Source organism: Agelaius phoeniceus, chromosome 30 (assembly GCF_051311805.1).
Source record: "Agelaius phoeniceus isolate bAgePho1 chromosome 30, bAgePho1.hap1, whole genome shotgun sequence".
Taxonomy (NCBI): Eukaryota; Metazoa; Chordata; class Aves; order Passeriformes; family Icteridae; genus Agelaius; species Agelaius phoeniceus.
The window spans coordinates 947,711-1,019,386 of NC_135294.1; positions in this window are offsets into that span (position 1 = coordinate 947,711).

Consider the following 71,676-nt stretch of genomic DNA (forward strand, 5'->3'; position numbering starts at 1 on the left):
ACTGTGCTGGATTCTTCCAAAAGGAAAGCTGCCAGCAACGAGGACGCTGCCAGTCCTTAGAGCCCCAAAAGCCACCTTTCACCTGATACGCAGACCCTGGGCCAATGACTTCATTTTGCCCATGGAAAATGGCCTCCATTTCTGGCCTCTCACCCTGACCAACAGGGTGGGGCCCAGCAAGAAATTTGCAATCGTTGCTGGATTTCTCCAAATCTAAAGCTGCTGCCACTTGTTATTGTTCTATTTCTCTAGAGTCCCATCATGCTGTTATCAGATTTCTAAAGTCCATACCTCCTCGGTGTGTTCTTATGGCTGCAGATCTTCACAGCACAGACGCTTTCTTCTGCATGCTGTTCTTTCCCAGTTCAGGGCTCCTTCAAGGCTCTCCCTGAATGGCTAAGCCGCCCCCTTTTATCCCAGTTCTCTTCAATGGTCCCAGCTGCAGCCCATCAAGGACAACCCGTAGCTCTGGGGCAAAGCCTCTATACAGATATTCAAATACAATACATTTCCTCTACTATAGCCAGTAAGTAGTACCCTGCAAGTCCTTAGAGCCCCAAAGGCCACCTTTCATCTGACACTCAGACCCTGGGGAAAGGAACTTCTTTTTCCCATGCAAAATGGCAACTCTTTGCAGCCACGTGCCCTGGCCAACAGGGCAGTGCCCAGTGAGAAATTTTTAACCTTGGCTGGATTCCTCCACAACTAAAGCTGGCAGCAACTAGGAGCTTGCAAGTCCTTAGAGGCCCAAAAGACACCTTTCATTGATACCCAGACCCTGGGGACATGACTTCATTTTCCCCATGGAAAATTGGTTCAGTTTGAGGACACTCGGCCTGGCCATCGGCATCGTTCCCTGTGTGAAATTTGCAAACTTGGCTGATTTTCTCCAAAACTAAAGCTGCTGGCAACGAGGACCCTGCAAGTCCTTAAGGTCCCAGATGCCACCTTTCATCTGATACCCAGACCCTGGGCCAATGACTTCATTTTCCCCATGGAAAATGGCCTCCATTTCTGGCCTCTCGCCCTGAGCAATAGTGTTGGGTCCAGCAAGAAATTTGAAATCTTTGCTGCATTTCTCAAAATATAAAGCTCCCAGTGAGAAGTAATCTGCAAGTCCTTTGAGCTCCAAAAGCCACCTTTCATTGATTCCTAGACCCTGGAGACGTGACTTCATTTTCCCCATGGAAAATGGGGTCAGTTTGAGGTTGCTCGACCTGGCCATCTGCATCGTTCCCTGTGGGAAATTGGCAAACTTGGCTGATTTTCTCCAAAACTAAAGCTGCTGGCAACGAGGACCCTGCAAGTCCATAGGGCTCCAGATGCCACCTTTCATCTGATACCCAGACCCTGGGCCAATGACTTCATTTTCCCCATGGAAAATGGCCTCCATTTCTGCTCTCTCAATCTGACCAAGAGGGTGGGGCCCAGCAAGAAATTTGCAATCTTTGCTGGATTTCTCCAAATCTAAAGGTGCCAGTAAGAAGTACCCTGCAAGTCCTCAAAGCCCCAAAGGCCACCTTTCATCTGACACCCAGAGCCTGGGGATAGGACTTCTTCTTCCCATGGGAAATGGCCTCCGTTTGCAGCCCCTCACCCTGGCAGAAAGTGGGGAGCCAAGCTAGAATGACGCAATCTCTGCTGGATTTTTCCAAAAGAAAAGCTGGCAGCAACCTGGACCCTGTAAATACTTAGAGCCTCAAAGGCCACCTTGAACATATTACTGAGACCCTGGGTGAAGGACATTTTTCCCCATGGAAAATGGCCTTCAATTTTGGCCATTTGGCCTGGCAGGCAGGGCAGTGTCAAGGGAGAAATTTGCAAACTGTGCTGGATTCTTCCAAAAGGAAAGCTGCCAGCAACTAGGACGCTGCAACTCCTTAGAGCCCCAAAGGCCACCTTTCATCTGACACTCAGACCCTGGGGAAATGACTTCTTTTTCCCATGGAAAATGGCAACCATTTGCAGCCATGTGCCCTGGCCCACAGGGCAATGCCCAGTGAGAAATTTTAAAACTTGGCTGCATTCTTCCACAACTAAAGCTGCCGGCAACAAGGAGCTTGCAAGTCCTTAGATACCCAAAGGCCACCTTTCATTGATACCCAGACCCTGGGCCAATGACTTCATTTTCCCCATGGAAAATGGCCTCCATTTCTGGCCTCTCGCCCTGAGCAATAGTGTCGGGTCCAGCAAGAAATTTGAAATCTTTGCTGCATTTCTCAAAATATAAAGCTCCCAGTGAGAAGTAATCTGCAAGTCCTTTGAGCACCAAAGGCCACCTTTCATCTGACACCCAGACCCTGGGGAAAGGACTTCTTTTTCCCATGCATGATGGCCTCTATGTGCAGCCATTTGCCCTGGCCAACAGGGCAGTGCCCAGGGAGAAATTTTTACACTTTGCTGGATTCCTCCACAACTAAAGCTTCTGGCAACTAGGAGCTTGCAAGTCCTTAGAGCCCCAGATGCCACCTTTCATCTAACACCCAGACCCTGGGGACATGAATTCATTTTCCCCAGGGATATTGAGGTCATTTTGAGGCCACTCGCCCTGGCCATTTGCATTGTTCCCGGTGTGAAATTTTCAAACTTGGCTGATTTTCTCCAAAAGTAAAGCTGCTGGCAAGGAGGACCCTGGAAGTCCTTGGAGCCCCAAAGGCCACAAAGAATCTGACACCAAGACCCTGGGGAAAGGACTTCTTTTACTCATGGGAAATGGCCTCCGTTTGCAGCCACTCACCCTGGCAGAATGAGGGGAGACAAAGAAGAATTACCAAATCTTTGCTTGATTTTTCCAAAATTAAAGCTGGCAGCAACAAAGATCCTGTAAGTCCTTAGAGCCTCAAAGGCCACCTTGAACATATTACTGATACCCTGGGTAAAGGACATTTTTCCCATGGAAAATGGCTTTCATTTGTGGCCACTTGGCCTGGCAGGCAGGGCAGTGCCAAGCGAGCAATTTGCAAACTCTGCTGGATCCTTCCAAAACAAAAGCTGCCAGCAAATAGGAAGCTGCAAGTACTTAAGGCCCCTGATGCCAACTTCAAACTGATAGCCAGACCCTGGGGAAAGGACTTCTTTTTCCCATGCAAAATGGCCTCACTTTGAAGCCATTTGCCCTGGCCTACAGGGCAGTGCCCAGTGAGAAATTTGCAAACATTGCTGGATTCCTCCACAACTAAAGCTGCTGGCAACTAGGAGCTTGAAAGTCCTTAGAGCCCTAAAGGCCACCTTTCATCTGACACCCAGACCGTGGGGACATGATTTCATTTTCCCCGGGAAAATTTCGGTCAGTTTGAGGCCACTCGCCCTGGCCATCTGCATCGTGCCCGGTGTGAAATTTGTAAACTTGGCTGATTTTCTCCAAAACTAAAGCTGCTGGCAAGGAGGACCCTGGAAGTCCTTGGAGCCCCAAAAGTCACGATTCATCTGACACCCAGACCCTGGGGAAAGGACTTCTTTTCCCCATGCAAAATGGCCTCACTTTGAAGCCATTTGCCCTGGCCATCTGGGCAGTGCCCAGTGAGAAATTTTTACACTTTGCTGGATTCCTCCACAACTAAAGCTGCCGGCAACTAGGAGCTTGCAAGTCCATAGAGCCGCATGGCCACCTTTCATCTGACACCCAGACCCTGGGGACATGACTTCATTTTCCCCATGGAAAATGGGGTCAGTTTGAGGCCACTCGCCCTGGCCATCTGCATCGTTCCTGGTTTGTAATTTGCAATCATGGCTGATTTATTCCAAAACTAAAGCTTCTGGGAACGAGGAACCCGGAAGTCCTTTGAGCCCGAAAGGCCACCTTTCATCTTATACCCAGACTATGGGGAAAGGACTGTTTTTGGACTTCTTTTTCCCATGCAAAATGGCCTGTCTTTGTAGCCATTTGCCCTGGCCAACAGGGCAGTTCCCAGTGAGAAATTTTTTAACATTACTGGATTCCTGCAGAACTAACGCTATTGGCAACTAGGAGCTTTCAAGTCCTTAGAGCCCCAAAGGCCACCTTTCATCTGACACCCAGACCGTGGGGACATTACTTCATTTTCCCCAGTGATATTGAGGTCAGTTTGAGGCCACTCGGCCTGGCCATCTGCATTGTTCCCGGTGTGAAATTTGCAAACATGGCTGATTTTCTCCAAAAGTAAAGCTGCTGGCAAGGCGGACCCCGGAAGTCCTTAGAGCCCCAAAGGCCACCTTTCATCTGACACCCAGACCTTGGGGAAAGGACATTTTTCCCATGCAAAATGGCCTGTCTTTGTAGCCATTTGCCCAGGCCAACAGGGCAGTGCTCAGTGAGAAATTTTTAAACTTTGCTGGATTCCTGCTGAACTAACGCTGTTGGCAACTAGGTTCTTGCAAGTCCTTAGAGCCCCAAAGGCCACCTTTCATCTGATACCAAGACCCTGGGGAAAGGACTTCTTTTTCCCATGCAAAATTGCCTCTCTTTGTAGCCATTTGTGCTAGCCAACAGGGCAGTACCCAGTGAGAAATTTTTAAACATTGCTGGATTCCTCCACAATTAAAGCTGCCGGCAACTAGGAGCTTGCAAGTCCTTAGAGCCGCAAAGGCCACCTTTCATCTGACACCCAGACCCTGGGGAAAGGACTTCATTTTCCCCATGGAAAATGGGGTCAGTTTGAGGCCACTCGCCCTGGCCATCTGCATTGTTCCCGGTGTGAAATTTTAAAACTTGGCTGATTTTCTCCAAACTAAAGCCGCTGGCAAGGAGGACCCTGCAACTCCTTAGGGCCCCAGAGGCCACCTTTCATCTGATACGCAAACCCTGGGCCAATGTCTTCATTTTCCCCATGGAAAATGGCCTCCATTTCTGGCCTCTGGCCGTGACCAATAGGGTGGTGCCCAGCAAGAAATTTGCAATCTTTGCTGGATTTCTCCAAATCTAAAGCTGCCAATAAGTAGTACCCTGCAAGTCCTTAGAGCCCCAAAGGCCACCTTTCATCTGACACCCAGACCCTGGGGAAAGGACTTCTTTTTCCCATGCATGATGGCCTCTATGTGCAGCCATTTGCCCTGGCCAACAGGGCAGTGCCCAGGGAGAAATTTTTACACTTTGCTGGATTCCTCCAAAACTAAAGCTGCTGGCAACTAGGAGCTTGCAAGTCCTAAGAGCCCCAGATGCCACCTTTCATCTGACACCCAGACCCAGGGGACATGAATTCATTTTCCCCGGGAAAATTGAGGTCAGTTTGAGGCCACTCGCCCTGGCCATCTGCATTGTTCGCGGTGTGAAATTTTCAAACTTGGCTGATTTTCTCCAAAAGTAAAGCTGCTGGCAAGGAGGACCCTGGAAGTCCTTGGAGCCCCATAGGCCACATTTCATCTGACACCAAGACCCTGGGGAAAGGACTTCTTTTACTCATGGGAAATGGCCTCCGTTTGCAGCCACTCACCCTGGCAGAAAGAGGGGAGACAAGGAAGAATTACCAAATCTTTGCTGGATTTTTCCAAAATTAAAGCTGGCTGCAAGAAAGATCCTCTAAGTTCTTAGAGCCTCAAAGGCCACCTTGAACATATTACTGATACCCTGGGTAAAGGACATTTTTCCCATGGAAAATGGCCTTCATTTGTGGCCATTGGCCTGGCAGGCAGGGCAGTGCCAAGCGAGCAATTTGCAAACTCTGCTGGATCCTTCCAAAACAAAAGCTGCCAGCAAATAGGAAGCTGCAAGTACTTAAGGCCCCTTCAAACTGATAGCCAGACCCTGCGGAAAGGACTTCTTTTTCCCATGCAAAATGGCCTCATTTGAAGCCATTTGCTCTGGCCAACAGGGCAGTGCCCAGTGAGAAATTTGCAAACATTGCTGGATTCCTACTGAACTAATGCTGCTGGCAACTAGGAGCTTGCAAGTCCATAGAGCCCCATGGCCACCTTTCATCTGACACCCAGACCGTGGGGACATGACTTCATTTTCCCCAGGGATATTGAGGTCAGTTTGAGGCCACTCGCCCTAGCCATCTGCATCGTTCCTGGTTTGTAATTTGCAATCATGGCTGATTTATTCCAAAACTAAAGCTTCTGGGAACGAGGAACCCGGAAGTCCTTTGAGCCCCAAAGGCCACCTTTGATCTTACACCCAGACCCTGGGGAAAGGACTTCTTTTTCCCATGCAAAATGGCCTGTCTTTGTAGCCATTTGCCCTGGCCAACAGGGCAGTGCCCAGTGAGAAATTTTTACACTTTGCTGGATTCCTGCTGAACTAACGCTGCTGGCAACTAGGAGCTTGCAAGTCCATAGAGCCCCATGACCACCTTTCATCTGACACCCAGACCCTGGGGACATGACTTCATTTTCCTCAGGGAAATTGGGGTCAGTTTGAGGCCACTCGCCCTGGCCATCTGCATTGTTCGCGGTGTGAAATTTTCAAACTTGGCTGATTTTCTCCAAAAGTAAAGCTGCTGGCAAGGAGGACCCTGGAAGTCCTTGGAGCCCCAAAGGCCACATTTCATCTGACACCCAGATCCTGGGGAAAGGACTTCTTTTCCCCATGGGAAATGGCCTCCGTTTGCAGCCACACCCCCTGGCACAATGAAGGGAGACAAAGAAGAATTACCAAATCTTTGCTTGATTTTTCCAAAATTAAAGCTGGCAGCAACAAAGATCCTGTAAGAACTTAGAGCCTCAAAGGCCACCTTGAACATATTACTGATACCCTGGGTAAAGGACATTTTTCCCATGGAAAATGGCCTTCATTTGTGGCCATTGGCCTGGCAGGCAGGGCAGTGCCAAGCGAGCAATTTGCAAACTCTGCTGGATCCTTCCAAAACAAAAGCTGCCAGCAAATAGGAAGCTGCAAGTACTTAAGGCCCCTGATGCCAACTTCAAACTGATAGCCAGACCCTGGGGAAAGGACTTCTTTTTCCCATGCAAAATGGCCTCATTTGAAGCCATTTGCCCTGGTCAACAGGGCAGTGCGCAGTGAGAAATTTGCAAACATTGCTGGATTCCTCCACAACTAAAGCTGCCGGCAACTAGGAGCTTGCAAGTCCATAGAGCCCCATGGCCACCTTTCATCTGACACCCAGACCCTGGGGACATTACTTCATTTTCCCCAGTGATATTGAGGTCAGTTTGAGGCCACTCGGCCTGGCCATCTGCATTGTTCCCGGTGTGAAATTTGCAAACATGGCTGATTTTCTCCAAAAGTAAAGCTGCTGGCAAGGCGGACCCCGGAAGTCCTTAGAGCCCCAAAGGCCACCTTTCATCTGACACCCAGACCTTGGGGAAAGGACATTTTTCCCATGCAAAATGGCCTGTCTTTGTAGCCATTTGCCCAGGCCAACAGGGCAGTGCTCAGTGAGAAATTTTTAAACTTTGCTGGATTCCTGCTGAACTAACGCTGTTGGCAACTAGGTTCTTGCAAGTCCTTAGAGCCCCAAAGGCCACCTTTCATCTGATACCAAGACCCTGGGGAAAGGACTTCTTTTTCCCATGCAAAATTGCCTCTCTTTGTAGCCATTTGTGCTAGCCAACAGGGCAGTACCCAGTGAGAAATTTTTAAACATTGCTGGATTCCTCCACAATTAAAGCTGCCGGCAACTAGGAGCTTGCAAGTCCTTAGAGCCGCAAAGGCCACCTTTCATCTGACACCCAGACCCTGGGGAAAGGACTTCATTTTCCCCATGGAAAATGGGGTCAGTTTGAGGCCACTCGCCCTGGCCATCTGCATTGTTCCCGGTGTGAAATTTTAAAACTTGGCTGATTTTCTCCAAAAGTAAAGCCGCTGGCAAGGAGGACCCTGCAACTCCTTAGGGCCCCAGAGGCCACCTTTCATCTGATACGCAAACCCTGGGCCAATGTCTTCATTTTCCCTATGGAAAATGGCCTCAATTTCTGGCCTCTGGCCGTGACCAATAGGGTGGTGCCCAGCAAGAAATTTGCAATCTTTGCTGGATTTCTCCAAATCTAAAGCTGCCAATAAGTAGTACCCTGCAAGTCCTTAGAGCCCCAAAGGCCACCTTTCATCTGACACCCAGACCCTGGGGAAAGGACTTCTTTTTCCCATGCATGATGGCCTCTATGTGCAGCCATTTGCCCTGGCCAACAGGGCAGTGCCCAGGGAGAAATTTTTACACTTTGCTGGATTCCTCCAAAACTAAAGCTGCTGGCAACTAGGAGCTTGCAAGTCCTAAGAGCCCCAGATGCCACCTTTCATCTGACACCCAGACCCAGGGGACATGAATTCATTTTCCCCGGGAAAATTGAGGTCAGTTTGAGGCCACTCGCCCTGGCCATCTGCATTGTTCGCGGTGTGAAATTTTCAAACTTGGCTGATTTTCTCCAAAAGTAAAGCTGCTGGCAAGGAGGACCCTGGAAGTCCTTGGAGCCCCATAGGCCACATTTCATCTGACACCAAGACCCTGGGGAAAGGACTTCTTTTACTCATGGGAAATGGCCTCCGTTTGCAGCCACTCACCCTGGCAGAAAGAGGGGAGACAAGGAAGAATTACCAAATCTTTGCTGGATTTTTCCAAAATTAAAGCTGGCTGCAAGAAAGATCCTCTAAGTTCTTAGAGCCTCAAAGGCCACCTTGAACATATTACTGATACCCTGGGTAAAGGACATTTTTCCCATGGAAAATGGCCTTCATTTGTGGCCATTGGCCTGGCAGGCAGGGCAGTGCCAAGCGAGCAATTTGCAAACTCTGCTGGATCCTTCCAAAACAAAAGCTGCCAGCAAATAGGAAGCTGCAAGTACTTAAGGCCCCTTCAAACTGATAGCCAGACCCTGCGGAAAGGACTTCTTTTTCCCATGCAAAATGGCCTCATTTGAAGCCATTTGCTCTGGCCAACAGGGCAGTGCCCAGTGAGAAATTTGCAAACATTGCTGGATTCCTACTGAACTAATGCTGCCGGCAACTAGGAGCTTGCAAGTCCATAGAGCCCCATGGCCACCTTTCATCTGACACCCAGACCGTGGGGACATGACTTCATTTTCCCCAGGGATATTGAGGTCAGTTTGAGGCCACTCGCCCTAGCCATCTGCATCGTTCCTGGTTTGTAATTTGCAATCATGGCTGATTTATTCCAAAACTAAAGCTTCTGGGAACGAGGAACCCGGAAGTCCTTAGAGCCCCAAAGGCCACCTTTGATCTTACACCCAGACCCTGGGGAAAGGACTTCTTTTTCCCATGCAAAATGGCCTGTCTTTGTAGCCATTTGCCCTGGCCAACAGGGCAGTGCCCAGTGAGAAATTTTTACACTTTGCTGGATTCCTGCTGAACTAACGCTGCTGGCAACTAGGAGCTTGCAAGTCCATAGAGCCCCATGACCACCTTTCATCTGACACCCAGACCCTGGGGACATGACTTCATTTTCCTCAGGGAAATTGGGGTCAGTTTGAGGCCACTCGCCCTGGCCATCTGCATTGTTCGCGGTGTGAAATTTTCAAACTTGGCTGATTTTCTCCAAAACTAAAGCTGCTGGCAAGTAGGACCCCGGAAGTCCTTAGAGCCCCAAAGGCCAGCTTTCATCTGACACCCAGACCCGGGGGACATGACTTCATTTTCGCCAGGGAAAATGGGGTCAGTTTGAGGCCTTTTGCCCTGCCCATCTGCATCGTTCCCAGTTGGAAATTTGCAATCTTTGCTGATTTTCTCAAACTAAAGCCGCTGGCAAGGAGGAACCTGCAACTCCTTAGGGCCCTGGATGCCACCTTTCATCTGATACGCAGACCCTGGGCCAATGACTTCATTTTCCCCATGGAAAATGGCCTCCATTTCTGGCCTCTGGCCGTGACCAATAGGGTGGTGCCCAGCAAGAAATTTGCAATCTTTGCTGGATTTCTCCAAATCTAAAGCTGCCAATAAGTAGTACCCTGCAAGTCCTTAGAGCCCCAAAGGCCACCTTTCATCTGACACCCAGACCCTGGGGAAAGGACTTCTTTTTCCCATGCATGATGGCCTCTATGTGCAGCCATTTGCCCTGGCCAACAGGGCAGTGCCCAGGGAGAAATTTTTACACTTTGCTGGATTCCTCCACAACTAAAGCTTCCGGCAACTAGGAGCTTGCAAGTCCTTAGAGCCCCAGATGCCACCTTTCATCTGACACCCAGACCCAGGGGACATGACTTCATTTTCCCCAGGGATATTGAGGTCAGTTTGAGGCCACTCGCCCTGGCCATCTGCATTGTAAGCGGTGTGAAAGTTGCAAACTTGGCTGATTTTCTCCAAAAGTAAAGCTGCTGGCAAGGAGGACCCTGGAAGTCCTTGGAGCCCCAAAGGCCACATTTCATCTGACACCAAGACCCTGGGGAAAGGACTTCTTTTACTTATGGGAAATGGCCTCCGTTTGCAGCCACTCACCCTGGCAGAATGAGGGGAGACAAAGAAGAATTACCAAATCTTTGCTTGATTTTTCCAAAATTAAAGCTGGCAGCAACAAAGATCCTGTAAGTCCTTAGAGCCTCAAAGGCCACCTTGAACATATTACTGATACCCTGGGTAAAGGACATTTTTCCCATGGAAAATGGCTTTCATTTGTGGCCACTTGGCCTGGCAGGCAGGGCAGTGCCAAGCGAGCAATTTGCAAACTCTGCTGGATCCTTCCAAAACAAAAGCTGCCAGCAAATAGGAAGCTGCAAGTACTTAAGGCCCCTGATGCCAACTTCAAACTGATAGCCAGACCCTGGGGAAAGGACTTCTTTTTCCCATGCAAAATGGCCTCACTTTGAAGCCATTTGCCCTGGCCAACAGGGCAGTGCCCAGTGAGAAATTTGCAAACATTGCTGGATTCCTCCACAACTAAAGCTGCCGGCAACTAGGAACTTGAAAGTCCTTAGAGCCCTAAAGGCCACCTTTCATCTGACACCCAGACCGTGGGGACATGATTTCATTTTCCCCGGGAAAATTTCGGTCAGTTTGAGGCCACTCGCCCTGGCCATCTGCATCGTGCCCGGTGTGAAATTTGTAAACTTGGCTGATTTTCTCCAAAACTAAAGCTGCTGGCAAGGAGGACCCTGGAAGTCCTTGGAGCCCCAAAAGTCACGATTCATCTGACACCCAGACCCTGGGGAAAGGACTTCTTTTCCCCATGCAAAATGGCCTCACTTTGAAGCCATTTGCCCTGGCCATCTGGGCAGTGCCCAGTGAGAAATTTTTACACTTTGCTGGATTCCTCCACAACTAAAGCTGCCGGCAACTAGGAGCTTGCAAGTCCATAGAGCCGCATGGCCACCTTTCATCTGACACCCAGACCCTGGGGACATGACTTCATTTTCCCCATGGAAAATGGGGTCAGTTTGAGGCCACTCGCCCTGGCCATCTGCATCGTTCCTGGTTTGTAATTTGCAATCATGGCTGATTTATTCCAAAACTAAAGCTTCTGGGAACGAGGAACCCGGAAGTCCTTTGAGCCCGAAAGGCCACCTTTCATCTTATACCCAGACTATGGGGAAAGGACTGTTTTTGGACTTCTTTTTCCCATGCAAAATGGCCTGTCTTTGTAGCCATTTGCCCTGGCCAACAGGGCAGTTCCCAGTGAGAAATTTTTTAACATTACTGGATTCCTGCAGAACTAACGCTATTGGCAACTAGGAGCTTTCAAGTCCTTAGAGCCCCAAAGGCCACCTTTCATCTGACACCCAGACCCTGGGGACATTACTTCATTTTCCCCAGTGATATTGAGGTCAGTTTGAGGCCACTCGGCCTGGCCATCTGCATTGTTCCCGGTGTGAAATTTGCAAACATGGCTGATTTTCTCCAAAAGTAAAGCTGCTGGCAAGGCGGACCCCGGAAGTCCTTAGAGCCCCAAAGGCCACCTTTCATCTGACACCCAGACCTTGGGGAAAGGACATTTTTCCCATGCAAAATGGCCTGTCTTTGTAGCCATTTGCCCAGGCCAACAGGGCAGTGCTCAGTGAGAAATTTTTAAACTTTGCTGGATTCCTGCTGAACTAACGCTGTTGGCAACTAGGTTCTTGCAAGTCCTTAGAGCCCCAAAGGCCACCTTTCATCTGATACCAAGACCCTGGGGAAAGGACTTCTTTTTCCCATGCAAAATTGCCTCTCTTTGTAGCCATTTGTGCTAGCCAACAGGGCAGTACCCAGTGAGAAATTTTTAAACATTGCTGGATTCCTCCACAATTAAAGCTGCCGGCAACTAGGAGCTTGCAAGTCCTTAGAGCCGCAAAGGCCACCTTTCATCTGACACCCAGACCCTGGGGAAAGGACTTCATTTTCCCCATGGAAAATGGGGTCAGTTTGAGGCCACTCGCCCTGGCCATCTGCATTGTTCCCGGTGTGAAATTTTAAAACTTGGCTGATTTTCTCCAAACTAAAGCCGCTGGCAAGGAGGACCCTGCAACTCCTTAGGGCCCCAGAGGCCACCTTTCATCTGATACGCAAACCCTGGGCCAATGTCTTCATTTTCCCTATGGAAAATGGCCTCAATTTCTGGCCTCTGGCCGTGACCAATAGGGTGGTGCCCAGCAAGAAATTTGCAATCTTTGCTGGATTTCTCCAAATCTAAAGCTGCCAATAAGTAGTACCCTGCAAGTCCTTAGAGCCCCAAAGGCCACCTTTCATCTGACACCCAGACCCTGGGGAAAGGACTTCTTTTTCCCATGCATGATGGCCTCTATGTGCAGCCATTTGCCCTGGCCAAAAGGGCAGTGCCCAGGGAGAAATTTTTACACTTTGCTGGATTCCTCCAAAACTAAAGCTGCTGGCAACTAGGAGCTTGCAAGTCCTTAGAGCCCCAGATGCCACCTTTCATCTGACACCCAGACCCAGGGGACATGAATTCATTTTCCCCGGGAAAATTGGGGTCAGTTTGAGGCCACTCGCCCTGGCCATCTGCATTGTTCGCGGTGTGAAATTTTCAAACTTGGCTGATTTTCTCCAAAAGTAAAGCTGCTGGCAAGGAGGACCCTGGAAGTCCTTGGAGCCCCATAGGCCACATTTCATCTGACACCAAGACCCTGGGGAAAGGACTTCTTTTACTCATGGGAAATGGCCTCCGTTTGCAGCCACTCACCCTGGCAGAAAGAGGGGAGACAAGGAAGAATTACCAAATCTTTGCTGGATTTTTCCAAAATTAAAGCTGGCTGCAAGAAAGATCCTCTAAGTTCTTAGAGCCTCAAAGGCCACCTTGAACATATTACTGATACCCTGGGTAAAGGACATTTTTCCCATGGAAAATGGCCTTCATTTGTGGCCATTGGCCTGGCAGGCAGGGCAGTGCCAAGCGAGCAATTTGCAAACTCTGCTGGATCCTTCCAAAACAAAAGCTGCCAGCAAATAGGAAGCTGCAAGTACTTAAGGCCCCTTCAAACTGATAGCCAGACCCTGCGGAAAGGACTTCTTTTTCCCATGCAAAATGGCCTCATTTGAAGCCATTTGCTCTGGCCAACAGGGCAGTGCCCAGTGAGAAATTTGCAAACATTGCTGGATTCCTACTGAACTAATGCTGCTGGCAACTAGGAGCTTGCAAGTCCATAGAGCCCCATGGCCACCTTTCATCTGACACCCAGACCCTGGGGACATGACTTCATTTTCCCCAGGGATATTGAGGTCAGTTTGAGGCCACTCGCCCTAGCCATCTGCATCGTTCCTGGTTTGTAATTTGCAATCATGGCTGATTTATTCCAAAACTAAAGCTTCTGGGAACGAGGAACCCGGAAGTCCTTTGAGCCCCAAAGGCCACCTTTGATCTTACACCCAGACCCTGGGGAAAGGACTTCTTTTTCCCATGCAAAATGGCCTGTCTTTGTAGCCATTTGCCCTGGCCAACAGGGCAGTGCCCAGTGAGAAATTTTTACACTTTGCTGGATTCCTGCTGAACTAACGCTGCTGGCAACTAGGAGCTTGCAAGTCCATAGAGCCCCATGACCACCTTTCATCTGACACCCAGACCCTGGGGACATGACTTCATTTTCCTCAGGGAAATTGGGGTCAGTTTGAGGCCACTCGCCCTGGCCATCTGCATTGTTCGCGGTGTGAAATTTTCAAACTTGGCTGATTTTCTCCAAAACTAAAGCTGCTGGCAAGTAGGACCCCGGAAGTCCTTAGAGCCCCAAAGGCCAGCTTTCATCTGACACCCAGACCCTGGGGACATGACTTCATTTTCGCCAGGGAAAATGGGGTCAGTTTGAGGCCTTTCGCCCTGGCAATCTGCATCGTTCCCAGTTGGAAATTTGCAATCACAGCTGATTTTCTCCAAACTAAAGCCGCTGGCAAGGAGGAACCTGCAACTCCTTAGGGCCCCAGATGCCACCTTTCATCTGATACGCAGACCCTGGGCCAATGACTTCATTTTCCCCATGGAAAATGGCCTCCATTTCTGGCCTCTGGCCGTGACCAATAGGGTGGTGCCCAGCAAGAAATTTGCAATCTTTGCTGGATTTCTCCAAATCTAAAGCTGCCAATAAGTAGTACCCTGCAAGTCCTTAGAGCCCCAAAGGCCACCTTTCATCTGACACCCAGACCCTGGGGATAGGACTTCTTTTTCCCATGCAAAATGGCCTCACATTGAAGCCATTTGCCCTGGCCAACAGGGCAGTGCCCAGGGAGAAATTTTTACACTTTGCTGGATTCCTCCACAACTAAAGCTTCCGGCAACTAGGAGCTTGCAAGTCCTTAGAGCCCCAAAGGCCACCTTTCATCTGACACCCAGACCCAGGGGACATGACTTCATTTTCCCCGGGAAAATTGGGGTCAGTTTGAGGCCACTCGCCCTGGCCATCTGCATTGTAAGCGGTGTGAAAGTTGCAAACTTGGCTGATTTTCTCCAAAAGTAAAGCTGCTGGCAAGGAGGACCCTGGAAGTCCTTGGAGCCCCAAAGGCCACATTTCATCTGACACCAAGACCCTGGGGAAAGGACTTCTTTTACTCATGGGAAATGGCCTCCGTTTGCAGCCACTCACCCTGGCAGAAAGAGGGGAGACAAGGAAGAATTACCAAATCTTTGCTGGATTTTTCCAAAATTAAAGCTGGCTGCAAGAAAGATCCTCTAAGTTCTTAGAGCCTCAAAGGCCACCTTGAACATATTACTGATACCCTGGGTAAAGGACATTTTTCCCATGGAAAATGGCCTTCATTTGTGGCCATTGGCCTGGCAGGCAGGGCAGTGCCAAGCGAGCAATTTGCAAACTCTGCTGGATCCTTCCAAAACAAAAGCTGCCAGCAAATAGGAAGCTGCAAGTACTTAAGGCCCCTTCAAACTGATAGCCAGACCCTGCGGAAAGGACTTCTTTTTCCCATGCAAAATGGCCTCATTTGAAGCCATTTGCTCTGGCCAACAGGGCAGTGCCCAGTGAGAAATTTGCAAACATTGCTGGATTCCTACTGAACTAATGCTGCTGGCAACTAGGAGCTTGCAAGTCCATAGAGCCCCATGGACACCTTTCATCTGACACCCAGACCCTGGGGACATGACTTCATTTTCCCCAGGGATATTGAGGTCAGTTTGAGGCCACTCGCCCTGGCCATCTGCATTGTAAGCGGTGTGAAAGTTGCAAACTTGGCTGATTTTCTCCAAAAGTAAAGCTGCTGGCAAGGAGGACCCTGGAAGTCCTTGGAGCCCCAAAGGCCACATTTCATCTGACACCAAGACCCTGGGGAAAGGACTTCTTTTACTCATGGGAAATGGCCTCCGTTTGCAGCCACTCACCCTGGCAGAAAGAGGGGAGACAAGGAAGAATTACCAAATCTTTGCTGGATTTTTCCAAAATTAAAGCTGGCTGCAAGAAAGATCCTCTAAGTTCTTAGAGCCTCAAAGGCCACCTTGAACATATTACTGATACCCTGGGTAAAGGACATTTTTCCCATGGAAAATGGCCTTCATTTGTGGCCATTGGCCTGGCAGGCAGGGCAGTGCCAAGCGAGCAATTTGCAAACTCTGCTGGATCCTTCCAAAACAAAAGCTGCCAGCAAATAGGAAGCTGCAAGTACTTAAGGCCCCTTCAAACTGATAGCCAGACCCTGCGGAAAGGACTTCTTTTTCCCATGCAAAATGGCCTCATTTGAAGCCATTTGCTCTGGCCAACAGGGCAGTGCCCAGTGAGAAATTTGCAAACATTGCTGGATTCCTACTGAACTAATGCTGCTGGCAACTAGGAGCTTGCAAGTCCTTAGAGCCCCATGGCCACCTTTCATCTGACACCCAGACCGTGGGGACATGACTTCATTTTCCCCAGGGATATTGAGGTCAGTTTGAGGCCACTCGCCCTAGCCATCTGCATCGTTCCTGGTTTGTAATTTGCAATCATGGCTGATTTATTCCAAAACTAAAGCTTCTGGGAACGAGGAACCCGGAAGTCCTTAGAGCCCCAAAGGCCACCTTTGATCTTACACCCAGACCCTGGGGAAAGGACTTCTTTTTCCCATGCAAAATGGCCTGTCTTTGTAGCCATTTGCCCTGGCCAACAGGGCAGTGCCCAGTGAGAAATTTTTACACTTTGCTGGATTCCTGCTGAACTAACGCTGCTGGCAACTAGGAGCTTGCAAGTCCATAGAGCCCCATGACCACCTTTCATCTGACACCCAGACCCTGGGGACATGACTTCATTTTCCTCAGGGAAATTGGGGTCAGTTTGAGGCCACTCGCCCTGGCCATCTGCATCGTGCCCAGTGTGAAATTTGCAAACTTGGCTGATTTTCTCCAAAACTAAAGCTGCTGGCAAGTGGGACCCCAGAAGTCCTTAGAGCCCCAAAGGCCAGCTTTCATCTGACACCCAGACCCGGGGGACATGACTTCATTTTCGCCAGGGAAAATGGGGTCAGTTTGAGGCCTTTCGCCCTGGCCATCTGCATCGTTCCCAGTTGGAAATTTGCAATCACGGCTGATTTTCTCCAAACTAAAGCCGCTGGCAAGGAGGAACCTGCAACTCCTTAGGGCCCCAGAGGCCACCTTTCATCTGATACGCAAACCCTGGGCCAATGACTTCATTTTCCCCATGGAAAATGGCCTCCATTTCTGGCCTCTGGCCGTGACCAATAGGGTGGTGCCCAGCAAGAAATTTGCAATCTTTGCTGGATTTCTCCAAATCTAAAGCTGCCAATAAGTAGTACCCTGCAAGTCCTTAGAGCCCCAAAGGCCACCTTTCATCTGACACCCAGACCCTGGGGAAAGGACTTCTTTTTCCCATGCATGATGGCCTCTATGTGCAGCCATTTGCCCTGGGCAACAGGGCAGTGCCCAGGGAGAAATTTTTACACTTTGCTGGATTCCTCCACAACTAAAGCTTCCGGCAACTAGGAGCTTGCAAGTCCTTAGAGCCCCAGATGCCACCTTTCATCTAACACCCAGACCCAGGGGACATGACTTCATTTTCCCCAGGGATATTGAGGTCAGTTTGAGGCCACTCGCCCTGGCCATTTGCATTGTTCCCGGTGTGAAATTTTCAAACTTGGCTGATTTTCTCCAAAAGTAAAGCTGCTGGCAAGGAGGACCCTGGAAGTCCTTGGAGCCCCAAAGGCCACAAATAATCTGACACCAAGACCCTGGGGAAAGGACTTCTTTTACTTATGGGAAATGGCCTCCGTTTGCAGCCACTCACCCTGGCAGAATGAGGGGAGACAAAGAAGAATTACCAAATCTTTGCTTGATTTTTCCAAAATTAAAGCTGGCAGCAACAAAGATCCTGTAAGTCCTTAGAGCCTCAAAGGCCACCTTGAACATATTACTGATACCCTGGGTAAAGGACATTTTTCCCATGGAAAATGGCTTTCATTTGTGGCCACTTGGCCTGGCAGGCAGGGCAGTGCCAAGCGAGCAATTTGCAAACTCTGCTGGATCCTTCCAAAACAAAAGCTGCCAGCAAATAGGAAGCTGCAAGTACTTAAGGCCCCTGATGCACACTTCAAACTGATAGCCAGACCCTGGGGAAAGGACTTCTTTTTCCCATGCAAAATGGCCTCACTTTGAAGCCATTTGCCCTGGCCAACAGGGCAGTGCGCAGTGAGAAATTTGCAAACATTGCTGGATTCCTCCACAACTAAAGCTGCCGGCAACTAGGAGCTTGAAAGTCCTTAGAGCCCTAAAGGCCACCTTTCATCTGACACCCAGACCGTGGGGACATGATTTCATTTTCCCCGGGAAAATTTCGGTCAGTTTGAGGCCACTCGCCCTGGCCATCTGCATCGTGCCCGGTGTGAAATTTGTAAACTTGGCTGATTTTCTCCAAAACTAAAGCTGCTGGCAAGGAGGACCCTGGAAGTCCTTGGAGCCCCAAAAGTCACGATTCATCTGACACCCAGACCCTGGGGAAAGGACTTCTTTTCCCCATGCAAAATGGCCTCACTTTGAAGCCATTTGCCCTGGCCATCTGGGCAGTGCCCAGTGAGAAATTTTTACACTTTGCTGGATTCCTCCACAACTAAAGCTGCCGGCAACTAGGAGCTTGCAAGTCCATAGAGCCGCATGGCCACCTTTCATCTGACACCCAGACCCTGGGGACATGACTTCATTTTCCCCATGGAAAATGGGGTCAGTTTGAGGCCACTCGCCCTGGCCATCTGCATCGTTCCTGGTTTGTAATTTGCAATCATGGCTGATTTATTCCAAAACTAAAGCTTCTGGGAACGAGGAACCCGGAAGTCCTTTGAGCCCGAAAGGCCACCTTTCATCTTACACCCAGACTATGGGGAAAGGACTTATTTTGGACTTCTTTTTCCCATGCAAAATGGCCTGTCTTTGTAGCCATTTGCCCTGGCCAACAGGGCAGTTCCCAGTGAGAAATTTTTTAACATTACTGGATTCCTGCAGAACTAACGCTATTGGCAACTAGGAGCTTTCAAGTCCTTAGAGCCCCAAAGGCCACCTTTCATCTGACACCCAGACCCTGGGGACATTACTTCATTTTCCCCAGTGATATTGAGGTCAGTTTGAGGCCACTCGGCCTGGCCATCTGCATTGTTCCCGGTGTGAAATTTGCAAACATGGCTGATTTTCTCCAAAAGTAAAGCTGCTGGCAAGGCGGACCCCGGAAGTCCTTAGAGCCCCAAAGGCCACCTTTCATCTGACACCCAGACCTTGGGGAAAGGACATTTTTCCCATGCAAAATGGCCTGTCTTTGTAGCCATTTGCCCAGGCCAACAGGGCAGTGCCCAGTGAGAAATTTTAAAACATTGCTGGATTCCTGCTGAACTAACGCTGTTGGCAACTAGGTTCTTGCAAGTCCTTAGAGCCCCAAAGGCCACCTTTCATCTGATACCAAGACCCTGGGGAAAGGACTTCTTTTTCCCATGCAAAATTGCCTCTCTTTGTAGCCATTTGTGCTAGCCAACGGGGCAGTGCCCAGGGAGAAATTTTTAAACATTGCTGGATTCCTCCACAATTAAAGCTGCCGGCAACTAGGAGCTTGCAAGTCCTTAGAGCCGCAAAGGCCACCTTTCATCTGACACCCAGACCCTGGGGAAAGGACTTCATTTTCCCCATGGAAAATGGGGTCAGTTTGAGGCCACTCGCCCTGGCCATCTGCATTGTTCCCGGTGTGAAATTTTAAAACTTGGCTGATTTTCTCCAAACTAAAGCCGCTGGCAAGGAGGACCCTGCAACTCCTTAGGGCCCCAGAGGCCACCTTTCATCTGATACGCAAACCCTGGGCCAATGTCTTCATTTTCCCCATGGAAAATGGCCTCCATTTCTGGCCTCTGGCCGTGACCAATAGGGTGGTGCCCAGCAAGAAATTTGCAATCTTTGCTGGATTTCTCCAAATCTAAAGCTGCCAATAAGTAGTACCCTGCAAGTCCTTAGAGCCCCAAAGGCCACCTTTCATCTGACACCCAGACCCTGGGGAAAGCACTTCTTTTTCCCATGCATGATGGCCTCTATGTGCAGCCATTTGCCCTGGCCAAAAGGGCAGTGCCCAGGGAGAAATTTTTACACTTTGCTGGATTCCTCCAAAACTAAAGCTGCTGGCAACTAGGAGCTTGCAAGTCCTTAGAGCCCCAGATGCCACCTTTCATCTGACACCCAGACCCAGGGGACATGAATTCATTTTCCCCGGGAAAATTGGGGTCAGTTTGAGGCCACTCGCCCTGGCCATCTGCATTGTTCGCGGTGTGAAATTTTCAAACTTGGCTGATTTTCTCCAAAAGTAAAGCTGCTGGCAAGGAGGACCCTGGAAGTCCTTGGAGCCCCAAAGGCTACATTTCATCTGACACCAAGACCCTGGGGAAAGGACTTCTTTTACTCATGGGAAATGGCCTCCGTTTGCAGCCACTCACCCTGGCAGAAAGAGGGGAGACAAGGAAGAATTACCAAATCTTTGCTGGATTTTTCCAAAATTAAAGCTGGCTGCAAGAAAGATCCTCTAAGTTCTTAGAGCCTCAAAGGCCACCTTGAACATATTACTGATACCCTGGGTAAAGGACATTTTTCCCATGGAAAATGGCCTTCATTTGTGGCCATTGGCCTGGCAGGCAGGGCAGTGCCAAGCGAGCAATTTGCAAACTCTGCTGGATCCTTCCAAAACAAAAGCTGCCAGCAAATAGGAAGCTGCAAGTACTTAAGGCCCCTTCAAACTGATAGCCAGACCCTGCAGAAAGGACTTCTTTTTCCCATGCAAAATGGCCTCATTTGAAGCCATTTGCTCTGGCCAACAGGGCAGTGCCCAGTGAGAAATTTGCAAACATTGCTGGATTCCTACTGAACTAATGCTGCTGGCAACTAGGAGCTTTCAAGTCCATAGAGCCCCATGGCCACCTTTCATCTGACACCCAGACCGTGGGGACATGACTTCATTTTCCCCAGGGATATTGAGGTCAGTTTGAGGCCACTCGCCCTAGCCATCTGCATCGTTCCTGGTTTGTAATTTGCAATCATGGCTGATTTATTCCAAAACTAAAGCTGCTGGCAAGTAGGACCCCGGAAGTCCTTAGAGCCCCAAAGGCCAGCTTTCATCTGACACCCAGACCCGGGGGACATGACTTCATTTTCGCCAGGGAAAATGGGGTCAGTTTGAGGCCTTTCGCCCTGCCCATCTGCATCGTTCCCAGTTGGAAATTTGCAATCACGGCTGATTTTCTCAAACTAAAGTCGCTGGCAAGGAGGAACCTGCAACTCCTTAGGGCCCTGGATGCCACCTTTCATCTGATACGCAAACCCTGGGCCAATGACTTCATTTTCCCCATGGAAAATGGCCTCCATTTCTGGCCTCTGGCCGTGACCAATAGGGTGGTGCCCAGCAAGAAATTTGCAATCTTTGCTGGATTTCTCCAAATCTAAAGCTGCCAATAAGTAGTACCCTGCAAGTCCTTAGAGCCCCAAAGGCCACCTTTCATCTGACACCCAGACCCTGGGGAAAGGACTTCTTTTTCCCATGCATGATGGCCTCTATGTGCAGCCATTTGCCCTGGCCAACAGGGCAGTGCCCAGGGAGAAATTTTTACACTTTGCTGGATTCCTCCACAACTAAAGCTTCCGGCAACTAGGAGCTTGCAAGTCCTTAGAGCCCCAGATGCCACCTTTCATCTAACACCCAGACCCAGGGGACATGACTTCATTTTCCCCAGGGATATTGAGGTCAGTTTGAGGCCACTCGCCCTGGCCATTTGCATTGTTCCCGGTGTGAAATTTTCAAACTTGGCTGATTTTCTCCAAAACTAAAGCTGCTGGCAAGGAGGACCCTGGAAGTCCTTGGAGCCCCAAAGGCCACAAATAATCTGACACCAAGACCCTGGGGAAAGGACTTCTTTTACTTATGGGAAATGGCCTCCGTTTGCAGCCACTCACCCTGGCAGAATGAGGGGAGACAAAGAAGAATTACCAAATCTTTGCTTGATTTTTCCAAAATTAAAGCTGGCAGCAACAAAGATCCTGTAAGTCCTTAGAGCCTCAAAGGCCACCTTGAACATATTACTGATACCCTGGGTAAAGGACATTTTTCCCATGGAAAATGGCTTTCATTTGTGGCCACTTGGCCTGGCAGGCAGGGCAGTGCCAAGCGAGCAATTTGCAAACTCTGCTGGATCCTTCCAAAACAAAAGCTGCCAGCAAATAGGAAGCTGCAAGTACTTAAGGCCCCTGATGCCAACTTCAAACTGATAGCCAGACCCTGGGGAAAGGACTTCTTTTTCCCATGCAAAATGGCCTCGCTTTGAAGCCAATTGCCCTGGCCAACAGGGCAGTGCGCAGTGAGAAATTTGCAAACATTGCTGGATTCCTCCACAACTAAAGCTGCCGGCAACTAGGAGCTTGCAAGTCCTTAGAGCCCTTAAGGCCACCTTTCATCTGACACCCAGACCTAGGGGACATGATTTCATTTTCCCCGGGAAAATTTCGGTCAGTTTGAGGCCACTCGCCCTGGCCATCTGCATCGTGCCCGGTGTGAAATTTGTAAACTTGGCTGATTTTCTCCAAAAGTAAAGCTGCTGGCAAGGAGGACCCTGGAAGTCCTTGGAGCCCCAAAAGTCACAATTCATCTGACACCCAGACCCTGGGGAAAGGACTTCTTTTCCCCATGCAAAATGGCCTGTCTTTGTAGCCATTTGCCCTGGCCAACAGGGCAGTGCCCAGTGAGAAATTTTTACACTTTGCTGGATTCCTCCACAACTAAAGCTGCCGGCAACTAGGAGCTTGCAAGTCCATAGAGCCGCATGGCCACCTTTCATCTGACACCCAGACCCTGGGGACATGACTTCATTTTCCCCATGGAAAATGGGGTCAGTTTGAGGCCACTCGCCCTGGCCATCTGCATCGTTCCTGGTTTGTAATTTGCAATCATGGCTGATTTATTCCAAAACTAAAGCTTCTGGGAACGAGGAACCCGGAAGTCCTTTGAGCCCGAAAGGCCACCTTTCATCTTACACCCAGACTATGGGGAAAGGACTTATTTTGGACTTCTTTTTCCCATGCAAAATGGCCTGTCTTTGTAGCCATTTGCCCTGGCCAACAGGGCAGTTCCCAGTGAGAAATTTTTTAACATTACTGGATTCCTGCAGAACTAACGCTATTGGCAACTAGGAGCTTTCAAGCCCTTAGAGCCCCAAAGGCCACCTTTCATCTGACACCCAGACCCTGGGGACATTACTTCATTTTCCCCAGGGATATTGAGGTCAGTTTGAGGCCACTCGGCCTGGCCATCTGCATTGTTCCCTGTGTGAAATTTGCAAACATGGCTGATTTTCTCCAAAAGTAAAGCTGCTGGCAAGGCGGACCCCGGAAGTCCTTAGAGCCCCAAAGGCCACCTTTCATCTGACACCCAGACCTTGGGGAAAGGACATTTTTCCCATGCAAAATGGCCTGTCTTTGTAGCCATTTGCCCAGGCCAACAGGGCAGTGCCCAGTGAGAAATTTTAAAACATTGCTGGATTCCTGCTGAACTAACGCTGTTGGCAACCAGGTTCTTGCAAGTCCTTAGAGCCCCAAAGGCCACCTTTCATCTGATACCAAGACCCTGGGGAAAGGACTTCTTTTTCCCATGCAAAATGGCCTCACTTTGAAGCCATTTGCCCTGGCCAACAGGGCAGTACCCAGTGAGAAATTTTTAAACATTGCTGGATTCCTCCACAATTAAAGCTGCCGGCAACTAGGAGCTTGCAAGTCCTTAGAGCCGCAAAGGCCACCTTTCATCTGACACCCAGACCCTGGGGAAAGGACTTCATTTTACCCATGGAAAATGGGGTCAGTTTGAGGCCACTCGCCCTGGCCATCTGCATTGTTCCCGGTGTGAAATTTTAAAACTTGGCTGATTTTCTCCAAACTAAAGCCGCTGGCAAGGAGGACCCTGCAACTCCTTAGGGCCCCAGAGGCCACCTTTCATCTGATACCCAAACCCTGGGCCAATGTCTTCATTTTCCTTATGGAAAATGGCCTCAATTTCTGGCCTCTGGCCGTGACCAATAGGGTGGTGCCCAGCAAGAAATTTGCAATCTTTGCTGGATTTCTCCAAATCTAAAGCTGCCAATAAGTAGTACCCTACAAGTCCTTAGAGCCCCAAAGGCCACCTTTCATCTGACACCCAGACCCTGGGGAAAGGACTTCTTTTTCCCATGCATGATGGCCTCTATGTGCAGCCATTTGCCCTGGCCAAAAGGGCAGTGCCCAGGGAGAAATTTTTACACTTTGCTGGATTCCTCCAAAACTAAAGCTGCTGGCAACTAGGAGCTTGCAAGTCCTTAGAGCCCCAGATGCCACCTTTCATCTGACACCCAGACCCAGGGGACATGAATTCATTTTCCCCGGGAAAATTGGGGTCAGTTTGAGGCCACTCGCCCTGGCCATCTGCATTGTTCGCGGTGTGAAATTTTCAAACTTGGCTGATTTTCTCCAAAAGTAAAGCTGCTGGCAAGGAGGACCCTGGAAGTCCTTGGAGCCCCAAAGGCCACATTTCATCTGACACCCAGATCCTGGGGAAAGGACTTCTTTTACTTATGGGAAATGGCCTCCGTTTGCAGCCACACCCCCTGGCACAATGAAGGGAGACAAAGAAGAATTACCAAATCTTTGCTTGATTTTTCCAAAATTAAAGCTGGCAGCAACAAAGATCCTGTAAGAACTTAGAGCCTCAAAGGCCACCTTGAACATATTACTGATACCCTGGGTAAAGGACATTTTTCCCATGGAAAATGGCCTTCATTTGTGGCCATTGGCCTGGCAGGCAGGGCAGTGCCAAGCGAGCAATTTGCAAACTCTGCTGGATCCTTCCAAAACAAAAGCTGCCAGCAAATAGGAAGCTGCAAGTACTTAAGGCCCCTGATGCCAACTTCAAACTGATAGCCAGACCCTGGGGAAAGGACTTCTTTTTCCCATGCAAAATGGCCTCATTTGAAGCCATTTGCCCTGGTCAACAGGGCAGTGCGCAGTGAGAAATTTGCAAACATTGCTGGATTCCTCCACAACTAAAGCTGCCGGCAACTAGGAGCTTGCAAGTCCATAGAGCCCCATGGCCACCTTTCATCTGACACCCAGACCCTGGGGACATTACTTCATTTTCCCCAGTGATATTGAGGTCAGTTTGAGGCCACTCGGCCTGGCCATCTGCATTGTTCCCGGTGTGAAATTTGCAAACATGGCTGATTTTCTCCAAAAGTAAAGCTGCTGGCAAGGCGGACCCCGGAAGTCCTTAGAGCCCCAAAGGCCACCTTTCATCTGACACCCAGACCTTGGGGAAAGGACATTTTTCCCATGCAAAATGGCCTGTCTTTGTAGCCATTTGCCCAGGCCAACAGGGCAGTGCCCAGTGAGAAATTTTAAAACATTGCTGGATTCCTGCTGAACTAACGCTGTTGGCAACTAGGTTCTTGCAAGTCCTTAGAGCCCCAAAGGCCACCTTTCATCTGATACCAAGACCCTGGGGAAAGGACTTCTTTTTACCATGCAAAATTGCCTCTCTTTGTAGCCATTTGTGCTAGCCAACAGGGCAGTACCCAGTGAGAAATTTTTAAACATTGCGGGATTCCTCCACAATTAAAGCTGCCGGCAACTAGGAGCTTGCAAGTCCTTAGAGCCGCAAAGGCCACCTTTCATCTGACACCCAGACCCTGGGGAAAGGACTTCATTTTCCCCATGGAAAATGGGGTCAGTTTGAGGCCACTCGCCCTGGCCATCTGCATTGTTCCCGGTGTGAAATTTTAAAACTTGGCTGATTTTCTCCAAACTAAAGCCGCTGGCAAGGAGGACCCTGCAACTCCTTAGGGCCCCAGAGGCCACCTTTCATCTGATACGCAAACCCTGGGCCAATGTCTTCATTTTCCCTATGGAAAATGGCCTCAATTTCTGGCCTCTGGCCGTGACCAATAGGGTGGTGCCCAGCAAGAAATTTGCAATCTTTGCTGGATTTCTCCAAATCTAAAGCTGCCAATAAGTAGTACCCTGCAAGTCCTTAGAGCCCCAAAGGCCACCTTTCATCTGACACCCAGACCCTGGGGAAAGGACTTCTTTTTCCCATGCATGATGGCCTCTATGTGCAGCCATTTGCCCTGGCCAAAAGGGCAGTGCCCAGTGAGAAATTTTTACACTTTGCTGGATTCCTCCAAAACTAAAGCTGCTGGCAACTAGGAGCTTGCAAGTCCTTAGAGCCCCAGATGCCACCTTTCATCTGACACCCAGACCCAGGGGACATGAATTCATTTTCCCCGGGAAAATTGGGGTCAGTTTGAGGCCACTCGCCCTGGCCATCTGCATTGTTCGCGGTGTGAAATTTTCAAACTTGGCTGATTTTCTCCAAAAGTAAAGCTGCTGGCAAGGAGGACCCTGGAAGTCCTTGGAGCCCCAAAGGCCACAAAGAATCTGACACCAAGACCCTGGGGAAAGGACTTCTTTTACTCATGGGAAATGGCCTCCGTTTGCAGCCACTCACCCTGGCAGAAAGAGGGGAGACAAGGAAGAATTACCAAATCTTTGCTTGATTTTTCCAAAATTAAAGCTGGCTGCAAGAAAGATCCTCTAAGTTCTTAGAGCCTCAAAGGCCACCTTGAACATATTACTGATACCCTGGGTAAAGGACATTTTTCCCATGGAAAATGGCCTTCATTTGTGGCCATTGGCCTGGCAGGCAGGGCAGTGCCAAGCGAGCAATTTGCAAACTCTGCTGGATCCTTCCAAAACAAAAGCTGCCAGCAAATAGGAAGCTGCAAGTACTTAAGGACCCTTCAAACTGATAGCCAGACCCTGCGGAAAGGACTTCTTTTTCCCATGCAAAATGGCCTCATTTGAAGCCATTTGCTCTGGCCAACAGGGCAGTGCCCAGTGAGAAATTTGCAAACATTGCTGGATTCCTACTGAACTAATGCTGCTGGCAACTAGGAGCTTTCAAGTCCATAGAGCCCCATGGCCACCTTTCATCTGACACCCAGACCGTGGGGACATGACTTCATTTTCCCCAGGGATATTGAGGTCAGTTTGAGGCCACTCGCCCTAGCCATCTGCATCGTTCCTGGTTTGTAATTTGCAATCATGGCTGATTTATTCCAAAACTAAAGCTTCTGGGAACGAGGAACCCGGAAGTCCTTTGAGCCCCAAAGGCCACCTTTGATCTTACACCCAGACCCTGGGGAAAGGACTTCTTTTTCCCATGCAAAATGGCCTGTCTTTGTAGCCATTTGCCCTGGCCAACAGGGCAGTGCCCAGTGAGAAATTTTTACACTTTGCTGGATTCCTGCTGAACTAACGCTGCTGGCAACTAGGAGCTTGCAAGTCCATAGAGCCCCATGACCACCTTTCATCTGACACCCAGACCCTGGGGACATGACTTCATTTTCCTCAGGGAAATTGGGGTCAGTTTGAGGCCACTCGCCCTGGCCATCTGCATCGTGCCCAGTGTGAAATTTGCAAACTTGGCTGATTTTCTCCAAAACTAAAGCTGCTGGCAAGTAGGACCCCGGAAGTCCTTAGAGCCCCAAAGGCCAGCTTTCATCTGACACCCAGACCCGGGGGACATGACTTCATTTTCGCCAGGGAAAATGGGGTCAGTTTGAGGCCTTTCGCCCTGGCCATCTGCATCGTGCCCAGTGTGAAATTTGCAAACTTGGCTGATTTTCTCCAAAACTAAAGCTGCTGGCAAGTAGGACCCCGGAAGTCCTTAGAGCCCCAAAGGCCAGCTTTCATCTGACACCCAGACCCGGGGGACATGACTTCATTTTCGCCAGGGAAAATGGGGTCAGTTTGAGGCCTTTTGCCCTGCCCATCTGCATCGTTCCCAGTTGGAAATTTGCAATCTTTGCTGATTTTCTCAAACTAAAGCCGCTGGCCAGGAGGAACCTGCAACTCCTTAGGGCCCTGGATGCCACCTTTCATCTGATACGCAGACCCTGGGCCAATGACTTCATTTTCCCCATGGAAAATGGCCTCCATTTCTGGCCTCTGGCCGTGACCAATAGGGTGGTGCCCAGCAAGAAATTTGCAATCTTTGCTGGATTTCTCCAAATCTAAAGCTGCCAATAAGTAGTACCCTGCAAGTCCTTAGAGCCCCAAAGGCCACCTTTCATCTGACACCCAGACCCTGGGGAAAGGACTTCTTTTTCCCATGCATGATGGCCTCTATGTGCAGCCATTTGCCCTGGCCAACAGGGCAGTGCCCAGGGAGAAATTTTTACACTTTGCTGGATTCCTCCACAACTAAAGCTTCCGGCAACTAGGAGCTTGCAAGTCCTTAGAGCCCCAGATGCCACCTTTCATCTAACACCCAGACCCAGGGGACATGACTTCATTTTCCCCAGGGATATTGAGGTCAGTTTGAGGCCACTCGCCCTGGCCATTTGCATTGTTCCCGGTGTGAAATTTTCAAACTTGGCTGATTTTCTCCAAAAGTAAAGCTGCTGGCAAGGAGGACCCTGGAAGTCCTTGGAGCCCCAAAGGCCACAAATAATCTGACACCAAGACCCTGGGGAAAGGACTTCTTTTACTTATGGGAAATGGCCTCCGTTTGCAGCCACTCACCCTGGCAGAATGAGGGGAGACAAAGAAGAATTACCAAATCTTTGCTTGATTTTTCCAAAATTAAAGCTGGCAGCAACAAAGATCCTGTAAGTCCTTAGAGCCTCAAAGGCCACCTTGAACATATTACTGATACCCTGGGTAAAGGACATTTTTCCCATGGAAAATGGCTTTCATTTGTGGCCACTTGGCCTGGCAGGCAGGGCAGTGCCAAGCGAGCAATTTGCAAACTCTGCTGGATCCTTCCAAAACAAAAGCTGCCAGCAAATAGGAAGCTGCAAGTACTTAAGGCCCCTGATGCCAACTTCAAACTGATAGCCAGACCCTGGGGAAAGGACTTCTTTTTCCCATGCAAAATGGCCTCGCTTTGAAGCCAATTGCCCTGGCCAACAGGGCAGTGCGCAGTGAGAAATTTGCAAACATTGCTGGATTCCTCCACAACTAAAGCTGCCGGCAACTAGGAGCTTGCAAGTCCTTAGAGCCCTTAAGGCCACCTTTCATCTGACACCCAGACCTAGGGGACATGATTTCATTTTCCCCGGGAAAATTTCGGTCAGTTTGAGGCCACTCGCCCTGGCCATCTGCATCGTGCCCGGTGTGAAATTTGTAAACTTGGCTGATTTTCTCCAAAAGTAAAGCTGCTGGCAAGGAGGACCCTGGAAGTCCTTGGAGCCCCAAAAGTCACAATTCATCTGACACCCAGACCCTGGGGAAAGGACTTCTTTTCCCCATGCAAAATGGCCTGTCTTTGTAGCCATTTGCCCTGGCCAACAGGGCAGTGCCCAGTGAGAAATTTTTACACTTTGCTGGATTCCTCCACAACTAAAGCTGCCGGCAACTAGGAGCTTGCAAGTCCATAGAGCCGCATGGCCACCTTTCATCTGACACCCAGACCCTGGGGACATGACTTCATTTTCCCCATGGAAAATGGGGTCAGTTTGAGGCCACTCGCCCTGGCCATCTGCATCGTTCCTGGTTTGTAATTTGCAATCATGGCTGATTTATTCCAAAACTAAAGCTTCTGGGAACGAGGAACCCGGAAGTCCTTTGAGCCCGAAAGGCCACCTTTCATCTTACACCCAGACTATGGGGAAAGGACTGTTTTTGGACTTCTTTTTCCCATGCAAAATGGCCTGTCTTTGTAGCCATTTGCCCTGGCCAACAGGGCAGTTCCCAGTGAGAAATTTTTTAACATTACTGGATTCCTGCAGAACTAACGCTATTGGCAACTAGGAGCTTTCAAGCCCTTAGAGCCCCAAAGGCCACCTTTCATCTGACACCCAGACCCTGGGGACATTACTTCATTTTCCCCAGTGATATTGAGGTCAGTTTGAGGCCACTCGGCCTGGCCATCTGCATTGTTCCCTGTGTGAAATTTGCAAACATGGCTGATTTTCTCCAAAAGTAAAGCTGCTGGCAAGGCGGACCCCGGAAGTCCTTAGAGCCCCAAAGGCCACCTTTCATCTGACACCCAGACCTTGGGGAAAGGACATTTTTCCCATGCAAAATGGCCTGTCTTTGTAGCCATTTGCCCAGGCCAACAGGGCAGTGCCCAGTGAGAAATTTTAAAACATTGCTGGATTCCTGCTGAACTAACGCTGTTGGCAACCAGGTTCTTGCAAGTCCTTAGAGCCCCAAAGGCCACCTTTCATCTGATACCAAGACCCTGGGGAAAGGACTTCTTTTTCCCATGCAAAATGGCCTCACTTTGAAGCCATTTGCCCTGGCCAACAGGGCAGTACCCAGTGAGAAATTTTTAAACATTGCTGGATTCCTCCACAATTAAAGCTGCCGGCAACTAGGAGCTTGCAAGTCCTTAGAGCCGCAAAGGCCACCTTTCATCTGACACCCAGACCCTGGGGAAAGGACTTCATTTTACCCATGGAAAATGGGGTCAGTTTGAGGCCACTCGCCCTGGCCATCTGCATTGTTCCCGGTGTGAAATTTTAAAACTTGGCTGATTTTCTCCAAACTAAAGCCGCTGGCAAGGAGGACCCTGCAACTCCTTAGGGCCCCAGAGGCCACCTTTCATCTGATACCCAAACCCTGGGCCAATGTCTTCATTTTCCTTATGGAAAATGGCCTCCATTTCTGGCCTCTGGCCGTGACCAATAGGGTGGTGCCCAGCAAGAAATTTGCAATCTTTGCTGGATTTCTCCAAATCTAAAGCTGCCAATAAGTAGTACCCTACAAGTCCTTAGAGCCCCAAAGGCCACCTTTCATCTGACACCCAGACCCTGGGGAAAGGACTTCTTTTTCCCATGGGAAATGGCCTCCGTTTGCAGCCACACCCCCTGGCACAATGAAGGGAGACAAAGAAGAATTACCAAATCTTTGCTTGATTTTTCCAAAATTAAAGCTGGCAGCAACAAAGATCCTGTAAGAACTTAGAGCCTCAAAGGCCACCTTGAACATATTACTGATACCCTGGGTAAAGGACATTTTTCCCATGGAAAATGGCCTTCATTTGTGGCCATTGGCCTGGCAGGCAGGGCAGTGCCAAGCGAGCAATTTGCAAACTCTGCTGGATCCTTCCAAAACAAAAGCTGCCAGCAAATAGGAAGCTGCAAGTACTTAAGGCCCCTGATGCCAACTTCAAACTGATAGCCAGACCCTGGGGAAAGGACTTCTTTTTCCCATGCAAAATGGCCTCATTTGAAGCCATTTGCCCTGGTCAACAGGGCAGTGCGCAGTGAGAAATTTGCAAACATTGCTGGATTCCTCCACAACTAAAGCTGCCGGCAACTAGGAGCTTGCAAGTCCATAGAGCCCCATGGCCACCTTTCATCTGACACCCAGACCCTGGGGACATTACTTCATTTTCCCCAGTGATATTGAGGTCAGTTTGAGGCCACTCGGCCTGGCCATCTGCATTGTTCCCGGTGTGAAATTTGCAAACATGGCTGATTTTCTCCAAAAGTAAAGCTGCTGGCAAGGCGGACCCCGGAAGTCCTTAGAGCCCCAAAGGCCACCTTTCATCTGACACCCAGACCTTGGGGAAAGGACATTTTTCCCATGCAAAATGGCCTGTCTTTGTAGCCATTTGCCCAGGCCAACAGGGCAGTGCCCAGTGAGAAATTTTAAAACATTGCTGGATTCCTGCTGAACTAACGCTGTTGGCAACTAGGTTCTTGCAAGTCCTTAGAGCCCCAAAGGCCACCTTTCATCTGATACCAAGACCCTGGGGAAAGGACTTCTTTTTACCATGCAAAATTGCCTCTCTTTGTAGCCATTTGTGCTAGCCAACAGGGCAGTACCCAGTGAGAAATTTTTAAACATTGCGGGATTCCTCCACAATTAAAGCTGCCGGCAACTAGGAGCTTGCAAGTCCTTAGAGCCGCAAAGGCCACCTTTCATCTGACACCCAGACCCTGGGGAAAGGACTTCATTTTCCCCATGGAAAATGGGGTCAGTTTGAGGCCACTCGCCCTGGCCATCTGCATTGTTCCCGGTGTGAAATTTTAAAACTTGGCTGATTTTCTCCAAACTAAAGCCGCTGGCAAGGAGGACCCTGCAACTCCTTAGGGCCCCAGAGGCCACCTTTCATCTGATACGCAAACCCTGGGCCAATGTCTTCATTTTCCCTATGGAAAATGGCCTCAATTTCTGGCCTCTGGCCGTGACCAATAGGGTGGTGCCCAGCAAGAAATTTGCAATCTTTGCTGGATTTCTCCAAATCTAAAGCTGCCAATAAGTAGTACCCTGCAAGTCCTTAGAGCCCCAAAGGCCACCTTTCATCTGACACCCAGACCCTGGGGAAAGGACTTCTTTTTCCCATGCATGATGGCCTCTATGTGCAGCCATTTGCCCTGGCCAAAAGGGCAGTGCCCAGTGAGAAATTTTTACACTTTGCTGGATTCCTCCAAAACTAAAGCTGCTGGCAACTAGGAGCTTGCAAGTCCTTAGAGCCCCAGATGCCACCTTTCATCTGACACCCAGACCCAGGGGACATGAATTCATTTTCCCCGGGAAAATTGGGGTCAGTTTGAGGCCACTCGCCCTGGCCATCTGCATTGTTCCCGGTGTGAAATTTTCAAACTTGGCTGATTTTCTCCAAAAGTAAAGCTGCTGGCAAGGAGGACCCTGGAAGTCCTTGGAGCCCCAAAGGCCACAAAGAATCTGACACCAAGACCCTGGGGAAAGGACTTCTTTTACTCATGGGAAATGGCCTCCGTTTGCAGCCACTCACCCTGGCAGAAAGAGGGGAGACAAGGAAGAATTACCAAATCTTTGCTTGATTTTTCCAAAATTAAAGCTGGCTGCAAGAAAGATCCTCTAAGTTCTTAGAGCCTCAAAGGCCACCTTGAACATATTACTGATACCCTGGGTAAAGGACATTTTTCCCATGGAAAATGGCCTTCATTTGTGGCCATTGGCCTGGCAGGCAGGGCAGTGCCAAGCGAGCAATTTGCAAACTCTGCTGGATCCTTCCAAAACAAAAGCTGCCAGCAAATAGGAAGCTGCAAGTACTTAAGGACCCTTCAAACTGATAGCCAGACCCTGCGGAAAGGACTTCTTTTTCCCATGCAAAATGGCCTCATTTGAAGCCATTTGCTCTGGCCAACAGGGCAGTGCCCAGTGAGAAATTTGCAAACATTGCTGGATTCCTACTGAACTAATGCTGCTGGCAACTAGGAGCTTTCAAGTCCATAGAGCCCCATGGCCACCTTTCATCTGACACCCAGACCGTGGGGACATGACTTCATTTTCCCCAGGGATATTGAGGTCAGTTTGAGGCCACTCGCCCTAGCCATCTGCATCGTTCCTGGTTTGTAATTTGCAATCATGGCTGATTTATTCCAAAACTAAAGCTTCTGGGAACGAGGAACCCGGAAGTCCTTTGAGCCCCAAAGGCCACCTTTGATCTTACACCCAGACCCTGGGGAAAGGACTTCTTTTTCCCATGCAAAATGGCCTGTCTTTGTAGCCATTTGCCCTGGCCAACAGGGCAGTGCCCAGTGAGAAATTTTTACACTTTGCTGGATTCCTGCTGAACTAACGCTGCTGGCAACTAGGAGCTTGCAAGTCCATAGAGCCCCATGACCACCTTTCATCTGACACCCAGACCCTGGGGACATGACTTCATTTTCCTCAGGGAAATTGGGGTCAGTTTGAGGCCACTCGCCCTGGCCATCTGCATCGTGCCCAGTGTGAAATTTGCAAACTTGGCTGATTTTCTCCAAAACTAAAGCTGCTGGCAAGTAGGACCCCGGAAGTCCTTAGAGCCCCAAAGGCCAGCTTTCATCTGACACCCAGACCCGGGGGACATGACTTCATTTTCGCCAGGGAAAATGGGGTCAGTTTGAGGCCTTTCGCCCTGGCCATCTGCATCGTGCCCAGTGTGAAATTTGCAAACTTGGCTGATTTTCTCCAAAACTAAAGCTGCTGGCAAGTAGGACCCCGGAAGTCCTTAGAGCCCCAAAGGCCAGCTTTCATCTGACACCCAGACCCGGGGGACATGACTTCATTTTCGCCAGGGAAAATGGGGTCAGTTTGAGGCCTTTTGCCCTGCCCATCTGCATCGTTCCCAGTTGGAAATTTGCAATCTTTGCTGATTTTCTCAAACTAAAGCCGCTGGCCAGGAGGAACCTGCAACTCCTTAGGGCCCTGGATGCCACCTTTCATCTGATACGCAGACCCTGGGCCAATGACTTCATTTTCCCCATGGAAAATGGCCTCCATTTCTGGCCTCTGGCCGTGACCAATAGGGTGGTGCCCAGCAAGAAATTTGCAATCTTTGCTGGATTTCTCCAAATCTAAAGCTGCCAATAAGTAGTACCCTGCAAGTCCTTAGAGCCCCAAAGGCCACCTTTCATCTGACACCCAGACCCTGGGGAAAGGACTTCTTTTTCCCATGCATGATGGCCTCTATGTGCAGCCATTTGCCCTGGCCAACAGGGCAGTGCCCAGGGAGAAATTTTTACACTTTGCTGGATTCCTCCACAACTAAAGCTTCCGGCAACTAGGAGCTTGCAAGTCCTTAGAGCCCCAGATGCCACCTTTCATCTAACACCCAGACCCAGGGGACATGACTTCATTTTCCCCAGGGATATTGAGGTCAGTTTGAGGCCACTCGCCCTGGCCATTTGCATTGTTCCCGGTGTGAAAGTTGCAAACTTGGCTGATTTTCTCCAAAAGTAAAGCTGCTGGCAAGGAGGACCCTGGAAGTCCTTGGAGCCCCAAAGGCCACAAATAATCTGACACCAAGACCCTGGGGAAAGGACTTCTTTTACTTATGGGAAATGGCCTCCGTTTGCAGCCACTCACCCTGGCAGAATGAGGGGAGACAAAGAAGAATTACCAAATCTTTGCTTGATTTTTCCAAAATTAAAGCTGGCAGCAACAAAGATCCTGTAAGTCCTTAGAGCCTCAAAGGCCACCTTGAACATATTACTGATACCCTGGGTAAAGGACATTTTTCCCATGGAAAATGGCTTTCATTTGTGGCCACTTGGCCTGGCAGGCAGGGCAGTGCCAAGCGAGCAATTTGCAAACTCTGCTGGATCCTTCCAAAACAAAAGCTGCCAGCAAATAGGAAGCTGCAAGTACTTAAGGCCCCTGATGCCAACTTCAAACTGATAGCCAGACCCTGGGGAAAGGACTTCTTTTTCCCATGCAAAATGGCCTCGCTTTGAAGCCAATTGCCCTGGCCAACAGGGCAGTGCGCAGTGAGAAATTTGCAAACATTGCTGGATTCCTCCACAACTAAAGCTGCCGGCAACTAGGAGCTTGCAAGTCCTTAGAGCCCTTAAGGCCACCTTTCATCTGACACCCAGACCTAGGGGACATGATTTCATTTTCCCCGGGAAAATTTCGGTCAGTTTGAGGCCACTCGCCCTGGCCATCTGCATCGTGCCCGGTGTGAAATTTGTAAACTTGGCTGATTTTCTCCAAAAGTAAAGCTGCTGGCAAGGAGGACCCTGGAAGTCCTTGGAGCCCCAAAAGTCACAATTCATCTGACACCCAGACCCTGGGGAAAGGACTTCTTTTCCCCATGCAAAATGGCCTGTCTTTGTAGCCATTTGCCCTGGCCAACAGGGCAGTGCCCAGTGAGAAATTTTTACACTTTGCTGGATTCCTCCACAACTAAAGCTGCCGGCAACTAGGAGCTTGCAAGTCCATAGAGCCGCATGGCCACCTTTCATCTGACACCCAGACCCTGGGGACATGACTTCATTTTCCCCATGGAAAATGGGGTCAGTTTGAGGCCACTCGCCCTGGCCATCTGCATCGTTCCTGGTTTGTAATTTGCAATCATGGCTGATTTATTCCAAAACTAAAGCTTCTGGGAACGAGGAACCCGGAAGTCCTTTGAGCCCGAAAGGCCACCTTTCATCTTACACCCAGACTATGGGGAAAGGACTTATTTTGGACTTCTTTTTCCCATGCAAAATGGCCTGTCTTTGTAGCCATTTGCCCTGGCCAACAGGGCAGTTCCCAGTGAGAAATTTTTTAACATTACTGGATTCCTGCAGAACTAACGCTATTGGCAACTAGGAGCTTTCAAGCCCTTAGAGCCCCAAAGGCCACCTTTCATCTGACACCCAGACCCTGGGGACATTACTTCATTTTCCCCAGTGATATTGAGGTCAGTTTGAGGCCACTCGGCCTGGCCATCTGCATTGTTCCCTGTGTGAAATTTGCAAACATGGCTGATTTTCTCCAAAAGTAAAGCTGCTGGCAAGGCGGACCCCGGAAGTCCTTAGAGCCCCAAAGGCCACCTTTCATCTGACACCCAGACCTTGGGGAAAGGACATTTTTCCCATGCAAAATGGCCTGTCTTTGTAGCCATTTGCCCAGGCCAACAGGGCAGTGCCCAGTGAGAAATTTTAAAACATTGCTGGATTCCTGCTGAACTAACGCTGTTGGCAACCAGGTTCTTGCAAGTCCTTAGAGCCCCAAAGGCCACCTTTCATCTGATACCAAGACCCTGGGGAAAGGACTTCTTTTTCCCATGCAAAATGGCCTCACTTTGAAGCCATTTGCCCTGGCCAACAGGGCAGTACCCAGTGAGAAATTTTTAAACATTGCTGGATTCCTCCACAATTAAAGCTGCCGGCAACTAGGAGCTTGCAAGTCCTTAGAGCCGCAAAGGCCACCTTTCATCTGACACCCAGACCCTGGGGAAAGGACTTCATTTTACCCATGGAAAATGGGGTCAGTTTGAGGCCACTCGCCCTGGCCATCTGCATTGTTCCCGGTGTGAAATTTTAAAACTTGGCTGATTTTCTCCAAACTAAAGCCGCTGGCAAGGAGGACCCTGCAACTCCTTAGGGCCCCAGAGGCCACCTTTCATCTGATACCCAAACCCTGGGCCAATGTCTTCATTTTCCTTATGGAAAATGGCCTCCATTTCTGGCCTCTGGCCGTGACCAATAGGGTGGTGCCCAGCAAGAAATTTGCAATCTTTGCTGGATTTCTCCAAATCTAAAGCTGCCAATAAGTAGTACCCTACAAGTCCTTAGAGCCCCAAAGGCCACCTTTCATCTGACACCCAGACCCTGGGGAAAGGACTTCTTTTTCCCATGGGAAATGGCCTCCGTTTGCAGCCACACCCCCTGGCACAATGAAGGGAGACAAAGAAGAATTACCAAATCTTTGCTCGATTTTTCCAAAATTAAAGCTGGCAGCAACAAAGATCCTGTAAGAACTTAGAGCCTCAAAGGCCACCTTGAACATATTACTGATACCCTGGGTAAAGGACATTTTTCCCATGGAAAATGGCCTTCATTTGTGGCCATTGGCCTGGCAGGCAGGGCAGTGCCAAGCGAGCAATTTGCAAACTCTGCTGGATCCTTCCAAAACAAAAGCTGCCAGCAAATAGGAAGCTGCAAGTACTTAAGGCCCCTGATGCCAACTTCAAACTGATAGCCAGACCCTGGGGAAAGGACTTCTTTTTCCCATGCAAAATGGCCTCATTTGAAGCCATTTGCCCTGGTCAACAGGGCAGTGCGCAGTGAGAAATTTGCAAACATTGCTGGATTCCTCCACAACTAAAGCTGCCGGCAACTAGGAGCTTGCAAGTCCATAGAGCCCCATGGCCACCTTTCATCTGACACCCAGACCCTGGGGACATTACTTCATTTTCCCCAGTGATATTGAGGTCAGTTTGAGGCCACTCGGCCTGGCCATCTGCATTGTTCCCGGTGTGAAATTTGCAAACATGGCTGATTTTCTCCAAAAGTAAAGCTGCTGGCAAGGCGGACCCCGGAAGTCCTTAGAGCCCCAAAGGCCACCTTTCATCTGACACCCAGACCTTGGGGAAAGGACATTTTTCCCATGCAAAATGGCCTGTCTTTGTAGCCATTTGCCCAGGCCAACAGGGCAGTGCCCAGTGAGAAATTTTAAAACATTGCTGGATTCCTGCTGAACTAACGCTGTTGGCAACTAGGTTCTTGCAAGTCCTTAGAGCCCCAAAGGCCACCTTTCATCTGATACCAAGACCCTGGGGAAAGGACTTCTTTTTACCATGCAAAATTGCCTCTCTTTGTAGCCATTTGTGCTAGCCAACAGGGCAGTACCCAGTGAGAAATTTTTAAACATTGCGGGATTCCTCCACAATTAAAGCTGCCGGCAACTAGGAGCTTGCAAGTCCTTAGAGCCGCAAAGGCCACCTTTCATCTGACACCCAGACCCTGGGGAAAGGACTTCATTTTCCCCATGGAAAATGGGGTCAGTTTGAGGCCACTCGCCCTGGCCATCTGCATTGTTCCCGGTGTGAAATTTTAAAACTTGGCTGATTTTCTCCAAACTAAAGCCGCTGGCAAGGAGGACCCTGCAACTCCTTAGGGCCCCAGAGGCCACCTTTCATCTGATACGCAAACCCTGGGCCAATGTCTTCATTTTCCCTATGGAAAATGGCCTCAATTTCTGGCCTCTGGCCGTGACCAATAGGGTGGTGCCCAGCAAGAAATTTGCAATCTTTGCTGGATTTCTCCAAATCTAAAGCTGCCAATAAGTAGTACCCTGCAAGTCCTTAGAGCCCCAAAGGCCACCTTTCATCTGACACCCAGACCCTGGGGAAAGGACTTCTTTTTCCCATGCATGATGGCCTCTATGTGCAGCCATTTGCCCTGGCCAAAAGGGCAGTGCCCAGTGAGAAATTTTTACACTTTGCTGGATTCCTCCAAAACTAAAGCTGCTGGCAACTAGGAGCTTGCAAGTCCTTAGAGCCCCAGATGCCACCTTTCATCTGACACCCAGACCCAGGGGACATGAATTCATTTTCCCCGGGAAAATTTCGGTCAGTTTGAGGCCACTCGCCCTGGCCATCTGCATTGTTCGCGGTGTGAAATTTTCAAACTTGGCTGATTTTCTCCAAAAGTAAAGCTGCTGGCAAGGAGGACCCTGGAAGTCCTTGGAGCCCCAAAGGCCACAAAGAATCTGACACCAAGACCCTGGGGAAAGGACTTCTTTTACTCATGGGAAATGGCCTCCGTTTGCAGCCACTCACCCTGGCAGAAAGAGGGGAGACAAGGAAGAATTACCAAATCTTTGCTTGATTTTTCCAAAATTAAAGCTGGCTGCAAGAAAGATCCTCTAAGTTCTTAGAGCCTCAAAGGCCACCTTGAACATATTACTGATACCCTGGGTAAAGGACATTTTTCCCATGGAAAATGGCCTTCATTTGTGGCCATTGGCCTGGCAGGCAGGGCAGTGCCAAGCGAGCAATTTGCAAACTCTGCTGGATCCTTCCAAAACAAAAGCTGCCAGCAAATAGGAAGCTGCAAGTACTTAAGGCCCCTTCAAACTGATAGCCAGACCCTGCGGAAAGGACTTCTTTTTCCCATGCAAAATGGCCTCATTTGAAGCCATTTGCTCTGGCCAACAGGGCAGTGCCCAGTGAGAAATTTGCAAACATTGCTGGATTCCTACTGAACTAATGCTGCTGGCAACTAGGAGCTTTCAAGTCCATAGAGCCCCATGGCCACCTTTCATCTGACACCCAGACCGTGGGGACATGACTTCATTTTCCCCAGGGATATTGAGGTCAGTTTGAGGCCACTCGCCCTAGCCATCTGCATCGTTCCTGGTTTGTAATTTGCAATCATGGCTGATTTATTCCAAAACTAAAGCTTCTGGGAACGAGGAACCCGGAAGTCCTTTGAGCCCCAAAGGCCACCTTTGATCTTACACCCAGACCCTGGGGAAAGGACTTCTTTTTCCCATGCAAAATGGCCTGTCTTTGTAGCCATTTGCCCTGGCCAACAGGGCAGTGCCCAGTGAGAAATTTTTACACTTTGCTGGATTCCTGCTGAACTAACGCTGCTGGCAACTAGGAGCTTGCAAGTCCATAGAGCCCCATGACCACCTTTCATCTGACACCCAGACCCTGGGGACATGACTTCATTTTCCTCAGGGAAATTGGGGTCAGTTTGAGGCCACTCGCCCTGGCCATCTGCATCGTGCCCAGTGTGAAATTTGCAAACTTGGCTGATTTTCTCCAAAACTAAAGCTGCTGGCAAGTAGGACCCCGGAAGTCCTTAGAGCCCCAAAGGCCAGCTTTCATCTGACACCCAGACCCGGGGGACATGACTTCATTTTCGCCAGGGAAAATGGGGTCAGTTTGAGGCCTTTCGCCCTGGCCATCTGCATCGTGCCCAGTGTGAAATTTGCAAACTTGGCTGATTTTCTCCAAAACTAAAGCTGCTGGCAAGTAGGACCCCGGAAGTCCTTAGAGCCCCAAAGGCCAGCTTTCATCTGACACCCAGACCCGGGGGACATGACTTCATTTTCGCCAGGGAAAATGGGGTCAGTTTGAGGCCTTTTGCCCTGCCCATCTGCATCGTTCCCAGTTGGAAATTTGCAATCTTTGCTGATTTTCTCAAACTAAAGCCGCTGGCCAGGAGGAACCTGCAACTCCTTAGGGCCCTGGATGCCACCTTTCATCTGATACGCAGACCCTGGGCCAATGACTTCATTTTCCCCATGGAAAATGGCCTCCATTTCTGGCCTCTGGCCGTGACCAATAGGGTGGTGCCCAGCAAGAAATTTGCAATCTTTGCTGGATTTCTCCAAATCTAAAGCTGCCAATAAGTAGTACCCTGCAAGTCCTTAGAGCCCCAAAGGCCACCTTTCATCTGACACCCAGACCCTGGGGAAAGGACTTCTTTTTCCCATGCATGATGGCCTCTATGTGCAGCCATTTGCCCTGGCCAACAGGGCAGTGCCCAGGGAGAAATTTTTACACTTTGCTGGATTCCTCCACAACTAAAGCTTCCGGCAACTAGGAGCTTGCAAGTCCTTAGAGCCCCAGATGCCACCTTTCATCTAACACCCAGACCCAGGGGACATGACTTCATTTTCCCCAGGGATATTGAGGTCAGTTTGAGGCCACTCGCCCTGGCCATTTGCATTGTTCCCGGTGTGAAATTTTCAAACTTGGCTGATTTTCTCCAAAAGTAAAGCTGCTGGCAAGGAGGACCCTGGAAGTCCTTGGAGCCCCAAAGGCCACAAATAATCTGACACCAAGACCCTGGGGAAAGGACTTCTTTTACTTATGGGAAATGGCCTCCGTTTGCAGCCACTCACCCTGGCAGAATGAGGGGAGACAAAGAAGAATTACCAAATCTTTGCTTGATTTTTCCAAAATTAAAGCTGGCAGCAACAAAGATCCTGTAAGTCCTTAGAGCCTCAAAGGCCACCTTGAACATATTACTGATACCCTGGGTAAAGGACATTTTTCCCATGGAAAATGGCTTTCATTTGTGGCCACTTGGCCTGGCAGGCAGGGCAGTGCCAAGCGAGCAATTTGCAAACTCTGCTGGATCCTTCCAAAACAAAAGCTGCCAGCAAATAGGAAGCTGCAAGTACTTAAGGCCCCTGATGCCAACTTCAAACTGATAGCCAGACCCTGGGGAAAGGACTTCTTTTTCCCATGCAAAATGGCCTCGCTTTGAAGCCAATTGCCCTGGCCAACAGGGCAGTGCGCAGTGAGAAATTTGCAAACATTGCTGGATTCCTCCACAACTAAAGCTGCCGGCAACTAGGAGCTTGCAAGTCCTTAGAGCCCTTAAGGCCACCTTTCATCTGACACCCAGACCTAGGGGACATGATTTCATTTTCCCCGGGAAAATTTCGGTCAGTTTGAGGCCACTCGCCCTGGCCATCTGCATCGTGCCCGGTGTGAAATTTGTAAACTTGGCTGATTTTCTCCAAAAGTAAAGCTGCTGGCAAGGAGGACCCTGGAAGTCCTTGGAGCCCCAAAAGTCACAATTCATCTGACACCCAGACCCTGGGGAAAGGACTTCTTTTCCCCATGCAAAATGGCCTGTCTTTGTAGCCATTTGCCCTGGCCAACAGGGCAGTGCCCAGTGAGAAATTTTTACACTTTGCTGGATTCCTCCACAACTAAAGCTGCCGGCAACTAGGAGCTTGCAAGTCCATAGAGCCGCATGGCCACCTTTCATCTGACACCCAGACCCTGGGGACATGACTTCATTTTCCCCATGGAAAATGGGGTCAGTTTGAGGCCACTCGCCCTGGCCATCTGCATCGTTCCTGGTTTGTAATTTGCAATCATGGCTGATTTATTCCAAAACTAAAGCTTCTGGGAACGAGGAACCCGGAAGTCCTTTGAGCCCGAAAGGCCACCTTTCATCTTACACCCAGACTATGGGGAAAGGACTTATTTTGGACTTCTTTTTCCCATGCAAAATGGCCTGTCTTTGTAGCCATTTGCCCTGGCCAACAGGGCAGTTCCCAGTGAGAAATTTTTTAACATTACTGGATTCCTGCAGAACTAACGCTATTGGCAACTAGGAGCTTTCAAGCCCTTAGAGCCCCAAAGGCCACCTTTCATCTGACACCCAGACCCTGGGGACATTACTTCATTTTCCCCAGTGATATTGAGGTCAGTTTGAGGCCACTCGGCCTGGCCATCTGCATTGTTCCCTGTGTGAAATTTGCAAACATGGCTGATTTTCTCCAAAAGTAAAGCTGCTGGCAAGGCGGACCCCGGAAGTCCTTAGAGCCCCAAAGGCCACCTTTCATCTGACACCCAGACCTTGGGGAAAGGACATTTTTCCCATGCAAAATGGCCTGTCTTTGTAGCCATTTGCCCAGGCCAACAGGGCAGTGCCCAGTGAGAAATTTTAAAACATTGCTGGATTCCTGCTGAACTAACGCTGTTGGCAACCAGGTTCTTGCAAGTCCTTAGAGCCCCAAAGGCCACCTTTCATCTGATACCAAGACCCTGGGGAAAGGACTTCTTTTTCCCATGCAAAATGGCCTCACTTTGAAGCCATTTGCCCTGGCCAACAGGGCAGTACCCAGTGAGAAATTTTTAAACATTGCTGGATTCCTCCACAATTAAAGCTGCCGGCAACTAGGAGCTTGCAAGTCCTTAGAGCCGCAAAGGCCACCTTTCATCTGACACCCAGACCCTGGGGAAAGGACTTCATTTTACCCATGGAAAATGGGGTCAGTTTGAGGCCACTCGCCCTGGCCATCTGCATTGTTCCCGGTGTGAAATTTTAAAACTTGGCTGATTTTCTCCAAACTAAAGCCGCTGGCAAGGAGGACCCTGCAACTCCTTAGGGCCCCAGAGGCCACCTTTCATCTGATACCCAAACCCTGGGCCAATGTCTTCATTTTCCTTATGGAAAATGGCCTCCATTTCTGGCCTCTGGCCGTGACCAATAGGGTGGTGCCCAGCAAGAAATTTGCAATCTTTGCTGGATTTCTCCAAATCTAAAGCTGCCAATAAGTAGTACCCTACAAGTCCTTAGAGCCCCAAAGGCCACCTTTCATCTGACACCCAGACCCTGGGGAAAGGACTTCTTTTTCCCATGGGAAATGGCCTCCGTTTGCAGCCACACCCCCTGGCACAATGAAGGGAGACAAAGAAGAATTACCAAATCTTTGCTTGATTTTTCCAAAATTAAAGCTGGCAGCAACAAAGATCCTGTAAGAACTTAGAGCCTCAAAGGCCACCTTGAACATATTACTGATACCCTGGGTAAAGGACATTTTTCCCATGGAAAATGGCCTTCATTTGTGGCCATTGGCCTGGCAGGCAGGGCAGTGCCAAGCGAGCAATTTGCAAACTCTGCTGGATCCTTCCAAAACAAAAGCTGCCAGCAAATAGGAAGCTGCAAGTACTTAAGGCCCCTGATGCCAACTTCAAACTGATAGCCAGACCCTGGGGAAAGGACTTCTTTTTCCCATGCAAAATGGCCTCATTTGAAGCCATTTGCCCTGGTCAACAGGGCAGTGCGCAGTGAGAAATTTGCAAACATTGCTGGATTCCTCCACAACTAAAGCTGCCGGCAACTAGGAGCTTGCAAGTCCATAGAGCCCCATGGCCACCTTTCATCTGACACCCAGACCCTGGGGACATTACTTCATTTTCCCCAGTGATATTGAGGTCAGTTTGAGGCCACTCGGCCTGGCCATCTGCATTGTTCCCGGTGTGAAATTTGCAAACATGGCTGATTTTCTCCAAAAGTAAAGCTGCTGGCAAGGCGGACCCCGGAAGTCCTTAGAGCCCCAAAGGCCACCTTTCATCTGACACCCAGACCTTGGGGAAAGGACATTTTTCCCATGCAAAATGGCCTGTCTTTGTAGCCATTTGCCCAGGCCAACAGGGCAGTGCCCAGTGAGAAATTTTAAAACATTGCTGGATTCCTGCTGAACTAACGCTGTTGGCAACTAGGTTCTTGCAAGTCCTTAGAGCCCCAAAGGCCACCTTTCATCTGATACCAAGACCCTGGGGAAAGGACTTCTTTTTACCATGCAAAATTGCCTCTCTTTGTAGCCATTTGTGCTAGCCAACAGGGCAGTACCCAGTGAGAAATTTTTAAACATTGCGGGATTCCTCCACAATTAAAGCTGCCGGCAACTAGGAGCTTGCAAGTCCTTAGAGCCGCAAAGGCCACCTTTCATCTGACACCCAGACCCTGGGGAAAGGACTTCATTTTCCCCATGGAAAATGGGGTCAGTTTGAGGCCACTCGCCCTGGCCATCTGCATTGTTCCCGGTGTGAAATTTTAAAACTTGGCTGATTTTCTCCAAACTAAAGCCGCTGGCAAGGAGGACCCTGCAACTCCTTAGGGCCCCAGAGGCCACCTTTCATCTGATACGCAAACCCTGGGCCAATGTCTTCATTTTCCCTATGGAAAATGGCCTCAATTTCTGGCCTCTGGCCGTGACCAATAGGGTGGTGCCCAGCAAGAAATTTGCAATCTTTGCTGGATTTCTCCAAATCTAAAGCTGCCAATAAGTAGTACCCTGCAAGTCCTTAGAGCCCCAAAGGCCACCTTTCATCTGACACCCAGACCCTGGGGAAAGGACTTCTTTTTCCCATGCATGATGGCCTCTATGTGCAGCCATTTGCCCTGGCCAAAAGGGCAGTGCCCAGTGAGAAATTTTTACACTTTGCTGGATTCCTCCAAAACTAAAGCTGCTGGCAACTAGGAGCTTGCAAGTCCTTAGAGCCCCAGATGCCACCTTTCATCTGACACCCAGACCCAGGGGACATGAATTCATTTTCCCCGGGAAAATTGGGGTCAGTTTGAGGCCACTCGCCCTGGCCATCTGCATTGTTCGCGGTGTGAAATTTTCAAACTTGGCTGATTTTCTCCAAAAGTAAAGCTGCTGGCAAGGAGGACCCTGGAAGTCCTTGGAGCCCCAAAGGCCACAAAGAATCTGACACCAAGACCCTGGGGAAAGGACTTCTTTTACTCATGGGAAATGGCCTCCGTTTGCAGCCACTCACCCTGGCAGAAAGAGGGGAGACAAGGAAGAATTACCAAATCTTTGCTTGATTTTTCCAAAATTAAAGCTGGCTGCAAGAAAGATCCTCTAAGTTCTTAGAGCCTCAAAGGCCACCTTGAACATATTACTGATACCCTGGGTAAAGGACATTTTTCCCATGGAAAATGGCCTTCATTTGTGGCCATTGGCCTGGCAGGCAGGGCAGTGCCAAGCGAGCAATTTGCAAACTCTGCTGGATCCTTCCAAAACAAAAGCTGCCAGCAAATAGGAAGCTGCAAGTACTTAAGGCCCCTTCAAACTGATAGCCAGACCCTGCGGAAAGGACTTCTTTTTCCCATGCAAAATGGCCTCATTTGAAGCCATTTGCTCTGGCCAACAGGGCAGTGCCCAGTGAGAAATTTGCAAACATTGCTGGATTCCTACTGAACTAATGCTGCTGGCAACTAGGAGCTTTCAAGTCCATAGAGCCCCATGGCCACCTTTCATCTGACACCCAGACCGTGGGGACATGACTTCATTTTCCCCAGGGATATTGAGGTCAGTTTGAGGCCACTCGCCCTAGCCATCTGCATCGTTCCTGGTTTGTAATTTGCAATCATGGCTGATTTATTCCAAAACTAAAGCTTCTGGGAACGAGGAACCCGGAAGTCCTTTGAGCCCCAAAGGCCACCTTTGATCTTACACCCAGACCCTGGGGAAAGGACTTCTTTTTCCCATGCAAAATGGCCTGTCTTTGTAGCCATTTGCCCTGGCCAACAGGGCAGTGCCCAGTGAGAAATTTTTACACTTTGCTGGATTCCTGCTGAACTAACGCTGCTGGCAACTAGGAGCTTGCAAGTCCATAGAGCCCCATGACCACCTTTCATCTGACACCCAGACCCTGGGGACATGACTTCATTTTCCTCAGGGAAATTGGGGTCAGTTTGAGGCCACTCGCCCTGGCCATCTGCATCGTGCCCAGTGTGAAATTTGCAAACTTGGCTGATTTTCTCCAAAACTAAAGCTGCTGGCAAGTAGGACCCCGGAAGTCCTTAGAGCCCCAAAGGCCAGCTTTCATCTGACACCCAGACCCGGGGGACATGACTTCATTTTCGCCAGGGAAAATGGGGTCAGTTTGAGGCCTTTCGCCCTGGCCATCTGCATCGTGCCCAGTGTGAAATTTGCAAACTTGGCTGATTTTCTCCAAAACTAAAGCTGCTGGCAAGTAGGACCCCGGAAGTCCTTAGAGCCCCAAAGGCCAGCTTTCATCTGACACCCAGACCCGGGGGACATGACTTCATTTTCGCCAGGGAAAATGGGGTCAGTTTGAGGCCTTTTGCCCTGCCCATCTGCATCGTTCCCAGTTGGAAATTTGCAATCTTTGCTGATTTTCTCAAACTAAAGCCGCTGGCCAGGAGGAACCTGCAACTCCTTAGGGCCCTGGATGCCACCTTTCATCTGATACGCAGACCCTGGGCCAATGACTTCATTTTCCCCATGGAAAATGGCCTCCATTTCTGGCCTCTGGCCGTGACCAATAGGGTGGTGCCCAGCAAGAAATTTGCAATCTTTGCTGGATTTCTCCAAATCTAAAGCTGCCAATAAGTAGTACCCTGCAAGTCCTTAGAGCCCCAAAGGCCACCTTTCATCTGACACCCAGACCCTGGGGAAAGGACTTCTTTTTCCCATGCATGATGGCCTCTATGTGCAGCCATTTGCCCTGGCCAACAGGGCAGTGCCCAGGGAGAAATTTTTACACTTTGCTGGATTCCTCCACAACTAAAGCTTCCGGCAACTAGGAGCTTGCAAGTCCTTAGAGCCCCAGATGCCACCTTTCATCTAACACCCAGACCCAGGGGACATGACTTCATTTTCCCCAGGGATATTGAGGTCAGTTTGAGGCCACTCGCCCTGGCCATTTGCATTGTTCCCGGTGTGAAATTTTCAAACTTGGCTGATTTTCTCCAAAAGTAAAGCTGCTGGCAAGGAGGACCCTGGAAGTCCTTGGAGCCCCAAAGGCCACAAATAATCTGACACCAAGACCCTGGGGAAAGGACTTCTTTTACTTATGGGAAATGGCCTCCGTTTGCAGCCACTCACCCTGGCAGAATGAGGGGAGACAAAGAAGAATTACCAAATCTTTGCTTGATTTTTCCAAAATTAAAGCTGGCAGCAACAAAGATCCTGTAAGTCCTTAGAGCCTCAAAGGCCACCTTGAACATATTACTGATACCCTGGGTAAAGGACATTTTTCCCATGGAAAATGGCTTTCATTTGTGGCCACTTGGCCTGGCAGGCAGGGCAGTGCCAAGCGAGCAATTTGCAAACTCTGCTGGATCCTTCCAAAACAAAAGCTGCCAGCAAATAGGAAGCTGCAAGTACTTAAGGCCCCTGATGCACACTTCAAACTGATAGCCAGACCCTGGGGAAAGGACTTCTTTTTCCCATGCAAAATGGCCTCACTTTGAAGCCATTTGCCCTGGCCAACAGGGCAGTGCCCAGTGAGAAATTTGCAAACATTGCTGGATTCCTCCACAACTAAAGCTGCCGGCAACTAGGAGCTTGAAAGTCCTTAGAGCCCTAAAGGCCACCTTTCATCTGACACCCAGACCGTGGGGACATGATTTCATTTTCCCCGGGAAAATTTCGGTCAGTTTGAGGCCACTCGCCCTGGCCATCTGCATCGTGCCCGGTGTGAAATTTGTAAACTTGGCTGATTTTCTCCAAAACTAAAGCTGCTGGCAAGGAGGACCCTGGAAGTCCTTGGAGCCCCAAAAGTCACGATTCATCTGACACCCAGACCCTGGGGAAAGGACTTCTTTTCCCCATGCAAAATGGCCTCACTTTGAAGCCATTTGCCCTGGCCATCTGGGCAGTGCCCAGTGAGAAATTTTTACACTTTGCTGGATTCCTCCACAACTAAAGCTGCCGGCAACTAGGAGCTTGCAAGTCCATAGAGCCGCATGGCCACCTTTCATCTGACACCCAGACCCTGGGGACATGACTTCATTTTCCCCATGGAAAATGGGGTCAGTTTGAGGCCACTCGCCCTGGCCATCTGCATCGTTCCTGGTTTGTAATTTGCAATCATGGCTGATTTATTCCAAAACTAAAGCTTCTGGGAACGAGGAACCCGGAAGTCCTTTGAGCCCGAAAGGCCACCTTTCATCTTATACCCAGACTATGGGGAAAGGACTGTTTTTGGACTTCTTTTTCCCATGCAAAATGGCCTGTCTTTGTAGCCATTTGCCCTGGCCAACAGGGCAGTTCCCAGTGAGAAATTTTTTAACATTACTGGATTCCTGCAGAACTAACGCTATTGGAAACTAGGAGCTTGCAAGTCCTTAGAGCCCCAAAGGCCACCTTTCATCTGACACCCAGACCCTGGGGACATTACTTCATTTTCCCCAGTGATATTGAGGTCAGTTTGAGGCCACTCGGCCTGGCCATCTGCATTGTTCCCGGTGTGAAATTTGCAAACATGGCTGATTTTCTCCAAAAGTAAAGCTGCTGGCAAGGCGGACCCCGGAAGTCCTTAGAGCCCCAAAGGCCACCTTTCATCTGACACCCAGACCTTGGGGAAAGGACATTTTTCCCATGCAAAATGGCCTGTCTTTGTAGCCATTTGCCCAGGCCAACAGGGCAGTGCTCAGTGAGAAATTTTTAAACTTTGCTGGATTCCTGCTGAACTAACGCTGTTGGCAACTAGGTTCTTGCAAGTCCTTAGAGCCCCAAAGGCCACCTTTCATCTGATACCAAGACCCTGGGGAAAGGACTTCTTTTTCCCATGCAAAATTGCCTCTCTTTGTAGCCATTTGTGCTAGCCAACAGGGCAGTACCCAGTGAGAAATTTTTAAACATTGCTGGATTCCTCCACAATTAAAGCTGCCGGCAACTAGGAGCTTGCAAGTCCTTAGAGCCGCAAAGGCCACCTTTCATCTGACACCCAGACCCTGGGGAAAGGACTTCATTTTCCCCATGGAAAATGGGGTCAGTTTGAGGCCACTCGCCCTGGCCATCTGCATTGTTCCCGGTGTGAAATTTTAAAACTTGGCTGATTTTCTCCAAACTAAAGCCGCTGGCAAGGAGGACCCTGCAACTCCTTAGGGCCCCAGAGGCCACCTTTCATCTGATACGCAAACCCTGGGCCAATGTCTTCATTTTCCCTATGGAAAATGGCCTCAATTTCTGGCCTCTGGCCGTGACCAATAGGGTGGTGCCCAGCAAGAAATTTGCAATCTTTGCTGGATTTCTCCAAATCTAAAGCTGCCAATAAGTAGTACCCTGCAAGTCCTTAGAGCCCCAAAGGCCACCTTTCATCTGACACCCAGACCCTGGGGAAAGGACTTCTTTTTCCCATGCATGATGGCCTCTATGTGCAGCCATTTGCCCTGGCCAACAGGGCAGTGCCCAGGGAGAAATTTTTACACTTTGCTGGATTCCTCCAAAACTAAAGCTGCTGGCAACTAGGAGCTTGCAAGTCCTAAGAGCCCCAGATGCCACCTTTCATCTGACACCCAGACCCAGGGGACATGAATTCATTTTCCCCGGGAAAATTGAGGTCAGTTTGAGGCCACTCGCCCTGGCCATCTGCATTGTTCGCGGTGTGAAATTTTCAAACTTGGCTGATTTTCTCCAAAAGTAAAGCTGCTGGCAAGGAGGACCCTGGAAGTCCTTGGAGCCCCATAGGCCACATTTCATCTGACACCAAGACCCTGGGGAAAGGACTTCTTTTACTCATGGGAAATGGCCTCCGTTTGCAGCCACTCACCCTGGCAGAAAGAGGGGAGACAAGGAAGAATTACCAAATCTTTGCTGGATTTTTCCAAAATTAAAGCTGGCTGCAAGAAAGATCCTCTAAGTTCTTAGAGCCTCAAAGGCCACCTTGAACATATTACTGATACCCTGGGTAAAGGACATTTTTCCCATGGAAAATGGCCTTCATTTGTGGCCATTGGCCTGGCAGGCAGGGCAGTGCCAAGCGAGCAATTTGCAAACTCTGCTGGATCCTTCCAAAACAAAAGCTGCCAGCAAATAGGAAGCTGCAAGTACTTAAGGCCCCTTCAAACTGATAGCCAGACCCTGCGGAAAGGACTTCTTTTTCCCATGCAAAATGGCCTCATTTGAAGCCATTTGCTCTGGCCAACAGGGCAGTGCCCAGTGAGAAATTTGCAAACATTGCTGGATTCCTACTGAACTAATGCTGCTGGCAACTAGGAGCTTGCAAGTCCATAGAGCCCCATGGCCACCTTTCATCTGACACCCAGACCGTGGGGACATGACTTCATTTTCCCCAGGGATATTGAGGTCAGTTTGAGGCCACTCGCCCTAGCCATCTGCATCGTTCCTGGTTTGTAATTTGCAATCATGGCTGATTTATTCCAAAACTAAAGCTTCTGGGAACGAGGAACCCGGAAGTCCTTTGAGCCCCAAAGGCCACCTTTGATCTTACACACAGACCCTGGGGAAAGGACTTCTTTTTCCCATGCAAAATGGCCTGTCTTTGTAGCCATTTGCCCTGGCCAACAGGGCAGTGCCCAGTGAGAAATTTTTACACTTTGCTGGATTCCTGCTGAACTAACGCTGCTGGCAACTAGGAGCTTGCAAGTCCATAGAGCCCCATGACCACCTTTCATCTGACACCCAGACCCTGGGGACATGACTTCATTTTCCTCAGGGAAATTGGGGTCAGTTTGAGGCCACTCGCCCTGGCCATCTGCATCGTGCCCAGTGTGAAATTTGCAAACTTGGCTGATTTTCTCCAAAACTAAAGCTGCTGGCAAGTAGGACCCCGGAAGTCCTTAGAGCCCCAAAGGCCAGCTTTCATCTGACACCCAGACCCGGGGGACATGACTTCATTTTCGCCAGGGAAAATGGGGTCAGTTTGAGGCCTTTCGCCCTGGCCATCTGCATCGTGCCCAGTGTGAAATTTGCAAACTTGGCTGATTTTCTCCAAAACTAAAGCTGCTGGCAAGTAGGACCCCGGAAGTCCTTAGAGCCCCAAAGGCCAGCTTTCATCTGACACCCAGACCCGGGGGACATGACTTCATTTTCGCCAGGGAAAATGGGGTCAGTTTGAGGCCTTTTGCCCTGCCCATCTGCATCGTTCCCAGTTGGAAATTTGCAATCTTTGCTGATTTTCTCAAACTGAAGCCGCTGGCAAGGAGGAACCTGCAACTCCTTAGGGCCCTGGATGCCACCTTTCATCTGATACGCAGACCCTGGGCCAATGACTTCATTTTCCCCATGGAAAATGGCCTCCATTTCTGGCCTCTGGCCGTGACCAATAGGGTGGTGCCCAGCAAGAAATTTGCAATCTTTGCTGGATTTCTCCAAATCTAAAGCTGCCAATAAGTAGTACCCTGCAAGTCCTTAGAGCCCCAAAGGCCACCTTTCATCTGACACTCAGACCCTGGGGAAAGGACTTCTTTTTCCCATGCAAAATGGCCTCACTTTGAAGCCATTTGCCCTGGCCAACAGGGCAGTGCCCAGGGAGAAATTTTTACACTTTGCTGGATTCCTCCACAACTAAAGCTTCCGGCAACTAGGAGCTTGCAAGTCCTTAGAGCCCCAGATGCCACCTTTCATCTAACACCCAGACCCAGGGGACATGACTTCATTTTCCCCAGGGATATTGAGGTCAGTTTGAGGCCACTCGCCCTGGCCATTTGCATTGTTCCCGGTGTGAAATTTTCAAACTTGGCTGATTTTCTCCAAAAGTAAAGCTGCTGGCAAGGAGGACCCTGGAAGTCCTTGGAGCCCCAAAGGCCACAAATAATCTGACACCAAGACCCTGGGGAAAGGACTTCTTTTACTTATGGGAAATGGCCTCCGTTTGCAGCCACTCACCCTGGCAGAATGAGGGGAGACAAAGAAGAATTACCAAATCTTTGCTTGATTTTTCCAAAATTAAAGCTGGCAGCAACAAAGATCCTGTAAGTCCTTAGAGCCTCAAAGGCCACCTTGAACATATTACTGATACCCTGGGTAAAGGACATTTTTCCCATGGAAAATGGCTTTCATTTGTGGCCACTTGGCCTGGCAGGCAGGGCAGTGCCAAGCGAGCAATTTGCAAACTCTGCTGGATCCTTCCAAACCAAAAGCTGCCAGCAAATAGGAAGCTGCAAGTACTTAAGGCCCCTGATGCCAACTTCAAACTGATAGCCAGACCCTGGGGAAAGGACTTCTTTTTCCCATGCAAAATGGCCTCGCTTTGAAGCCATTTGCCCTGGCCAACAGGGCAGTGCCCAGTGAGAAATTTGCAAACATTGCTGGATTCCTCCACAACTAAAGCTGCCGGCAACTAGGAGCTTGCAAGTCCTTAGAGCCCTAAAGGCCACCTTTCATCTGACACCCAGACCGTGGGGACATGATTTCATTTTCCCCGGGAAAATTTCGGTCAGTTTGAGGCCACTCGCCCTGGCCATCTGCATCGTGCCCGGTGTGAAATTTGTAAACTTGGCTGATTTTCTCCAAAAGTAAAGCTGCTGGCAAGGAGGACCCTGGAAGTCCTTGGAGCCCCAAAAGTCACGATTCATCTGACACCCAGACCCTGGGGAAAGGACTTCTTTTCCCCATGGAAAATGGCCTCACTTTGAAGCCATTTGCCCTGGCCATCTGGGCAGTGCCCAGTGAGAAATTTTTACACTTTGCTGGATTCCTCCACAACTAAAGCTGCCGGCAACTAGGAGCTTGCAAGTCCATAGAGCCGCATGGCCACCTTTCATCTGACACCCAGACCCTGGGGACATGACTTCATTTTCCCCATGGAAAATGGGGTCAGTTTGAGGCCACTCGCCCTGGCCATCTGCATCGTTCCTGGTTTGTAATTTGCAATCATGGCTGATTTATTCCAAAACTAAAGCTTCTGGGAACGAGGAACCCGGAAGTCCTTTGAGCCCGAAAGGCCACCTTTCATCTTATACCCAGACTATGGGGAAAGGACTGTTTTTGGACTTCTTTTTCCCATGCAAAATGGCCTGTCTTTGTAGCCATTTGCCCAGGCCAACAGGGCAGTGCCCAGTGAGAAATTTTAAAACATTGCTGGATTCCTGCAGAACTAACGCTGTTGGCAACTAGGTTCTTGCAAGTCCTTAGAGCCCCAAAGGCCACCTTTCATCTGATACCAAGACCCTGGGGAAAGGACTTCTTTTTACCATGCAAAATTGCCTCTCTTTGTAGCCATTTGTGCTAGCCAACAGGGCAGTACCCAGTGAGAAATTTTTAAACATTGCGGGATTCCTCCACAATTAAAGCTGCCGGCAACTAGGAGCTTGCAAGTCCTTAGAGCCGCAAAGGCCACCTTTCATCTGACACCCAGACCCTGGGGAAAGGACTTCATTTTCCCCATGGAAAATGGGGTCAGTTTGAGGCCACTCGCCCTGGCCATCTGCATTGTTCCCGGTGTGAAATTTTAAAACTTGGCTGATTTTCTCCAAACTAAAGCCGCTGGCAAGGAGGACCCTGCAACTCCTTAGGGCCCCAGAGGCCACCTTTCATCTGATACGCAAACCCTGGGCCAATGTCTTCATTTTCCCTATGGAAAATGGCCTCAATTTCTGGCCTCTGGCCGTGACCAATAGGGTGGTGCCCAGCAAGAAATTTGCAATCTTTGCTGGATTTCTCCAAATCTAAAGCTGCCAATAAGTAGTACCCTGCAAGTCCTTAGAGCCCCAAAGGCCACCTTTCATCTGACACCCAGACCCTGGGGAAAGGACTTCTTTTTCCCATGCATGATGGCCTCTATGTGCAGCCATTTGCCCTGGCCAAAAGGGCAGTGCCCAGGGAGAAATTTTTACACTTTGCTGGATTCCTCCAAAACTAAAGCTGCTGGCAACTAGGAGCTTGCAAGTCCTTAGAGCCCCAGATGCCACCTTTCATCTGACACCCAGACCCAGGGGACATGAATTCATTTTCCCCGGGAAAATTGGGGTCAGTTTGAGGCCACTCGCCCTGGCCATCTGCATTGTTCGCGGTGTGAAATTTTCAAACTTGGCTGATTTTCTCCAAAAGTAAAGCTGCTGGCAAGGAGGACCCTGGAAGTCCTTGGAGCCCCAAAGGCCACATTTCATCTGACACCCAGATCCCGGGGAAAGGACTTCTTTTCCCCATGGGAAATGGCCTCCGTTTGCAGCCACACCCCCTGGCACAATGAAGGGAGACAAAGAAGAATTACCAAATCTTTGCTTGATTTTTCCAAAATTAAAGCTGGCAGCAACAAAGATCCTGTAAGAACTTAGAGCCTCAAAGGCCACCTTGAACATATTACTGATACCCTGGGTAAAGGACATTTTTCCCATGGAAAATGGCCTTCATTTGTGGCCATTGGCCTGGCAGGCAGGGCAGTGCCAAGCGAGCAATTTGCAAACTCTGCTGGATCCTTCCAAAACAAAAGCTGCCAGCAAATAGGAAGCTGCAAGTACTTAAGGCCCCTGATGCCAACTTCAAACTGATAGCCAGACCCTGGGGAAAGGACTTCTTTTTCCCATGCAAAATGGCCTCATTTGAAGCCATTTGCCCTGGTCAACAGGGCAGTGCGCAGTGAGAAATTTGCAAACATTGCTGGATTCCTCCACAACTAAAGCTGCCGGCAACTAGGAGCTTGCAAGTCCATAGAGCCCCATGGCCACCTTTCATCTGACACCCAGACCCTGGGGACATTACTTCATTTTCCCCAGTGATATTGAGGTCAGTTTGAGGCCACTCGGCCTGGCCATCTGCATTGTTCCCGGTGTGAAATTTGCAAACATGGCTGATTTTCTCCAAAAGTAAAGCTGCTGGCAAGGCGGACCCCGGAAGTCCTTAGAGCCCCTAAGGCCACCTTTCATCTGACACCCAGACCTTGGGGAAAGGACATTTTTCCCATGCAAAATGGCCTGTCTTTGTAGCCATTTGCCCAGGCCAACAGGGCAGTGCCCAGTGAGAAATTTTAAAACATTGCTGGATTCCTGCTGAACTAACGCTGTTGGCAACTAGGTTCTTGCAAGTCCTTAGAGCCCCAAAGGCCACCTTTCATCTGATACCAAGACCCTGGGGAAAGGACTTCTTTTTCCCATGCAAAATTGCCTCTCTTTGTAGCCATTTGTGCTAGCCAACAGGGCAGTACCCAGTGAGAAATTTTTAAACATTGCTGGATTCCTCCACAATTAAAGCTGCCGGCAACTAGGAGCTTGCAAGTCCTTAGAGCCGCAAAGGCCACCTTTCATCTGACACCCAGACCCTGGGGAAAGGACTTCATTTTCCCCATGGAAAATGGGGTCAGTTTGAGGCCACTCGCCCTGGCCATCTGCATTGTTCCCGGTGTGAAATTTTAAAACTTGGCTGATTTTCTCCAAACTAAAGCCGCTGGCAAGGAGGACCCTGCAACTCCTTAGGGCCCCAGAGGCCACCTTTCATCTGATACGCAAACCCTGGGCCAATGACTTCATTTTCCCCATGGAAAATGGCCTCAATTTCTGGCCTCTGGCCGTGACCAATAGGGTGGTGCCCAGCAAGAAATTTGCAATCTTTGCTGGATTTCTCCAAATCTAAAGCTGCCAATAAGTAGTACCCTGCAAGTCCTTAGAGCCCCAAAGGCCACCTTTCATCTGACACCCAGACCCTGGGGAAAGGACTTCTTTTTCCCATGCATGATGGCCTCTATGTGCAGCCATTTGCCCTGGCCAAAAGGGCAGTGCCCAGTGAGAAATTTTTACACTTTGCTGGATTCCTCCAAAACTAAAGCTGCTGGCAACTAGGAGCTTGCAAGTCCTTAGAGCCCCAGATGCCACCTTTCATCTGACACCCAGACCCAGGGGAAATGAATTCATTTTCCCCGGGAAAATTGGGGTCAGTTTGAGGCCACTCGCCATGGCCATCTGCATTGTTCGCGGTGTGAAATTTTCAAACTTGGCTGATTTTCTCCAAAAGTAAAGCTGCTGGCAAGGAGGACCCTGGAAGTCCTTGGAGCCCCAAAGGCCACAAATAATCTGACACCAAGACCCTGGGGAAAGGACTTCTTTTACTCATGGGAAATGGCCTCCGTTTGCAGCCACTCACCCTGGCAGAAAGAGGGGAGACAAGGAAGAATTACCAAATCTTTGCTGGATTTTTCCAAAATTAAAGCTGGCTGCAAGAAAGATCCTCTAAGTTCTTAGAGCCTCAAAGGCCACCTTGAACATATTACTGATACCCTGGGTAAAGGACATTTTTCCCATGGAAAATGGCCTTCATTTGTGGCCATTGGCCTGGCAGGCAGGGCAGTGCCAAGCGAGCAATTTGCAAACTCTGCTGGATCCTTCCAAAACAAAAGCTGCCAGCAAATAGGAAGCTGCAAGTACTTAAGGCCCCTTCAAACTGATAGCCAGACCCTGCGGAAAGGACTTCTTTTTCCCATGCAAAATGGCCTCATTTGAAGCCATTTGCTCTGGCCAACAGGGCAGTGCCCAGTGAGAAATTTGCAAACATTGCTGGATTCCTACTGAACTAATGCTGCTGGCAACTAGGAGCTTGCAAGTCCATAGAGCCCCATGGCCACCTTTCATCTGACACCCAGACCGTGGGGACATGACTTCATTTTCCCCAGGGATATTGAGGTCAGTTTGAGGCCACTCGCCCTAGCCATCTGCATCGTTCCTGGTTTGTAATTTGCAATCATGGCTGATTTATTCCAAAACTAAAGCTTCTGGGAACGAGGAACCCGGAAGTCCTTTGAGCCCCAAAGGCCACCTTTGATCTTACACACAGACCCTGGGGAAAGGACTTCTTTTTCCCATGCAAAATGGCCTGTCTTTGTAGCCATTTGCCCTGGCCAACAGGGCAGTGCCCAGTGAGAAATTTTTACACTTTGCTGGATTCCTGCTGAACTAACGCTGCTGGCAACTAGGAGCTTGCAAGTCCATAGAGCCCCATGACCACCTTTCATCTGACACCCAGACCCTGGGGACATGACTTCATTTTCCTCAGGGAAATTGGGGTCAGTTTGAGGCCACTCGCCCTGGCCATCTGCATCGTGCCCAGTGTGAAATTTGCAAACTTGGCTGATTTTCTCCAAAACTAAAGCTGCTGGCAAGTAGGACCCCGGAAGTCCTTAGAGCCCCAAAGGCCAGCTTTCATCTGACACCCAGACCCGGGGGACATGACTTCATTTTCGCCAGGGAAAATGGGGTCAGTTTGAGGCCTTTCGCCCTGGCCATCTGCATCGTGCCCAGTGTGAAATTTGCAAACTTGGCTGATTTTCTCCAAAACTAAAGCTGCTGGCAAGTAGGACCCCGGAAGTCCTTAGAGCCCCAAAGGCCAGCTTTCATCTGACACCCAGACCCAGGGGACATGACTTCATTTTCGCCAGGGAAAATGGGGTCAGTTTGAGGCCTTTCGCCCTGGCCATCTGCATCGTTCCCAGTTGGAAATTTGCAATCACGGCTGATTTTCTCAAACTAAAGCTGCTGGCAAGGAGGAACCTGCAACTCCTTTGGGCCCTGGATGCCACCTTTCATCTGATACGCAGACCCTGGGCCAATGACTTCATTTTCCCCATGGAAAATGGCCTCCATTTCTGGCCTCTGGCCGTGACCAATAGGGTGGTGCCCAGCAAGAAATTTGCAATCTTTGCTGGATTTCTCCAAATCTAAAGCTGCCAATAAGTAGTACCCTGCAAGTCCTTAGAGCCCCAAAGGCCACCTTTCATCTGACACCCAGACCCTGGGGAAAGGACTTCTTTTTCCCATGCATGATGGCCTCTATGTGCAGCCATTTGCCCTGGCCAACAGGGCAGTGCCCAGGGAGAAATTTTTACACTTTGCTGGATTCCTCCACAACTAAAGCTTCCGGCAACTAGGAGCTTGCAAGTCCTTAGAGCCCCAGATGCCACCTTTCATCTAACACCCAGACCCAGGGGACATGACTTCATTTTCCCCAGGGATATTGAGGTCAGTTTGAGGCCACTCGCCCTGGCCATTTGCATTGTTCCCGGTGTGAAATTTTCAAACTTGGCTGATTTTCTCCAAAAGTAAAGCTGCTGGCAAGGAGGACCCTGGAAGTCCTTGGAGCCCCAAAGGCCACAAATAATCTGACACCAAGACCCTGGGGAAAGGACTTCTTTTACTTATGGGAAATGGCCTCCGTTTGCAGCCACTCACCCTGGCAGAATGAGGGGAGACAAAGAAGAATTACCAAATCTTTGCTTGATTTTTCCAAAATTAAAGCTGGCAGCAACAAAGATCCTGTAAGTCCTTAGAGCCTCAAAGGCCACCTTGAACATATTACTGATACCCTGGGTAAAGGACATTTTTCCCATGGAAAATGGCTTTCATTTGTGGCCACTTGGCCTGGCAGGCAGGGCAGTGCCAAGCGAGCAATTTGCAAACTCTGCTGGATCCTTCCAAAACAAAAGCTGCCAGCAAATAGGAAGCTGCAAGTACTTAAGGCCCCTGATGCCAACTTCAAACTGATAGCCAGACCCTGGGGAAAGGACTTCTTTTTCCCATGCAAAATGGCCTCGCTTTGAAGCCATTTGCCCTGGCCAACAGGGCAGTGCCCAGTGAGAAATTTGCAAACATTGCTGGATTCCTCCACAACTAAAGCTGCCGGCAACTAGGAGCTTGCAAGTCCTTAGAGCCCTTAAGGCCACCTTTCATCTGACACCCAGACCTAGGGGACATGATTTCATTTTCCCCGGGAAAATTTCGGTCAGTTTGAGGCCACTCGCCCTGGCCATCTGCATCGTGCCCGGTGTGAAATTTGTAAACTTGGCTGATTTTCTCCAAAACTAAAGCTGCTGGCAAGGAGGACCCTGGAAGTCCTTGGAGCCCCAAAAGTCACAATTCATCTGACACCCAGACCCTGGGGAAAGGACTTCTTTTCCCCATGCAAAATGGCCTGTCTTTGTAGCCATTTGCCCTGGCCAACAGGGCAGTGCCCAGTGAGAAATTTTTACACTTTGCTGGATTCCTCCACAACTAAAGCTGCCGGCAACTAGGAGCTTGCAAGTCCATAGAGCCGCATGGCCACCTTTCATCTGACACCCAGACCCTGGGGACATGACTTCATTTTCCCCATGGAAAATGGGGTCAGTTTGAGGCCACTCGCCCTGGCCATCTGCATCGTTCCTGGTTTGTAATTTGCAATCATGGCTGATTTATTCCAAAACTAAAGCTTCTGGGAACGAGGAACCCGGAAGTCCTTTGAGCCCGAAAGGCCACCTTTGATCTTACACCCAGACTATGGGGAAAGGACTTATTTTGGACTTCTTTTTCCCATGCAAAATGGCCTGTCTTTGTAGCCATTTGCCCTGGCCAACAGGGCAGTTCCCAGTGAGAAATTTTTTAAGATTACTGGATTCCTGCAGAACTAACGCTATTGGAAACTAGGAGCTTGCAAGTCCTTAGAGCCCCAAAGGCCACCTTTCATCTGACACCCAGACCCTGGGGACATTACTTCATTTTCCCCAGTGATATTGAGGTCAGTTTGAGGCCACTCGGCCTGGCCATCTGCATTGTTCCCGGTGTGAAATTTGCAAACATGGCTGATTTTCTCCAAAAGTAAAGCTGCTGGCAAGGCGGACCCCGGAAGTCCTTAGAGCCCCAAAGGCCACCTTTCATCTGACACCCAGACCTTGGGGAAAGGACATTTTTCCCATGCAAAATGGCCTGTCTTTGTAGCCATTTGCCCAGGCCAACAGGGCAGTGCCCAGTGAGAAATTTTAAAACATTGCTGGATTCCTGCTGAACTAACGCTGTTGGCAACCAGGTTCTTGCAAGTCCTTAGAGCCCCAAAGGCCACCTTTCATCTGATACCAAGACCCTGGGGAAAGGACTTCTTTTTCCCATGCAAAATTGCCTCTCTTTGTAGCCATTTGTGCTAGCCAACAGGGCAGTACCCAGTGAGAAATTTTTAAACATTGCTGGATTCCTCCACAATTAAAGCTGCCGGCAACTAGGAGCTTGCAAGTCCTTAGAGCCGCAAAGGCCACCTTTCATCTGACACCCAGACCCTGGGGAAAGGACTTCATTTTCCCCATGGAAAATGGGGTCAGTTTGAGGCCACTCGCCCTGGCCATCTGCATTGTTCCCGGTGTGAAATTTTAAAACTTGGCTGATTTTCTCCAAACTAAAGCCGCTGGCAAGGAGGACCCTGCAACTCCTTAGGGCCCCAGAGGCCACCTTTCATCTGATACGCAAACCCTGGGCCAATGTCTTCATTTTCCCTATGGAAAATGGCCTCAATTTCTGGCCTCTGGCCGTGACCAATAGGGTGGTGCCCAGAAAGAAATTTGCAATCTTTGCTGGATTTCTCCAAATCTAAAGCTGCCAATAAGTAGTACCCTGCAAGTCCTTAGAGCCCCAAAGGCCACCTTTGATCTTACACCCAGACCCTGGGAAAAGGACTTCTTTTTCCCATGCAAAATGGCCTGTCTTTGTAGCCATTTGCCCTGGCCAACAGGGCAGTGCCCAGTGAGAAATTTTTACACTTTGCTGGATTCCTGCTGAACTAACGCTTCTGGCAACTAGGAGCTTGCAAGTCCATAGAGCCCCATGACCACCTTTCATCTGACACCCAGACCCTGGGGACATGACTTCATTTTCCTCAGGGAAATTGGGGTCAGTTTGAGGCCACTCGCCCTGGCCATCTGCATCGTGCCCAGTGTGAAATTTGCAAACTTGGCTGATTTTCTCCAAAACTAAAGCTGCTGGCAAGTAGGACCCCGGAAGTCCTTAGAGCCCCAAAGGCCAGCTTTCATCTGACACCCAGACCCGGGGGACATGACTTCATTTTCGCCAGGGAAAATGGGGTCAGTTTGAGGCCTTTCGCCCTGGCCATCTGCATCGTGCCCAGTGTGAAATTTGCAAACTTGGCTGATTTTCTCCAAAACTAAAGCTGCTGGCAAGTAGGACCCCGGAAGTCCTTAGAGCCCCAAAGGCCAGCTTTCATCTGACACCCAGACCCGGGGGACATGACTTCATTTTCGCCAGGGAAAATGGGGTCAGTTTGAGGCCTTTTGCCCTGCCCATCTGCATCGTTCCCAGTTGGAAATTTGCAATCACGGCTGATTTTCTCAAACTAAAGCTGCTGGCAAGGAGGAACCTGCAACTCCTTAGGGCCCTGGATGCCACCTTTCATCTGATACGCAGACCCTGGGCCAATGACTTCATTTTCCCCATGGAAAATGGCCTCCATTTCTGGCCTCTGGCCGTGACCAATAGGGTGGTGCCCAGCAAGAAATTTGCAATCTTTGCTGGATTTCTCCAAATCTAAAGCTGCCAATAAGTACTACCCTGCAAGTCCTTAGAGCCCCAAAGGCCACCTTTCATCTGATACCAAGACCCTGGGGAAAGGACTTCTTTTTCCCATGCAAAATTGCCTCTCTTTGTAGCCATTTGTGCTAGCCAACAGGGCAGTACCCAGTGAGAAATTTTTAAACATTGCTGGATTCCTCCACAATTAAAGCTGCCGGCAACTAGGAGCTTGCAAGTCCTTAGAGCCGCAAAGGCCACCTTTCATCTGACACCCAGACCCTGGGGAAAGGACTTCATTTTCCCCATGGAAAATGGGGTCAGTTTGAGGCCACTCGCCCTGGCCATCTGCATTGTTCCCGGTGTGAAATTTTAAAACTTGGCTGATTTTCTCCAAACTAAAGCCGCTGGCAAGGAGGACCCTGCAACTCCTTAGGGCCCCAGAGGCCACCTTTCATCTGATACGCAAACCCTGGGCCAATGTCTTCATTTTCCCTATGGAAAATGGCCTCAATTTCTGGCCTCTGGCCGTGACCAATAGGGTGGTGCCCAGAAAGAAATTTGCAATCTTTGCTGGATTTCTCCAAATCTAAAGCTGCCAATAAGTAGTACCCTGCAAGTCCTTAGAGCCCCAAAGGCCACCTTTGATCTTACACCCAGACCCTGGGAAAAGGACTTCTTTTTCCCATGCAAAATGGCCTGTCTTTGTAGCCATTTGCCCTGGCCAACAGGGCAGTGCCCAGTGAGAAATTTTTACACTTTGCTGGATTCCTGCTGAACTAACGCTTCTGGCAACTAGGAGCTTGCAAGTCCATAGAGCCCCATGACCACCTTTCATCTGACACCCAGACCCTGGGGACATGACTTCATTTTCCTCAGGGAAATTGGGGTCAGTTTGAGGCCACTCGCCCTGGCCATCTGCATCGTGCCCAGTGTGAAATTTGCAAACTTGGCTGATTTTCTCCAAAACTAAAGCTGCTGGCAAGTAGGACCCCGGAAGTCCTTAGAGCCCCAAAGGCCAGCTTTCATCTGACACCCAGACCCGGGGGACATGACTTCATTTTCGCCAGGGAAAATGGGGTCAGTTTGAGGCCTTTCGCCCTGGCCATCTGCATCGTGCCCAGTGAGAAATTTGCAAACTTGGCTGATTTTCTCCAAAACTAAAGCTGCTGGCAAGTAGGACCCCGGAAGTCCTTAGAGCCCCAAAGGCCAGCTTTCATCTGACACCCAGACCCGGGGGACATGACTTCATTTTCGCCAGGGAAAATGGGGTCAGTTTGAGGCCTTTTGCCCTGCCCATCTGCATCGTTCCCAGTTGGAAATTTGCAATCACGGCTGATTTTCTCAAACTAAAGCTGCTGGCAAGGAGGAACCTGCAACTCCTTAGGGCCCTGGATGCCACCTTTCATCTGATACGCAGACCCTGGGCCAATGACTTCATTTTCCCCATGGAAAATGGCCTCCATTTCTGGCCTCTGGCCGTGACCAATAGGGTGGTGCCCAGCAAGAAATTTGCAATCTTTGCTGGATTTCTCCAAATCTAAAGCTGCCAATAAGTAGTACCCTGCAAGTCCTTAGAGCCCCAAAGGCCACCTTTCATCTGACACCCAGACCCTGGGGAAAGGACTTCTTTTTCCCATGCATGATGGCCTCTATGTGCAGCCATTTGCCCTGGCCAACAGGGCAGTGCCCAGGGAGAAATTTTTACACTTTGCTGGATTCCTCCACAACTAAAGCTTCCGGCAACTAGGAGCTTGCAAGTCCTTAGAGCCCCAGATGCCACCTTTCATCTAACACCCAGACCCAGGGGACATGACTTCATTTTCCCCAGGGATATTGAGGTCAGTTTGAGGCCACTCGCCCTGGCCATTTGCATTGTTCCCGGTGTGAAATTTTCAAACTTGGCTGATTTTCTCCAAAAGTAAAGCTGCTGGCAAGGAGGACCCTGGAAGTCCTTGGAGCCCCAAAGGCCACAAATAATCTGACACCAAGACCCTGGGGAAAGGACTTCTTTTACTTATGGGAAATGGCCTCCGTTTGCAGCCACTCACCCTGGCAGAATGAGGGGAGACAAAGAAGAATTACCAAATCTTTGCTTGATTTTTCCAAAATTAAAGCTGGCAGCAACAAAGATCCTGTAAGTCCTTAGAGCCTCAAAGGCCACCTTGAACATATTACTGATACCCTGGGTAAAGGACATTTTTCCCATGGAAAATGGCTTTCATTTGTGGCCACTTGGCCTGGCAGGCAGGGCAGTGCCAAGCGAGACAATTTGCAAACTCTGCTGGATCCTTCCAAAACAAAAGCTGCCAGCAAATAGGAAGCTGCAAGTACTTAAGGCCCCTGATGCCAACTTCAAACTGATAGCCAGACCCTGGGGAAAGGACTTCTTTTTCCCATGCAAAATGGCCTCGCTTTGAAGCCATTTGCCCTGGCCAACAGGGCAGTGCGCAGTGAGAAATTTGCAAACATTGCTGGATTCCTCCACAACTAAAGCTGCCGGCAACTAGGAGCTTGCAAGTCCTTAGAGCCCTTAAGGCCACCTTTCATCTGACACCCAGACCTAGGGGACATGATTTCATTTTCCCCGGGAAAATTTCGGTCAGTTTGAGGCCACTCGCCCTGGCCATCTGCATCGTGCCCGGTGTGAAATTTGTAAACTTGGCTGATTTTCTCCAAAACTAAAGCTGCTGGCAAGGAGGACCCTGGAAGTCCTTGGAGCCCCAAAAGTCACAATTCATCTGACACCCAGACCCTGGGGAAAGGACTTCTTTTCCCCATGCAAAATGGCCTGTATTTGTAGCCATTTGCCCTGGCCAACAGGGCAGTGCCCAGTGAGAAATTTTTACACTTTGCTGGATTCCTCCACAACTAAAGCTGCCGGCAACTAGGAGCTTGCAAGTCCATAGAGCCGCATGGCCACCTTTCATCTGACACCCAGACCCTGGGGACATGACTTCATTTTCCCCATGGAAAATGGGGTCAGTTTGAGGCCACTCGCCCTGGCCATCTGCATCGTTCCTGGTTTGTAATTTGCAATCATGGCTGATTTATTCCAAAACTAAAGCTTCTGGGAACGAGGAACCCGGAAGTCCTTTGAGCCCCAAAGGCCACCTTTGATCTTACACCCAGACTATGGGGAAAGGACTTATTTTGGACTTCTTTTTCCCATGCAAAATGGCCTGTCTTTGTAGCCATTTGCCCTGGCCAACAGGGCAGTTCCCAGTGAGAAATTTTTTAACATTACTGGATTCCTGCAGAACTAACGCTATTGGAAACTAGGAGCTTGCAAGTCCTTAGAGCCCCAAAGGCCACCTTTCATCTGACACCCAGACCCTGGGGACATGAATTCATTTTCCCCAGTGATATTGAGGTCAGTTTGAGGCCACTCGGCCTGGCCATCTGCATTGTTCCCGGTGTGAAATTTGCAAACATGGCTGATTTTCTCCAAAAGTAAAGCTGCTGGCAAGGCGGACCCCGGAAGTCCTTAGAGCCCCAAAGGCCACCTTTCATCTGACACCCAGACCTTGGGGAAAGGACATTTTTCCCATGCAAAATGGCCTGTCTTTGTAGCCATTTGCCCAGGCCAACAGGGCAGTGCCCAGTGAGAAATTTTAAAACATTGCTGGATTCCTGCTGAACTAACGCTGTTGGCAACCAGGTTCTTGCAAGTCCTTAGAGCCCCAAAGGCCACCTTTCATCTGATACCAAGACCCTGGGGAAAGGACTTCTTTTTCCCATGCAAAATTGCCTCTCTTTGTAGCCATTTGTGCTAGCCAACAGGGCAGTACCCAGTGAGAAATTTTTAAACATTGCTGGATTCCTCCACAATTAAAGCTGCCGGCAACTAGGAGCTTGCAAGTCCTTAGAGCCGCAAAGGCCACCTTTCATCTGACACCCAGACCCTGGGGAAAGGACTTCATTTTCCCCATGGAAAATGGGGTCAGTTTGAGGCCACTCGCCCTGGCCATCTGCATTGTTCCCGGTGTGAAATTTTAAAACTTGGCTGATTTTCTCCAAACTAAAGCCGCTGGCAAGGAGGACCCTGCAACTCCTTAGGGCCCCAGAGGCCACCTTTCATCTGATACGCAAACCCTGGGCCAATGTCTTCATTTTCCCTATGGAAAATGGCCTCAATTTCTGGCCTCTGGCCGTGACCAATAGGGTGGTGCCCAGAAAGAAATTTGCAATCTTTGCTGGATTTCTCCAAATCTAAAGCTGCCAATAAGTAGTACCCTGCAAGTCCTTAGAGCCCCAAAGGCCACCTTTCATCTGACACCCAGACCCTGGGGAAAGGACTTCTTTTTCCCATGCATGATGGCCTCTATATGCAGCCATTTGCCCTGGCCAACAGGGCAGTGCCCAGTGAGAAATTTTTACACTTTGCTGGATTCCTCCAAAACTAAAGCTGCTGGCAACTAGGAGCTTGCAAGTCCTAAGAGCCCCAGATGCCACCTTTCATCTGACACCCAGACCCAGGGGACATGAATTCATTTTCCCCGGGAAAATAAGGGTCAGTTTGAGGCCACTCGCCCTGGCCATCTGCATTGTTCGCGGTGTGAAATTTTCAAACTTGGCTGATTTTCTCCAAAAGTAAAGCTGCTGGCAAGGAGGACCCTGGAAGTCCTTGGAGCCCCAAAGGCCACATTTCATCTGACACAGAGACCCTGGGGAAAGGACTTCTTTTACTCATGGGAAATGGCCTCCGTTTGCAGCCACTCACCCTGGCAGAAAGAGGGGAGACAAGGAAGAATTACCAAATCTTTGCTGGATTTTTCCAAAATTAAAGCTGGCTGCAAGAAAGATCCTCTAAGTTCTTAGAGCCTCAAAGGCCACCTTGAACATATTACTGATACCCTGGGTAAAGGACATTTTTCCCATGGAAAATGGCCTTCATTTGTGGCCACTTGGCCTGGCAGGCAGGGCAGTGCCAAGCGAGCAATTTGCAAACTCTGCTGGATCCTTCCAAAACAAAAGCTGCCAGCAAATAGGAAGCTGCAAGTACTTAAGGCCCCTTCAAACTGATAGCCAGACCCTGCGGAAAGGACTTCTTTTTCCCATGCAAAATGGCCTCATTTGAAGCCATTTGCTCTGGCCAACAGGGCAGTGCCCAGTGAGAAATTTGCAAACATTGCTGGATTCCTACTGAACTAATGCTGCTGGCAACTAGGAGCTTGCAAGTCCATAGAGCCCCATGGCCACCTTTCATCTGACACCCAGACCGTGGGGACATGACTTCATTTTCCCCAGGGATATTGAGGTCAGTTTGAGGCCACTCGCCCTAGCCATCTGCATCGTTCCTGGTTTGTAATTTGCAATCATGGCTGATTTATTCCAAAACTAAAGCTTCTGGGAACGAGGAACCCGGAAGTCCTTTGAGCCCCAAAGGCCACCTTTGATCTTACACCCAGACCCTGGGAAAAGGACTTCTTTTTCCCATGCAAAATGGCCTGTCTTTGTAGCCATTTGCCCTGGCCAACAGGGCAGTGCCCAGTGAGAAATTTTTACACTTTGCTGGATTCCTGCTGAACTAACGCTTCTGGCAACTAGGAGCTTGCAAGTCCATAGAGCCCCATGACCACCTTTCATCTGACACCCAGACCCTGGGGACATGACTTCATTTTCCTCAGGGAAATTGGGGTCAGTTTGAGGCCACTCGCCCTGGCCATCTGCATCGTGCCCAGTGTGAAATTTTCAAACTTGGCTGATTTTCTCCAAAACTAAAGCTGCTGGCAAGTAGGACCCCGGAAGTCCTTAGAGCCCCAAAGGCCAGCTTTCATCTGACACCCAGACCCAGGGGACATGACTTCATTTTCGCCAGGGAAAATGGGGTCAGTTTGAGGCCTTTCGCCCTGGCCATCTGCATCGTTCCCAGTTGGAAATTTGCAATCACGGCTGATTTTCTCAAACTAAAGCCGCTGGCAAGGAGGAACCTGCAACTCCTTTGGGCCCTGGATGCCACCTTTCATCTGATACGCAGACCCTGGGCCAATGACTTCATTTTCCCCATGGAAAATGGCCTCCATTTCTGGCCTCTGGCCGTGACCAATAGGGTGGTGCCCAGCAAGAAATTTGCAATCTTTGCTGGATTTCTCCAAATCTAAAGCTGCCAATAAGTAGTACCCTGCAAGTCCTTAGAGCCCCAAAGGCCACCTTTCATCTGACACCCAGACCCTGGGGAAAGGACTTCTTTTTCCCATGCATGATGGCCTCTATGTGCAGCCATTTGCCCTGGCCAACAGGGCAGTGCCCAGGGAGAAATTTTTACACTTTGCTGGATTCCTCCACAACTAAAGCTTCCGGCAACTAGGAGCTTGCAAGTCCTTAGAGCCCCAGATGCCACCTTTCATCTAACACCCAGACCCAGGGGACATGACTTCATTTTCCCCAGGGATATTGAGGTCAGTTTGAGGCCACTCGCCCTGGCCATTTGCATTGTTCCCGGTGTGAAAGTTGCAAACTTGGCTGATTTTCTCCAAACGTAAAGCTGCTGGCAAGGAGGACCCTGGAAGTCCTTGGAGCCCCAAAGGCCACAGATAATCTGACACCAAGACCCTGGGGAAAGGACTTCTTTTACTTATGGGAAATGGCCTCCGTTTGCAGCCACTCACCCTGGCAGAATGAGGGGAGACAAAGAAGAATTACCAAATCTTTGCTTGATTTTTCCAAAATTAAAGCTGGCAGCAACAAAGATCCTGTAAGTCCTTAGAGCCTCAAAGGCCACCTTGAACATATTACTGATACCCTGGGTAAAGGACATTTTTCCCATGGAAAATGGCTTTCATTTGTGGCCACTTGGCCTGGCAGGCAGGGCAGTGCCAAGCGAGCAATTTGCAAACTCTGCTGGATCCTTCCAAAACAAAAGCTGCCAGCAAATAGGAAGCTGCAAGTACTTAAGGCCCCTGATGCCAACTTCAAACTGATAGCCAGACCCTGGGGAAAGGACTTCTTTTTCCCATGCAAAATGGCCTCGCTTTGAAGCCATTTGCCCTGGCCAACAGGGCAGTGCCCAGTGAGAAATTTGCAAACATTGCTGGATTCCTCCACAACTAAAGCTGCCGGCAACTAGGAGCTTGCAAGTCCTTAGAGCCCTTAAGGCCACCTTTCATCTGACACCCAGACCTAGGGGACATGATTTCATTTTCCCCGGGAAAATTTCGGTCAGTTTGAGGCCACTCGCCCTGGCCATCTGCATCGTGCCCGGTGTGAAATTTGTAAACTTGGCTGATTTTCTCCAAAACTAAAGCTGCTGGCAAGGAGGACCCTGGAAGTCCTTGGAGCCCCAAAAGTCACAATTCATCTGACACCCAGACCCTGGGGAAAGGACTTCTTTTCCCCATGCAAAATGGCCTGTCTTTGTAGCCATTTGCCCTGGCCAACAGGGCAGTGCCCAGTGAGAAATTTTTACACTTTGCTGGATTCCTCCACAACTAAAGCTGCCGGCAACTAGGAGCTTGCAAGTCCATAGAGCCGCATGGCCACCTTTCATCTGACACCCAGACCCTGGGGACATGACTTCATTTTCCCCATGGAAAATGGGGTCAGTTTGAGGCCACTCGCCCTGGCCATCTGCATCGTTCCTGGTTTGTAATTTGCAATCATGGCTGATTTATTCCAAAACTAAAGCTTCTGGGAACGAGGAACCCGGAAGTCCTTTGAGCCCGAAAGGCCACCTTTGATCTTACACCCAGACTATGGGGAAAGGACTTATTTTGGACTTCTTTTTCCCATGCAAAATGGCCTGTCTTTGTAGCCATTTGCCCTGGCCAACAGGGCAGTTCCCAGTGAGAAATTTTTTAAGATTACTGGATTCCTGCAGAACTAACGCTATTGGAAACTAGGAGCTTGCAAGTCCTTAGAGCCCCAAAGGCCACCTTTCATCTGACACCCAGACCCTGGGGACATGAATTCATTTTCCCCAGTGATATTGAGGTCAGTTTGAGGCCACTCGGCCTGGCCATCTGCATTGTTCCCGGTGTGAAATTTGCAAACATGGCTGATTTTCTCCAAAAGTAAAGCTGCTGGCAAGGCGGACCCCGGAAGTCCTTAGAGCCCCAAAGGCCACCTTTCATCTGACACCCAGACCTTGGGGAAAGGACATTTTTCCCATGCAAAATGGCCTGTCTTTGTAGCCATTTGCCCAGGCCAACAGGGCAGTGCCCAGTGAGAAATTTTAAAACATTGCTGGATTCCTGCTGAACTAACGCTGTTGGCAACCAGGTTCTTGCAAGTCCTTAGAGCCCCAAAGGCCACCTTTCATCTGATACCAAGACCCTGGGGAAAGGACTTCTTTTTCCCATGCAAAATTGCCTCTCTTTGTAGCCATTTGTGCTAGCCAACAGGGCAGTACCCAGTGAGAAATTTTTAAACATTGCTGGATTCCTCCACAATTAAAGCTGCCGGCAACTAGGAGCTTGCAAGTCCTTAGAGCCGCAAAGGCCACCTTTCATCTGACACCCAGACCCTGGGGAAAGGACTTCATTTTCCCCATGGAAAATGGGGTCAGTTTGAGGCCACTCGCCCTGGCCATCTGCATTGTTCCCGGTGTGAAATTTTAAAACTTGGCTGATTTTCTCCAAACTAAAGCCGCTGGCAAGGAGGACCCTGCAACTCCTTAGGGCCCCAGAGGCCACCTTTCATCTGATACGCAAACCCTGGGCCAATGTCTTCATTTTCCCTATGGAAAATGGCCTCAATTTCTGGCCTCTGGCCGTGACCAATAGGGTGGTGCCCAGCAAGAAATTTGCAATCTTTGCTGGATTTCTCCAAATCTAAAGCTGCCAATAAGTAGTACCCTGCAAGTCCTTAGAGCCCCAAAGGCCACCTTTCATCTGACACCCAGACCCTGGGGAAAGGACTTCTTTTTCCCATGCATGATGGCCTCTATATGCAGCCATTTGCCCTGGCCAACAGGGCAGTGCCCAGTGAGAAATTTTTACACTTTGCTGGATTCCTGCTGAACTAACGCTTCTGGCAACTAGGAGCTTGCAAGTCCATAGAGCCCCATGACCACCTTTCATCTGACACCCAGACCCTGGGGACATGACTTCATTTTCCTCAGGGAAATTGGGGTCAGTTTGAGGCCACTCGCCCTGGCCATCTGCATCGTGCCCAGTGTGAAATTTTCAAACTTGGCTGATTTTCTCCAAAACTAAAGCTGCTGGCAAGTAGGACCCCGGAAGTCCTTAGAGCCCCAAAGGCCAGCTTTCATCTGACACCCAGACCCAGGGGACATGACTTCATTTTCGCCAGGGAAAATGGGGTCAGTTTGAGGCCTTTCGCCCTGGCCATCTGCATCGTTCCCAGTTGGAAATTTGCAATCACGGCTGATTTTCTCAAACTAAAGCCGCTGGCAAGGAGGAACCTGCAACTCCTTTGGGCCCTGGATGCCACCTTTCATCTGATACGCAGACCCTGGGCCAATGACTTCATTTTCCCCATGGAAAATGGCCTCCATTTCTGGCCTCTGGCCGTGACCAATAGGGTGGTGCCCAGCAAGAAATTTGCAATCTTTGCTGGATTTCTCCAAATCTAAAGCTGCCAATAAGTAGTACCCTGCAAGTCCTTAGAGCCCCAAAGGCCACCTTTCATCTGACACCCAGACCCTGGGGAAAGGACTTCTTTTTCCCATGCATGATGGCCTCTATGTGCAGCCATTTGCCCTGGCCAACAGGGCAGTGCCCAGGGAGAAATTTTTACACTTTGCTGGATTCCTCCACAACTAAAGCTTCCGGCAACTAGGAGCTTGCAAGTCCTTAGAGCCCCAGATGCCACCTTTCATCTAACACCCAGACCCAGGGGACATGACTTCATTTTCCCCAGGGATATTGAGGTCAGTTTGAGGCCACTCGCCCTGGCCATTTGCATTGTTCCCGGTGTGAAAGTTGCAAACTTGGCTGATTTTCTCCAAAAGTAAAGCTGCTGGCAAGGAGGACCCTGGAAGTCCTTGGAGCCCCAAAGGCCACAAATAATCTGACACCAAGACCCTGGGGAAAGGACTTCTTTTACTTATGGGAAATGGCCTCCGTTTGCAGCCACTCACCCTGGCAGAATGAGGGGAGACAAAGAAGAATTACCAAATCTTTGCTTGATTTTTCCAAAATTAAAGCTGGCAGCAACAAAGATCCTGTAAGTCCTTAGAGCCTCAAAGGCCACCTTGAACATATTACTGATACCCTGGGTAAAGGACATTTTTCCCATGGAAAATGGCTTTCATTTGTGGCCACTTGGCCTGGCAGGCAGGGCAGTGCCAAGCGAGCAATTTGCAAACTCTGCTGGATCCTTCCAAAACAAAAGCTGCCAGCAAATAGGAAGCTGCAAGTACTTAAGGCCCCTGATGCCAACTTCAAACTGATAGCCAGACCCTGGGGAAAGGACTTCTTTTTCCCATGCAAAATGGCCTCGCTTTGAAGCCATTTGCCCTGGCCAACAGGGCAGTGCCC